The sequence below is a fragment of the Leiobunum rupestre genome, chromosome 7 (genome assembly GCF_980474605.1).
Source record: "Leiobunum rupestre chromosome 7, qqLeiRupe1.1.hap1, whole genome shotgun sequence".
Classification (NCBI taxonomy): Eukaryota; Metazoa; Arthropoda; class Arachnida; order Opiliones; family Sclerosomatidae; genus Leiobunum; species Leiobunum rupestre.
This window is the reverse complement of record NC_143390.1, coordinates 26,792,341-26,850,368: the sequence shown is the minus strand read 5'-3', so window position 1 is coordinate 26,850,368 and position 58,028 is coordinate 26,792,341. Positions and strand designations below refer to the sequence as shown.

Here is a 58,028-nt window from a genome sequence, read left to right as displayed (position 1 = left end):
TTTAAAAGCCTAGGCCACTCTTTTACATAAATCCTAGACTTATGAAGCAGTTGGAATTTTTTTTAGCGGCGAGAGAGCGGTGTAAAAATGTTCAAAAACATCCCCTTCATGAATAACATCGACGCCAGAGAAGCGGGTATTAAAGCTCTCCCCCGCTTCGCAACACTAATATCAGGAAGGAAATAAAAATTCACACTTTCATCTAACAAAAAGGGAAAAAAAATGAATTTATTTCTTCATCTCCACTTTTATCCACAAAAAATTACTACAGTTTTTAAATTGATATCCATTTTTTTGCCAGTTCATATTTTCTTTTTCCTTTTTTCAAATTTATACGGTTAATTCAATTACACGGTTTTTTCGAAATTTAAACCCATCTTATTTTCGGCATATTTTTATTTTTATTGACGTTTTCTTTAAATTAGCATTTTCCGGGCGATTTTGTTCCTCCATACGTCCGCGAGTATCGACGAACTTCAGTCTTTTTTGCAATGGAAACAAGAACATGTCTTGGCCGATTTGAAAAGCAGATCCCTAGGTCCGTCCAAACACATGACTCGAACTTTTACCTATGTCGAAAAACCAAGAAAATAAGACAATTTTTAAGAGCGATCGAGATTAAAAATTGGCCTTATTTTATAAATTGAATTAGCAAAACGGGTCTGCTGTATTTCTTTGCTCTTTTTCCGATGAGATCATTTTCAATTTGGAAAATTGGAAAATTTATCTATTTTTCTGAAATTTTTGCGGTTAGTTTTTAACTACTTTTAAGTAATTTGAACCGTATACGCTAAGCTGTATTTCGTAACTCGCTAATAATACCAAACTTTAATCAAATAAACTGTTTACGATAGAAAATGTAGTTTTTTTATTAAAGGGTTTTCTGTGTATAGTATCATTTTTCATACATCGTCATCGAACACTACCTAATGAGTGAAAAAGGCTTAACTGTAACGATAGTTTCTGTTTTGAAATTTATCGCGAAACTTTGATAATAGGTGCTTTGTTCTTTTTAGGTTCAGTAAAAAAAGATGATGTGTTATTAAACGCTTTCTCCTCTTTGAAATTGCTATTTTGAAGCCCGAAGATAAATGAATATTTTCGTTATATAATGTTTATGAGGATGGTTAGTCTTTCTAAAGGACAAGTAATCAGGAAGTTTCTTGTGGCCGTACAATGAAAATAAATGTGACTTTGTAACGGGAATATAGAGGGTTGAACGGAGCCGCCGAAAATGGGCCGGGCCGCGGGAAAACAGTAATTTTGAGAGAGCTATCATTACTGGGGATATTGGTACTGGCGATGGACTTAAACCCGGGCCCGGACAGCGAGGGCCCCCTGTAATTTGTAGCGGCTTCCTCTATCTCTCATCGGGCCTCGGGTTGAATGTTTTGGTTGATGCTACAGGCGTCTTGTAATTAGTTTAGTTGGTATAAAATGAGCTGACCTTTTCATACGTAACTCAATTAAGGCTTTAATTAAAATGCTCTTCGGCTGATTAAAATGGCGATACCACCATCATTGGCTAATGTAAGGGGAGCTAGTATATGACGTCATTGTATTAGTCCTCCGTCATTTGATAATAAGCATTTCGGTGCTTACTGACGTCATAACGTATCATACGTCTGACGCAGTCTTCATTTGTATTTTATTTCCGTCGAGGCTAAAACCTACTATCAAATTTAAAGGGGGGGTGGCCGAGATCACTTATGGCATCAATGAGACCTCGTCGTCCAATCGACGGACTTGGGAAACTTTTACGGCCATTGATTGGGGGAATTTTTGACTGACGCACTATGGCGTCAACTAATCAGTAATCGCTATTCTCTATTGATTTGTGATAAATCGAACCTAGATAAAATATCTAATGGAAAGTAATTAATTCGTTTCGTAATAAGGGAGTATAGGATTTTTATTTATAATTTCGGGTAATATCGCGAAACCTTCCCAGTGCACCAAAGGACATTAGTGGTTAATTACGCGTACTTAGGGAACGTCATTGGCCGACTGTGTTTGGGGTTATTTTAATTTCGCAGTTGGAGGAGGCATTGAAAGCGGAGAAACCTCGAAAATAAACTGAACCGGATAAAATCATTCTTACGTCTTCGGTCTCCATGATATTGCAGCATTGGCCGATGCTGGTGACGGCTTGGGCTCGGTTGCTCCTTAGGGTGTCCTCGGACGACGGTACCGAGAAGGAGACGCAGAAGCCCCGGCAAGCGTTCGTCGTCATGTCAAATTCGACGCAGCCCGGGATGCTGATCCGTCGCGTGTGACCTACGCCCGTCGGACGAAAGCGAATCGAAAGAAAATGTCACAAAATTGAAATATTAGTATTTCATCCCTCGCGTGGTAAATTTCTAAATTGTGTCCGGACTTACCGACTTTGTGGCATCCGGGTTTTTCCCAGGAGGCCAATCCTCCGAGTCCCCTTTGTTGGGCCAAGACGCAAATGATAGAAGAGATTAGTAGAAAGAGGGCCGCCGTCACATTGAGGCTCTTGGAGTATGTCATCGTTAGGCGCAGTCCGTGGCACTTCTGCAGATAGTCGGCAAATAACGAGCGAGTTTTGAGAATTTCCAGAATCAAATGATTGTCGTTTAACGCCACAGAAATTTTGAATGGAGAGAGCGAGAGAGAGAGAGAGAGAGAGAGATACGGTGTGCGTGCGTCTTTCCACGGCTACGCTATAGTAGTATATGATATCGTAGCTGGAGGATCCCTCTAATTCGATCTATGAATGAGTTGGGGCGGGCTATTGTGGCGAAATTAACGCGTCCGTTCGACCATTTACCGAACGGCAATCAATGGCTTAAAATCTATTCTGTTCGCGACGTGTAGCATGTTTCCGTCTGACTGAATAATTTTCCCTATTGTTTTGATCGGGAATATCGTCAAAACGACTCTGTCGAGAGGAAAGAGAGAATTTCGCGATCAAACGCTTCAATCGGGGCTACGGTGGACGTTTTTGGGCGCTCCAACAACTTGGTCAAGAAACTACGCTCGTCCCGTCTGAATCTCGAGCGCCGCGCCGCTATATGAGCGCGTGCGTGCTTTCCCCCTCTTTCCAACCCCCCAAGCTCCCCCCCACTCTTAAACCCCCCTCCACCCTTCGACTTCCGGTCTCCGCCTACAACATTTCTGCTTTCGTCCTCCGACAGGATGAAGGAGGGTCAGGGTGCGGAGGATTACGACGTTGCCATGACGACGGGACTAACGCGCGAGTCTCTCCCCGAGAACCTACTCCGCGCGGAGAGTTTGAGCGTGATTCCGATATATTTCACCTACCAACACCTGTTGGTCATTTCGGACACCATCCCAAGCCAGCCCCCTTCTTTACGGGGCTCGCTTTCATAATCATCGGATGTCATGCCGTACAGCGGAGCACTCCGTTATAGATAGGAATTTAGTCAAGGGGAATAGGTTTATTGCGAGAGCGCTGTTTTCCTTATGAGACTCTTCCATAATTTAGTTTTCATTTATTTCCCTGGTTACGGATCTCGGAGAAGGCGGCGTGTCAGATTTCGGGGTGGTCGTTCTTACATTATTTATTCCATTACGCAACCGTTCCCCGCTTAATTATTAAATAAATTACTCGAAAGGCGCCTCTCTTAATTATTAGAATGTCTGTTACACTAAATTCTTGCCTTTTTGACTATGACAGTAGAAGCTTTTGCATCGAGCATAAATATCATAGATTACCTATTGGACTATGCTAAAGGACGCTTTTGCATCTGGCATAACTATCATAGATTATCTATTGGAATATGCCAATGGAAGCATTTGAATCTTGCATAAGAATCATAGATTACCTATTGGACTATGCCAATGGAACCTTTTGCATCTGGCATAACTATCATAGATTACCTATTATACTATGCAAATTGGACCTTTTGTATCTGGCATAACTATCATAGATTACCTATAATACTATGCCAATGGAACTTTTTGCATCTGGCATAACTATCATAGATTACCTATTATACTATGCAAATTGGACCTTTTGTATCTGGCATAACTATCATAGATTACCTATAATACTATGCCAATGGAACCTTTTGTATCTGGCATATCTATCATAGATTACCTATTATACTATGCACATGGAACCTTTGGTATCTGGCATAACTATCATAGATTACCCTTTGGCCTGAGCCATTGGAACCTTTTGTATCTGGCATAAATATCATAGATTATCTATTGGACTATGTCAATTAAGCCTTTTTTATCTGGCATAAATATCATAGATTATCTATTGGACTATGCCAATGGAACTTTTTTGCATCTGGCATTACTATCATAGATTACCTATTGGACTATGCCGATGGAACCTTTAGCATCTGGAATAAATATCATAGATTACCTATTGGACTATGTCAATTGAGCCTTTTGCATCTGGCATAACTATCATAGATTACCGTTTGGCCTGAGCCATTGGAACCTTTAGCATCTGGCATAAATATCATACATTACCTATTGGACTATGCCAATTGAACCTTTTGTATCTGGCATAAATATCATATATTACCTATTGGACTAGGCCAATTGAACCTTTTGTATCTGGCATAAATATCATAGATTACCTATTTTACTGTGCCAATTTAACCTTTTGTATCTGGCATAAATATCATAGATTACCTATTATACTCTGCCAATGGAACCGAGGGGTCGGACATTTACCAAAATCCCGTACACTTTGTCTAAAATCGCAAAATCTTTTAACTCTCTCTATGGTAAATTAACATTGAAATCCCAAAATCACTTCAAAAAGTAATGATAAAATCGCCAAAATCTCTACGAAATCCCGAAATCCCGTACAAAATAATGGCAAGTGTCCGACCCCTCGAATGGAACCTTTTGTATCTGGCATATCTATCATAAATTAGCTATTATACTATGCAAATTGGACCTTTTGTATCTGGCATAAATATCATAGATTATCTATTGGACTATGCCAATGGAAGCTTTTGAATATTGAATAAGAATCATAGATTACCTATAGGACTATGCCAATTGAACCTTTTGCATCTGGCATAACTATCATAGATTACCCTTTGGCCTGAGCCATTGGAACCTTTAGCATCTGGCATAAATATCATACATTACCAATTGGACTATGCCAATTGAACCTTTTGTATCTTGCATAAATATCATAGATTGCCTATTGGACTATGCCAATGGAACCTTTTGCATCTGGCATAACTATCATAGATTACCCTTTGGCCTGAGCCATTGGAACCTTTAGCATCTGGCATAAATATCATACATTACCTATTGGACTATGCCAATTGAACCTTTTGTATCTGGCATAAATATCATATATTACCTATTGGACTAGGCCAATTGAACCTTTTGTATCTGGCATAAATATCATAGATTACCTACTTTACTATGCCAATTTAACCTTTTGTATCTGGCATAAATATCATAGATTACCTATTATACTATGCCAATGGAACCTTTTGTATCTGGCATATCTATCATAGATTAGCTATTATACTATGCAAATTGGACCTTTTGTATCTGGCATAAATATCATAGATTATCTATTGGACTATGCCAATGGAAGCTTTTGAATCTTGCATAAGAATCATAGATTACCTATAGGACTATGCCAATTGAACCTTTTGCATCTGGCATAACTATCATAAATTACCCTTTGGCCTGAGCCATTGGAACCTTTTGTATCTGGCATAAATATCATAGATTACCTATTTTACTATGCCAATGGAACCTTTTGTATCTGGCATAAATATCATATATTACCTATTGGACTAGGCCAATTGAACCTTTTGTATCTGGCATAAATATCATAGATTACCTACTTTACTATGACAATTTAACCTTTTGTATCTGGCATAAATATCATAGATTACCTATTATACTATGCCAATTGAACCTTTTGTATCTGGCATATCTATCATAGATTAGCTATTATACTATGCAAATTGGACCTTTTGTATCTGGCATAAATATCATAGATTATCTATTGGACTATGCCAATGGAAGCTTTTGAATCTTGCATAAGAATCATAGATTACCTATAGGACTATGCCAATTGAACCTTTTGTATCTGGCATAAATATCATATATTACCTATTGGACTAGGCCAATTGAACCTTTTGTATCTGGCATAAATATCATAGATTACCTATTTTACTATGCCAATGGAACCTTTTGTATCTGGCATAAATATCATATATTACCTATTGGACTAGGCCAATTGAACCTTTTGTATCTGGCATAAATATCATAGATTACCTACTTTACTATGCCAATTTAACCTTTTGTATCTGGCATAAATATCATAGATTACCTATTATACTATGCCAATGGAACCTTTTGTATCTGGCATATCTATCATAGATTAGCTATTATACTATGCAAATTGGACCTTTTGTATCTGGCATAAATATCATAGATTATCTATTGGACTATGCCAATGGAAGCTTTTGAATCTTGCATAAGAATCATAGATTACCTATAGGACTATGCCAATGGAACCTTTTGCATTTGGCATAACTATCATAGATTACCCTTTGGCCTGAGCAATTGGAACCTTTAGCATCTGGCATAAATATCATAGATTACCCTTTGGCCTGAGCAATTGGAACCTTTAGCATCTGGCATAAATATCATACATTACCTATTGAACTATGCCAATGGAACCTTTTGTATCTAGCATAAGAATAATATTGGACTATGCTAATAGTAGCTTTGGTATCTATCAAAAATCTGATAGAATATCTCGTGATTTTGTGATTAGAAGAAGAACCCTGATGGACCAATTTATTTTAGAATTTAAAGGCCTAGGTTTTTTCTGCCTGTCCCCCTTTAAATTAACTTAGTGGAGCATAAATACCCTGGCGGTAGGCCAACCGCTGAACATATTGGCCTAATTTAAAGGGGGGCAGGCAGAAGAAAACCTAGGCCTTTAAGAATAGGAAAATGAAGGATGTTGACTTGTTTAGAATATGCGGTGAATTAATACCGCGAAACGAATTTGCGAAGAAGCATTTAAGAGCTTTCTTCTCATTGTTTATGTTTGTCGCGTCTCTTTAGGAGCAATTAACATGGCGCAGGCGAAGGGGTTTCGTTGTAATGAGAAACGACGAATTGCTTTTTCTTTTTTGTCTCGTTTGCGTCTGTTTATCTGTCCTCACCAGAAACGTATTACACGAGTGCACTCGGTTTTTCTGACTATTCATACTTGGTGGAGTTTTCCCCCGCGTTTCCGCCAAGCCAACCACATCCCTCAGTCGCGTGTCGTGTAATGTTAAGTCCCTTCATTTCCATTGGGATTATGTGTTCCAGCCTCTACTCTCCCCATTGCCAAGGGTTCGCGTAAATGGTCTCCTCCGTAAGTAACGCAACCTTCACCTTACTCTACGCCCTTAGACGCGACTGCCAGGGGCTACAGTTTGGTTACGTAACCTCGCGGTAAAAAGCTGTCGGTATTACCTGGGATCCGTGCCCTCTTCGCGATTGTTTCCACGAAAGAAAAAAAGGTTAACAGGAAATTTGCGGATATATAAAATGACCCCGTAAAATAGGAATATGAGTCCGCCGTAAAAATTACTTTCCCTCTCGTTTTTCGCTATTTTTCTGGGTTAGAATTGGCCTAGGCGTGTCCCAAATTCGTAATATACGCGAAGCTCTCACGTTTAATGTACTACTATCTATGTGTGTTGGGTTTAACCCATTCTGTTTTGTTTAGTTTCAACCTATTCCGAAGTCCCAAGTCCCACTAGATTGGCTCGGTGTAAGTAGTAAATCACGAAATTAATTTCTCTCAATTTACATATTCGGAAAATTTGGGAAACGTTATCGATGACCCCTGGTATTTCTCTTCTCCCCGAACACGGTGTGCCGCGTATGGGACACTTCTACAGGCGTTTTGGCCTATTCTGCCAAAATTCCTACAAAATTACTACTTTTAGCTCGTTTATTAAAATTAAACGATATTTCTACTTTGAAACCGTCGAAGTATCGCGCTTGAGGGGGGGGGGAAATGACCTTGTTAAAATGGGTCAATAGTAATCATTCAAGCTGGCGACGGGTTTGATAATGGGGGATATGAATTGACCATCAACGCCCATAGATGTTCATCGCATGCCCAATTAAATCGAGCCGTACCATTCCTCGGGAGACCAGTGGCGCTACAAAGCTCGGTTTGGCAGCTTGATTGTCCGGCCAGTTGCTCGTCCGTGGGCGGAAACTCGCGGTGATTAAGCTAGCGAGCGACCAACACCGATTAATAGATAATCGATGATCATATTCTTCTCATCGTATCGTATTATCGTGTTGCCACTTTAACCGCCGCCTTCCAATTACCCCCCTCTACACTCCACACTCGCTTTATTCAAATTCGAGACGACAGAAATATACACGTGCGCCTAATTTGCATTGTCTTATTTTTTTAAGACGGAGTGTAGCTCCGTTTAAGGCGAGAGAAGGGTAGAGTCGACGGTGGTGGCGAGTTTTTAAATAAACTACGTCGAAGTTATATTTAGAAAGCTTTGGATGGGTTATTATCAGAAATCAATTATTTTTTAATCTTATTTTTATCGGTTTATTATAATCTCGAGTTTGCGAAATGACAGAGGTAAAGCGAGTTTGAAATGGGAATTTTGGCAATATTGATTTCTCCTTCCGCGGCGCTCTTCCGCGTAATCGACTTTAATTCATCGTCCGTGATAAACTGGAATGCCTTGATATTTAATGAGGCACTCTTGTCTTTCCGATCTTTTCCAGCGAAAACTGTCCCCCGACTTTTAAAAGTGTCCGTGTGACCTTTTTAAAACGCCACTAGGAGAAATAGCGACGCATCTCGTAATGGACAGACGTCATATTTCTCAAACGCTATTTCGGAATGAAATATTTTTGGAGCGCGCGGGGCTCGTTGCTAGATTTAATACCTCGGCGCGGGCTTATAAACGGATGTAAGTTTATGCCAGGACTGACATCTTTACGATGTTAAGTTGTCATGTAATTGAGGACGAACTCTTTATTAGTGCTCCTCAGATCTAGAGCGCAATTTCTTCGAAACCGAAGCCAAGCCTATATTCGAAAAAATATTTATATTAAAAATGCGACTAAACCAAGGTGGTATTCGATGTCTTTACTATGAAATGGAATTTTTGGTAAACAAAGCTATATACAGAAAAATAAAACACAAATTCATAAAAATATTGATGTGGAGGATCGCTAGCCAAAATGATAATATCATTATTTTTGCTTACTTTACATGTCAATTTTCATAGGATCTGTCTATCACTAAAAGAACAGTCAATTCTCATGATCTTTTGAAGTTCTATCCTTATGATATCCAAAAGTGATCAAAATTAAGGATATAATTACTTTAACAAGCATCATTTTAAGCAGCCCGATTACATTAAGTATGATAACACCATTGGTCTTGTTAATAAAATTAAATAGTTTTCAATGTGTATGAAATGGTCTAACAGTGTTGCCGCAGTTTTTTCTTAAATTCAAATTCCTTGACTTTTCCAGTTTTTCCTTGGCCATTTCTGGAGATTTAACATGACTTATTGTATGGAAAAAATTTGTCAATTTTCAACCTATATTTTAGTAAAGATTTCCCATTTGCAACCATTTTCCAGGTTTTCCCTAGGAACTATATCCGTGAATTTTCCCTGCCTTATTTTATTCCAAAATTTTCCAATTTTTGGGAACTATTTGAAATCAAAATTAAAATTCCCTGACTTTTCCAGGCATTCGAGATTTTCCAGGTACTATAGCAAAACTGTCTAGTTTGAAAAAGTAAAAAATGTGTGTATAACATTTTTTTCTCTAATGCAAAAAAAAGACATTTTTTTAGACTTGAAATTTTTCCAACCACCGTTTCTAAGACACATGAGCATGCCCTGAAAATTTCATCAAAATCGACATTTCATGGTGACATGATATATCATTGAAATGTCCCTATTCTAAAAAGGGTTTTTAAATTAAAAAGGCTATCAGTAACCATTTTCAAATTTTACCCGGTCAGAGAAGATAAATGGGGTGGCGAACGTGTTTTCTCTGCTATGTTATCTGTATAACTTAACAGTATGATAAGCGGATACTGATTTTCCTTAACCGTTAGAAATACGAACCTCTAGGTACTAAGCCTCCGTATGAGGGCACGGCGGACCCATCTCCCGGCCTTTTGGACTCCCATCGGGATCTCCGGTGCCAGCTGTGCCGGGTTATGCGGGCTGCTATGTGCTCGTCGTTCCCCTTTAGGAGTCCTCTCCAAAAGGTTTGGCTCCTTACCTCCGTAGGTAGGGTGTCGACTGGAGTTGCTATAGCATCCATTCTCAATCCCACTGCTGTGTGCGAAGTGGGGATTGGTCCACCCATTGCTGCACCTTCTGCTGGGTTGAGTGGCTCGCGTCAAAGGTGAGACCATCAGTAGTAGGGTTCTGCTACCCATGCTGGATTTGTCACCTGCCCGGGCTAGGGGGACGCTGGCGTAGGGCACTATGATGATAGGCCTCCGGTGGTATGGTCTCTGTTACTAGGTACACCGGGCTATAAATTCTTACACACCTCTAGGTACTAGTCGCTATACGAATCTGATATTATTAGAACACTAGAAATTTAATCCAGTGACGAAGAATAACGTCTGGTTATAAGCCGCGAAATTAAAGTTAATGTTAATTATAAATTCAATTTTAAAATAAGCTTTTGAGGTCAAATAAGCATTTTTACGTCACAGAGAAAGACGTCAGCCAAAGACTATTGAATTCTCAAGCGTATAATAAAAGTTGGCCGTTTCATAAGAATATACGATGCCGGGCAAACTTTAATGAATATAATAGAGGTTAAGCCAGCCAGCACCCGAAAACGTGGACCGGGAACTTGTAAGAGAGTACCTTTGTGCGTTCAGCCGGAACCTCCTACAAGTTTCCCCGTTCTATTTTTCTGACCTTTATCTGGAGCTGGCTTAAAGGGACACACCGGCGTTTAAATTTAACTAGCTTCACACGCTTGTTTCCAGAATATGATTGGTCGTTTGTGCTACCACGTGTTAAATCCAAGCCGAATTTTTTTCAAACGCCGTTGTGGCCATTTAACTTGTCTATTAATACCACACGTTTTAAATGATAGTTTCCAAAAAAATAATTTAGAAATTAATATGTTCCAAATATGAATTGAAACCGCTACCAATCCGAGTTCAGAATACTCTGTATTTTTATTACATTTATAAGAGTGTTTTTCGGTAGCTAATGAACGTACCCGTGTCTTTAAAAATGCTAATATACAGTGAATTAAATAATTAAAACGCCAATAGCAAACTTTCGAACTTTGAATATTGCTAAACTTTCGAAGATAGTAATGGAAAATCTAAATTTAACTTCGGCGAATTCGCAGTATAATAAAATTATCGAAGTCAAATATCTTCAATATGGAAATGCCAGGTTTTATCTGATTTTTTCGCAATCTTTGACGGACCAACAAAAATAAGGTGATTCGATCCTTCAATGATGAGAATCTTTTAGGCAGATTGAGAAGAATTTAAATTTATAGAAGATTGTCGAAGATACGATAAAGCGCTATTTCGCATTTGTTGGTCATCTTTACTTATCCTTATTTTTATGGAGGAGGATAAATAATTTTTAAAGTAGCGTAGGATTGAATGCCGGGAGACTGCACGCAGGGCCGAGATTAGCATCTCCTCCACCCTGTTACGACTTCCTTGAAAAGACGGAGTTCCCGGACGAGTTGCATTATGGGAAAAATAAACTGCTTGAGAGGCCGAAATCGTCCTTGAGAAATCTAAGAAAAGACGTGCCCACTCTCCAGCCAAAATAAGTATTTTCTCTCATTTGTCTAAAAAGGGGATAGAAATAACAATCCAAATTCCATTTTTCTATATTTGGGTAAAAAGGGGCTCCTTTCGGTGGCCCTTTGTTTCAATCGAAAAGAGGTTTGTTTTACAGTTGTTTCCATCTAAAGGATCATTTCGGTCGTATCGTTTCAAGTCTAGAAGATTTCGATAACAGTCAGCGAAGTGTATAGAATTTACCCTCCGACAACCATCCCTTCACCGTCAACCGTGGCTCTTTTCGGAGTCCTTCGAGGGTAATGTACTCAGTCGGAATATTTCTAAAGTGTTTACTTTGCCACCGTTTTTTCCGCATTTGACCTACTGGTAACGAGGCGAAGAGAAAGATGATGCGGGAGAGGAAATCGAACCGGAGAGATTGCGAAAATCCTAGCTTTTCCGAATATTGTCAGAAGGGATTCCCGAACCCGAATCGAGGTGGTAGCGACCTCTATGATGCGCGGATGAAATCCAGCGTGGATTTATTTCTTTGGTCATATATATATATATACGCTTTTTTCCACGTCGCCTACGCGTTTCCGTATTTTAGCTCTCGCCCATTCAGAAAGCCAAGTACAAACAGACTTGTCTCATAATCATCACATTCTCCAATCTTCCCATACGTCCTCCCCTCCTTCCGTGCCCAAACGCCTTCACTCTCTCCAACATGACACTTTAACGTGATACTACGCGAATACCTTTCGGCCACTCCAAGCCACCCAGAACTACGCTGCACCGCTCCGCGTTACCAAAATCTTCCATTCAACCGGAGGGAAAGTGTAGCTCGAAATTGATCGTAACCTCGAGTATCCTATCGTCTTCGCGAAGTTGTTTGGCGTTTTCTTACACTGTTTGAGCCGTTTCTTTGAAGCTCTCCACTCTGCCATCTTAGAAAGGCGGTTGATGCCGATCTGTTTCGGAAAATGAAGCGAGGAATCCCTAGCAAATGATATCTGTAAGATTGGATGAAAAGCGTCTTATTTTCCTCTCATAAACTTCTAACGGTCAGCGCTACTTTCGAGAAGTTTCTTTCTGGTAGGCTCAAAGTTGTCGGGTTTCTAGTAAGGGTCAAGATGAAAGATTTACAAAAGTTGTCGATTGAGGGCGCTGTGGAGGCGGCTCGTCTTAACGCGTACGCCATCAAAACAACAGATTTTTATGATTAAGCCGAATATTATCTTAGGAAGGAGGATGGAGCCAATCCTAATCTTCTCCGTTCCTCATCCATTTATTTTACCCAGGCGACATTTTCTAGCATATCTCTCTTCGATAAGAAAGGACAAGCTGGTCAAAGAACCGCAGTCGATGCTTCCCCGCCTCATTTATCTGACCATCGGAAATGAACCGTACTCTCTAGATCATAAGATGACCTTAAGATTGGACGCCGTTTTTATACAATCTCCGTTATGTTTAGGGACAGTTCCTCAATTTCCCGCCTTTGGATTAACCGCCAAAGCCTGAGGGACATTAGTCCGGCAATTTTTACCACCTTCCGCTTTTCGATTCTGGCTCGAAAAAGAACGTCAAAAGGGCTAGTTTTTTCTCGAGTTAAGTTCATTCAGTTAAATCGGCGAAGCGCGAAGAATACGCTAACGTATAAACCCCCGCGGATGAGAGCTACGCAACTTTTCGCTTGTCGTATTTTTTAGTTTTTGGAAGTAGCGAAATACAAACGGGCATCGGACCCCGAAGTTCCTAGTTTCTTCCTCGAGATCCGAAGCCCGCGTAAGCCTGACGTCTCTAAAAATTATTTCCACACGCGTAATCTCTGGATGCGGGCTTAGTTTAGGAAACCTTTCTTCGTTTCATCTTCTCTCTTTGGCTATATATAGAATCTCATTCAGAAGAAGAGAGCTTGGTTGCGTTTTTTCTTTTACTCGTAGAAAGATTTTCTTGACGAGCATACGGGCACTCGGTACATACAGCTACGACGGACTTTTACGGGGGTGTTCAAATGATTGAATGTTTATGATATCACGGGAAAATTGCATCCGCTGCGTAGAAGATTAAGAAAAGATATCAGTTTGCTTTAATAGGGTTTTCGAACCGTCTTTCTCAACACAAAGTCCTTTGATTTATTACGACTAGTGGACTAACTTCCCTCGTTTTTCGAAACCTAATTGAATTATGGTAACGATATTGAATGGATGATTGCTGAGATTCTTCGGTTATGTTTCGTATCTAAAATTTTACATTTGTCTTCCTGTCATGGGGAAATTTTAAATTTAGAATTTTCAACCAAAATCTTGGATTTTCTTTGAATTCTATGGGAATAAAATTCTTGGATTGTGGATTTTTACCGAAATTTTCTACAGGGTTTGGTCAAATCTTTTGATGTATGGTCAGCATAGAAGTCCGAGAGTTGATAACGCTTTTAAACGCTTTGAATTTTTTAAACCAAATATGTGACCGGGCAATATAAGTAAGCTACAAAAACGAAATTTTGAAGAGTTCCGTCAATTTCATCGGTATAGTAAATAATAAAATTTAATAGACAACCCCACTGCGTAAGAATCATTTGGGTAAAGGTACGTGACGTAATCGGCGTGTCTTTGCCTATTTTATAAATAATAAGTAAAAAATAGTATTAATCTTTGTATTATTTTATTTTATTTTCTTCGAGGTACTTCTTTGGTCGGTCAAGTTGGGCATGCTTAAGTCGGCAACTGGGGGTTGTTGAGCATTTGTTTTTATTTTTTAACTAAAATATTATTTGACATGTAATCCTCTAACGAGGCAATGTACTTTGATGAATCGGAAACTGCCTTATAGTGTTGTAAGAGAAAAAATATACAATTTCTTTTTCCGAAAATGTGATTTTATTAAGCAACCATTGGTCCCTCCTATGAACGGAACCAAAAACAACAGCATCTTGCATCATTTGCAAATAATTTGCAATTGCTTGATGAATCAATTCCCCTTCCATCCACATTCCAATTGTTCCACTTTTATGTTAAAAATATATAATACTCCTTCTCCAATGCTCTGAAATTCTTGGTGTTTGTAAGATTTTAATACTGGAATCTTGCTTTAAGGTTTCTTTTTAAATTAGTTGTGAAAAGGCTTAGGCCACCTACTTCCAACTTGATATTGTTCATGACCTAATATCTCAGTGACAAATTGACCTATTCCGACTGAACCAATTTCATTTAAGGTTTTCGAGTGTGCTCTACAACTTGATCATTGAAAATTTTACTACAAATGTCACATTTTTTCTGAAATTTACAAATAACAACGACCTTCCCCGATAGTGTACATCCTGAAAATTTAACATTTCTAGGTTATACAGGTTTTGAGAAAAATGCCTGGGGCGATCAAATTAAAACATTAATTATTTCTGCTATCATCATTTATATTTAATGAAACAATGTAAAAAGAAAACTCCAAAATAATTTGGTAAGTGATTTAATTCTTGGTATTGCAACAATATCCTAACCAGGATCGTTCCTAATCAAAACTATATTAACACCAAAAGTGACATAATTACCGAAAGTGTGTCAATCGGACCTATTTCGTAATGAATGTTACGAGCGAAATACAAGTTGGGAGGGGAGAGGGGAAAGTATGCCTTGGGGAGGGAAGGAAGTTGAAACCAACAAATAACGCCTCGTAGTGAGGAACGGAGGAACTTAGTAGCACTGGTCAAAGTTAGTGTATTTTTTGTTTTTTCGTCGTTCTGTGGAGATGCTATCGCCATCTACCTACGATATAATACCATAGACTACAAAATCAGTATTAAAGTAAATTACTAATTTACTAATTTAGGAAATACTGTCTAGCGAAACTAAACACAATACAACAAATTCCAAAACATGCAAATAAATAATTAACCTAATTAATTATAGAATCGTTTTTCCAATTACTAATTTACTAATTTTTGCAAATTACATAATTCCTATAATTACTAGGCTATAAATCCTTTTTCGCAATTATTAAATTTAAAATTTTTAAAAGTAAAAAGTTAGGTTTGTTTTGCAAATTACCTAATTTATTAAATCATTAATTTATCATATTACGCAAATTATTAAATTATTAATTTATCATATTACGCAAATTATTAAATTATTAATTTATCATATTACGCAAATTATTAAATTAATAATTTATCATATTACGCAAATTATTAAATTATTAATTTATCATATTACGCAAATTATTAAATTATTAATTTATCATATTACGCAAATTATTAAATTAATAATTTATCATATTACGCAAATTATTAAATTATTAATTTATCATATTACGCAAATTATTCAATTATTAATTTATCATATTACGCAAATTATTCAATTATTAATTTATCACATTACGCAAATTATTCAATTATTAATTAATCATATTACGCAAATTATTCATTTGTCTTCGTAATATGGTAAATTACTAATAATATAAAATTACTAAATTTAGTGCAGTAAATAAGTACCTTTTTTATTAAAATTTTAAGTTTCTAACTATAGTAAATTACAAAATTACTTATTTTTCAATTACGGAAATTGAATAAATTTTATATTTAAAATAATAAATTACTCTTATGACAAATTGTTAATTTCGTTATTGCAGTAAATTGTTCATTGATTAATTGTGGGACATCAATAATTTATAATTTAATATTTTTTATGAGTTAATAAATATCTCAAATAATTCAAACACTAAATTACTTATTGTAGTAATTTGTAATTTATTTATTTATTTATTTGAATATTGATTTTTATGGGATACTTAGTTACTATATTAATATTTCTTTATTAATATCTGAATTAAAAATGTTACTGATAATTACACTTTTGTGGACTCGTTCTAAACAAATAGTTCTTTTTATAAACTAACGTGGCCTTCTTGTTGAAATGTTGCTCTTAAGTCACAGTCTCTTACTTTCACAAGCCTACTAGCGCGCGCTACAGTCGCCAGAGGAATATAGGTTTTTTTAGCACGCGTGCAAATCGCTCGTGCGCAAAATATACTGTCTTGTGACGTAAGAGCAACATTTTAACAAGTTGGGCAAGACCACTTTCTATTTTTATAAAATCAACTATTGATCGGGCCCCTACGAGATTGCTTATTCAAAAAAGCCGTTATTGCTTTTGTTGATTTCTACCTCCTCTTGCTTGTTGTTGTCCTCCCCCTTTTTTTGAATTAAACTGTTGTAGTTGCACACTTCCTCTTAATTGATGTACCACCTGTAGATTCCCACGAATAGCTCGGGGAAACTGTTGTTAATTCCCACTACCTCTTGCTTGATTCCACTGTTGTTTTTGCCCACCGCCTCTTGCTTGATTCATCTGTTGTTGATTCCCACCACCTCTTGCTTGATTCCTCTGTTGTTGTTCCCCACCACCTCTTGCTTGATTCCTCTGTTGTTGTTGAACACCTCCTCTTGCTTGATTCATCTGTTGTTGTTGCCCACCTCGTGTGGATTTGTATTGTTGTTGTTCACCACATTTTGCTTGATTAAACTGTTGTAATTGTTGCCCACCTCTAGCTTGATTAAAATGTTGCTGTTGCCCACCTCCTCTTGCTTGATTAAAATGCTGCTGTTGCAGGCCCGTCTTAAGACCTTTTGGGGCCCTGGGCTAAATTATTTCTTAAGACCTTTTTGATCCCCAGTGGTCAGCCTTTTTATGTCCGTTGTCTAAATTCAACTACACAATAATCAAACCAAAACTTTTAATTTCAAAAGTATAACATAGGCCTACTGAAAATAAGATTTTTACTGACAGTAACTCTGTTAGGTTTTAGAAATTGTTGGTACCGTAGGATACGCGATGTGGCGATGAGTCAAATTACTTTAGACGTAACTAAAATATACGTAATATTAAATTAGCATAAATAATATTTAACAAACTAAACCGTTATCCCTAGAGTAGAGACTGTTTGGCAGGCCTTTCCGGGGCCCTAAAACTGACTGGGGGCCCTGGGCTATAGCCCATTTAGCTAATGCCTTAAGACGGCCCTGTGCTGTTGCCCACCTCCTCTTGCTTGATTAAAATGTTGCTGTTGCCGATCTCCACTTCCTCGATTAAAATGTTGCTGTTGCCCACGTCCACTTGCTTGATTAAAATGTTGCTGTTGTCCACCTGCTCTTCTTCGATTAAAATGTTGCTGTTGCGCACCTCCACTTCCAATAAATTGTTGTATGATAACTGCTTGACTGAAATGTGACTGTTGTTGAAAGTTACTAGTTTGAAACCCAGTAGAGATTTGCGAGGTTAATTCCGTTGAAAAATTCAGAGTATTATAACTAACGCTTCCAGATCTATTGGGATATCTTCCCCTTCGAGGATTAGCCATGACTTACTAATAAGCTTCAGATTCTGCAAGGAGAACGCAGCTAGCCTTTAAACACGCTAACGTAGTGTTGCGTACAAATTCCATTGGACGAACCTTTACGCTGAATGTTTTACGTAAGGGGGGAAGACAATTTCCGAATTTTCCCCTTCCGACGGCAGCAGGCACTAAGGCGTCTAACCAATGAAAACTCTAAGCAAGAAAATGCATGACTTTTGACGGGTTGCTCCTACATGAAACGGATTTTGGAAACTCGCTGAAATTGCCAGTTTCAATATGACTGCCGCCATCTATCGATCTCAAACATTTAGCACGGAAATTGGGCGGATAATCCAGAATGACGCAACCTCGCCCCGTAGGGCCTACTCATAGGAGTGGACTGGAAGCAGTTTCGTGTCGCTCTCAATCGCTTAATTGTATTTACACCCCTTTCGTTAAAGACAGCGGAACAAATTCTAATTCAAGCGACCTCCAAGTCCATCCCTCGGTCTAGGGTGGTAGTGGTTCAGCCTCCATGGTGGGATGCTCGTTGCTTTGAGAAACCTATAGGCTGGTTCACACGGGCAGTGTTTTCCTGATTTTCTATATTTTCTCGTTTTACCACCTTTCCCTTTTGCGTCTACCACGTGACGGCATAACGCTCGCTGACTGGTCAAGCCCAACGCTCCTCAAAAAAAGGTTATCCGTTTTCTCGTTCCCCGGCAGCGCTCGCTGTGATAAAATCCGGCAAATTTTGTCCGTGTGTACAGTCGTGCTCCTGCGCGCCAGAACCACGGGAAAAGGTGATAAAACTAGAAAATATAGAAAACCAGGAAAACACTGCCCGTGTGAACCAGGCTTAAGGCCGTACAAGCGGCACGTTTCTGTGCTCAGTGCTCTGGCCTTTCACTAAACCAAGTCCACTACATTCCGAGCGCGCTCGGAAATACACTTTTAAATCACGTGCTATGGCAACTGTTTTTAAACCTAACGCCGTTGATTTCTTCTAATACGATTCATTCTAACCCATTGAATTGGGAATAGTACCTCTAGAATTACAGTTTCAATCTGCCTAGCTTCCGCGAAACATAAAAAAAATAAGAACTCTATCATTTGTCGGTGGCGCCATCCGCTAATAGTGGCGGTAACTATATCCTATGAAAATTACTTTTTCCAAGTTGACGGCCGAGTGCGCCCAGGAGTGTGCCGACTCGAAATTTCAGAATTTGTTTCTTGAAACTTGAAAAGTATCATTTTTTTATGTATAACAAAATAATGTGGTTTTCCAGAGGCAACGGGGGGGGGGGGACTCCAATTTGGGTGTTTTGCCCCGGGCGCCAAATATCCTGGCTATGCCACTGCCTACTCGATCTACCTCTTCAACCCGATTTTCCTACTCCAGAGCTGCCTCTAAGCACATACACTCGTCCGACTCGAACCAAACTACTCATCAACAGGCAAAGAAACGAGTCTTTCGTTAAAATAACAATAACGGTATTTTAATTGACTCAACAATTTATTCCTAATCGAACAAAGAATTGATTGATGCCTCCGAGCATTCTCACTTAGTCAAAATTATAAATAAAATGTTTTCTTCCTTCATATATGGTCGTGAAATCGTGTAAAAATAATATTTATTGTCAAAGGCTTAGTTTACAATAGTGTTGTTAATTTTCCGGGAAAATAAAATGCGGAAAATTTTCCAGAAAAGTTTCCGGAAAATTTTCCGCAAGTCGGAAAAATAAAAATTTGAAACATAAATTACTTTTTAAGGGTTTTTAATGTTTTTAACTTTTTATCGATATAAAATGTCTAATATCAGTAAACATACTACAAAACATTAATAGCGTTACATTGTTAATCAGTTTAAACTAGTCTAGAGGTTTAGTTTTACTTTCAGATTCGAAAAAAATGAGGCGAAAATACCGCTTTATTTCAATTTGCAAACAATATATTAGACTAATCATGGAATGAAAACTTTTTTTTAGTTTTTTCAGAAAAATACGGGAAATTTTCCGGCTTACAACACTAGTTTACAACGTTCGTGGCATTATCGTAAGCCGCCATCTTTAGAAAAATCTTTTTACATTTGACGCATTTTAGAGAGTTCTCAAGAGAAGAATTCCTTCTCCGAATTTTGACGCGCCCCTGGATATATCACTTGAAAAAAAACCTGACCAGCAAATGGCTTTTGCGACAGCAGCGCCGCGAAGTTAGCGGACAATTTCCGAAACTCCCGTAACACGTAACCTTCTACAAAGCAGAATCCGTAACAAACACTTAGCAATTGCACGCGGAACTATAGAGTGATATATCCAGGTAGGAACTAATATTACGTATCCAAGATGCCATCCGATCGGCATTCCTCCAAAGATGTTCCGTCTCACTTTGAGAATTTCGACTTAAGAGATCTAATGTCCGCCTTAGGAACTGATGTAGGCCCAATGCTCCGATTTCTATGGGTTCTGACACTCTTTGATGGTGTAGTGTGCGTATGTTCTTTTTGTCCAGCCATATACGCCAATCTCTCCCCGTTTGTTATTCTCACCCCAAGGAATACGAATTTTCCATTTTTGGGTCCTCTAATGAGGAAGATATTTACTCCGACTATGCTAAAGATGGCGCTACACAACATTAGCGGGGTTTCTTGCCATAATGGTCGACATATTATCAGAAGTAAATTAACCGAAGTTATCGAAATAGCGCTCAGAGTCGTAGGGCGTTTTCCTTATGAAAATGATGAGAAAATCGAGTCAAATAAAAGCTAATTTCCATCCCCGTCTTTTGACGCGATAAATTGCACTTGAGAATTGTGGGTATAGCTAATTCTATGTATAAAAAAATTGTTTCATAAAAACCAAAAGTTTTTTTCGGCTTAGGAGCGCGCAAAATTTCAAATTCGAGGTCAAAATGTAAATTCATATAAAGTCATTACGCATGCCGAAGGGCGACTAGTTGAATTTTAATTCGTGTCTTGTTCAACTTGTTAAAATGTTCCACGTGCTTTTTAATATTTTAGCGTAAAAGGCTCGCGCATTTTTTTTATTTCAGGGAGCACGTGCGAAATCGCTCGAGCCAATTTACGCTAAAATATCAAAGAAGTAACATTTCCGAGAGCCAGGACCTGCAAGTCACTGTTTATATAGTTAATATAATGGAAATTTTTCACCTTTACGGCAGCAAGAAGCGTTCCCGTTTAACCATATGAAAAATAATAATAATAATAATCAGCTAGGCTAATACCCAAGGCACCACCTTAGGCCTAAGTCATCATGCGACTTTTGAAGCCCTTAACTCAGGTGGCCGGGTTACAATGCGTACATATTAAGGCTTGGCAAAAACACGCTGTTCTGTTTACAGGTGAAAAGATTCCATTATTTCAACAAGCACTATATAAACAATACCTTGCGGGTCCTGGCTCTCGGAAATATTACTTCTTGGCGATTTCCTTGGAGGATGATTAATTGAAGCGCCTATTTGAAGTCTACGAGAGTAAAAAACGACCTTTCTATAAAGCAACATTGACTCTCTTGTTTTGATGTTGCTGCTGCGTCACGGGTGACGTTTTACTACGAAAAGCCCTGGACATACGATCATTTCGACGAGGCACCCTGTTTTTAAGCATAGACTGAACTGAACTTCTACGCAGTTCGTGACGAATGAGCTACATAAAAAGTATGTGTATTTTATTGGGAATTGCATAATATTAAAATTCCAATGGCGTTTTAATTGGGGAAGCAATTGGATTGTAATGGAGTTTATAGGGAGTCAATGGGTATTCATTACCGTTTGAAAACCAATCAACTCCAATAGAACAGCGATTGATTCAATATATTGGGAATCAAGGGGTATTCACTACCGTTTGAAACGAATCAACTCCAATAGAATACCTAGGGAAAGGTCGCTACACTATCAAGCGTACAAATGTTTTACTGTGTTTCAGGTAAGGAAACTCATTTCCAAGTTAATTTGATGACTCAATGAATACGTTGAACGCATTTCGGTATCAAATTTAAAAATAACTATATACATTTAAGCTATAACAGTCATACTTATGGTTCTTATGTTTCTAATACTTTGTCTAATAAAGTGTATATTTAACTTTTTGGTCCGTCAGACTGTTTCAGATTATGTATTAAAAGGTTGTTAATCCTTGATATAATTAATCGACGTACTTCGATAATTTCTTAATGTGTACCATTTGCCAATAGATTACAAAGATAATAGAGATTTTTTGATTTATTAGGTTATAAATTTACTGTGTACAAATTCGTACTAAAGTAAATATTTAAATATGATAAGATGTTTTGTATAACTTAAGAGCGCTTTTGTTTTAAATTTTCGTGCCGTAAATAAAATTTATTTATGATGCACTAGCGACATCTCATTTTCCATGGAGAAATTATTTAAGTTGTATATAAGGCATAGATGGCGTTGATATTTTCTCACTTTGTTGATATTTCGGTTAATAAACCCTACTGGAGAAGCAAACATTGGGAAAGAGTTCCATTTTAATCAGCTAGCGCAAACGTATTTGGTGCCATCTCTACTTGAATTAGAGATACTATATTCTTATTTCGCTTTAGTTATCTTCACTACATCTTGAAGGCGTTAAAGGCGTTTTAATCCCTCCTTCGAAGTGGACATGTTAATTAGTCCATGGTGTGGACTGTGGAGCTGTGCCTTCATAGACAATAAACAACATAGACATTATGTCTATGATAAACAAGGTGCCTTGGGCAACCCCAACCTCTAATAAAACTGAACCCTCGACTGTTCTCCAGTATTATAAGCTTTATTTCTCCAAGTCTTAGTATTGTTTTGGGAATTTTAAAGTGGTAAGAAGAATATAGAGTTGGATCAATGTAATTGGCAATATTGAATATTAAATCTGTTACTAACCTGATTGAACTTTCATCAGAGCAAGTGCAGTGTCAAAGGAAACTTTCAAAGTGGCTCAACCATTGTTATTGGCCTAGCTTAAGGTGTTATAAATATGAATGTTAGAAAAATAATCAAAGACAATCTTGTCCCCATTGTATTTATACCTTTACTTATTGGCATTCATTGGGGATGGCTCAAACTTCAGGATGTCAAAGAGTTTGTACCCGAAGAAATGAAACGGGATTTACCCATACTAGAAATGGCTAAACGTATTAAACATGGGAAACCAGTGATTAACAGCGAAAGTGAGAGTGAACCTTAAGCAATTTATGTAGATTTGGAATTATAATGTTTTAGACTATTAGTAAACACATTAATTGTTAACAATGTCTGGTTATTTCAAAGACAATGCCTTGTTAAGAGCAGATCTAAGAAGACTCAATGAAATTTGCTCGTCTTCAATTGGCCCTTTTAGTTATTTAAAACTTATAGAGCATGATGATGAACTAGATATCACAACCACATCAACGAAAATTTTAAATGAGTTTGACACTAATGACCCTTTGTTACAATTAGTTTTAAATGTTGCCTGCAACTATGTTAAGTGTAATGGGGATGGCGGGTTAAAATTAATTCTATACATAACAAATTGGCTAGAAATGAGTCATAAGAAAAAGGCTGATTCGTTATTGCGTAATACACAAATATTTCCATCCATATATGACTGGATTGCAGTCTTTACTCAAAAACTTTTAAATTCAGATGATTGCATTTTTAAATTTAAATTTACAGCTCAAAATATCAATGAACTAATTTCTTTTACCAAAAATGTTATTCGGTCTAAGCCAGGATGTTTTTTGGACAGTTCTAGTCTTGATCAATTATCAGTGCTCACTGTAAAAGCAGTTTTAAATGCTATTCCCACTCAAGTTGAAAATGATACCTCATTTGGATTAGTGAAAATAGTGGCTATACCAGGAGCTAGTCCTACACACTCTTTATTTTTAAGTGGTGCCATGGTCCCCTTTAATGAATCTTTCATTAGCGAAAGTCGCCTTGATAAATTCCTTAAATCGAAAAACGGAGATAGCCTTAAAGTAGCTCTCTGTAATGATTCCTTAGACAATCAATTACTTGAAAAATTTAACTTAATTCATAAGAAATCATTGGATGATGATTTAGATGGTGTTTTAGTTACCACACTCGGGAGCGCTGTGGTTAAAAACAATGTAGATGTAATATTTTGTCAGAAGGGTATTCAACCGTCCTTAAGATTGTTCTTGGAAAGAAACAAAGTTCTAGTCATTGAAAGACTTGGTATTGAAGCAATTGAGACACTTTTCAACATCTCTTGTAAGAAAATTTATTGCGCACCAGATTCACATTTCTAAAATGTTTTAAATACAAAAATTCTTAAAAGGTTCTAAACTTGAAAACTCAACATCTTCACTAATTAATTTACCGCTTTATTTGGGATCACTTGAATCGATTGAGGTTTTGGAATTTCATAAGAAAAAATATTTTTCCATCAAAGGAAATAATGGCAAATCAGTTCATACAATTATTCTGAGAAATCTGACACACGAAATGACTAAAGAAACTGAAGTTAGTTTTTCTGATGGCTGTTTAGGTCAAACTGAAATTTACTGTACAAATACTTTAGATTGTTGCTCGGAAATCAGTGGACATTTTAAAAAAGCTACTACTTCAACATAACGATTTAGTCCCAGGAGCTGGCTGCGCCGAAACAGTACTTATAAACTGCCTTTTACATAAGGTTAATTTTAAATATAATTTACTTAAATGACATAAGATTGAAGTAAAAATTCTTTTTCAGGTTAAAAATGACATGAAGAATATAGTTAATTCTTTAGATTGTTCAGAATATCAATTAATCGATTGTGTTGGGGTATTTTGTAAAGGGTTAATAGCCACTGTAACACCGTTAAGAATGAACGAATCAGATTTATTTACAGACAATGAATATGGACATTTATTTTGTAGATATTCTGAAAAATGCCAGTGTGGAATGATTAGAAAATGCGAAAATTCCATTTATCACTTAACAACATCAGTTTTGCATTACAACCTGAATAATTCCCTAAAAAAACCAACTTTAGATAGTTACCACCTTAAAACTGTTGTATTTGATTGGTATAAACAATTTAATTCCGTTTTAAATGCGGCCTTGGAGACTAGCTCCCTCGTTTTAAGAACCAGCATTTGTATATATCAACAACAATAAATTCATTTGTTCCATATTTTCACAAATTAATACTGTCAAGAATTTCACATAGGGCTGACAGATCATTTTGTAAGGCTAGTTTTCGACATTCATTTTTTAACCATTGGAAAGTTTCTAGTTTATTAGGTTCTTGAACTTGAGACATCCCAGTAGCGGATGTTTCAGTTGTAGATTTTGCTGAATCTAGTCTTTTAGCTTCTGTATTTTCTAGTTCAGCCAGCATACTTGACATTCTCAATGTTAATTCCTCACATAATCCAACAGAATGTAGAGCGCTGTGTTTTAGATGGGGATATTTAATATCCTTGAATTAGTAGATATGAATAGAAAGTTTATACCTAATAATTCCCCTTAATAGTGCTAATGGATGAACTGATTGAAAGCCTTGAAAATAGCCAGTATCGAAGCTCTCTTGCATAATGTTCTCTTTACCTTCCGTTACTCCATCTCTCATTCCATCCTAATATTGAAAATTGCATTAATTTATAAATAGTGTGATATTTGATTATATACATACATTTAAAAAATTGCTCTCCAATTTTTCCCAACTTTTATTAGCTAATAATATCTCATTCGCATCCTCGTCAAAAATATCGTCCATTTTCGAAATTCGCTACTTTAGTTACAAAACGAAATAAATCGACTAATTGAGTTTTTAAAAATAGCGATAATTTTCAATCGCCATTTATATAAAAATGTCCAAGATAAAGCTAATATAATATCAATATTATTGTTTGTTTAAAAAAAAATAGCATTTAATTTATATTTAATTTTTTCAATGATTTTGAGAAAACCGGATTTAGAATTTTCAGCGGAGTACCATGGACTAATTAACAACAGGGACGGTCCAGCCCGGGGAAAAAGTAAAAAGAACAAGCATCGACGCACTCTAGCGGTACTCGCGGGCATAACAGGAAATGCTTGTATAGGCTGGTGATTCAAAATAGGCGGGGGGAGTAAAATAGGGCAAGAAGCTTCCTTGGAATGCTTGGAATTTAAAATTTTAACCACGAGATTACCATGCGGTGCTAATATTTTAGTCTTTTAAATGAATCGTCGTAAAAATTTAGAATGTCGAGCTTTTTCAATCGTACAAATAGTAAAATATTCTGCTTACCGTCTGAAAGCAATTCCCAAATTTGTTACGGTAATTATTATTATTCATAAATATAAATGATTGTACAAAGGCTTAATAGTTGTTTACCTTTTTTTTGATGATGAATAATTTGAAAATTCAAATCACAACCGCTAAAACCGTTAAAAATCTGTTTCCTGTTTATGACGTTTGAATCACCAGGTTAAAAAATATTTGCCTGGCAACGCTGCTGAACGAGTTAACACTTTTATTTGGGGTCTTTATAGGGAAATGTTATAGATCTGGGCCGTCCCTGTTGTTAATTAGTCCATGGGAGTACCTTGGTGTATTTTTCTCGACGAACCTTGCCTTGGCAGTACGAAACAACCTTGACCCCAGGATGACCCTATTGACATGTGGAATTTGAGCCCTGCTTAAGCAGTAGGAGACTCTGACGTGATTGTTTAAACCTTGCTTAAAATAATTTTAATTATTTTTTATACGAGAATAAATTTTATATTTAAATAAAACAAATTTAATGATTTTGGTTAATACTGCAGAAATTCACTGTTGACTATGGTGGAAACGGAAAAACATGTAAGACTCAACACTAAGGCTTAATAAATGTCAATAATATCCATCCATGTGCTATGATGGGCTATTTATTTAACGCATTTATATGTTATTGTAGGATTCCGGAACTGAGAAACTAATTAATGGTCATGAGGAAGATAAAACAACCTCTATAATCCGCGAACTATGGCCAGAAGTTAAACAGGTTTATTTAGATCGCTCCAATCCCATAGATTTCCCATCAAAATTAGTTGTCATTCTATGTAACATTTTAAAAAAATCTTCACTTAATGAAACAATTAATATTTGGAAAAATTATGTTAAATATTTTGAAAAATTAGGATGTAAAGTTTCATTTTCACTTCCATTTCCTTGCAATCAAATTACTTGCATAGAAGATGTTGATGATAATAATGATACTGAAAAGTTATACATCAACTGCGCTATTAACAAGTCCATATTTGGCACAAATAGGGAAAGCTATTCATTATTATTGAGTAATAAAACCCAATTAGTTGCTAGAGATAAATTAGGGCTTCATCGTGCTATACAAACTTTAGCTCAGATATACTCCAACAAAGATGTGCCAGGAACAAAATTACAGACGCTTACAGTAATAGGCTTTGCTAAATATTTTTTTTCTAAAATAAATATATTTTTAATGCTTGCACTTTTTTTTTAATAGGTCCATGACAGCCCTTCCTTTTGTTATAGGGCATTAAAAATTGATCTATCTTTGATCTCGTTAAAAATTATGAAAAAAGTATAAAATTTTATTTTTCCCAATCTAGACTGATACTAATTGGGAATATTTAATATTTTTGAAAGGAAACACTTCATCATCTGATTGAAGGCATTGCTTTGCTTAAATTTAATCAGTTGCATTTGGTGTGTTCAGTTGAACCAATGACTGGAGCTGAGAGTTGGCCAATGTCTTTATCCTCTATGTGGGTTTCAATACATAACTAAATTGTTATTTGGCTCTTACGCAATATTTATTTTATAGGGAAATTGTTGAGTTAGACATTTTCTGTTCTCAATGGGGTATTAGTTTAGTACCCGAATTGGAAGCATCACACAGCAGTAAAGAATCTGACTTAGAAGTCTTACGTCAAGTCTATAGTAATTTTTTACAGTGCTTTTCACAAACAAAGTAATAGACTTCTGTTAAATTTTCTATTATTAATGAGACATTGATGATACCAATATTTATTTTTGTAGATATTTATCATTAGGATCTCAGCTTACAAAACTTTTAACTAAAAATCAAGCTATTCCATTAGATATTGAATTGTGGACCAAGTATATCCCCATAACCTTAAACCAAACTACATTAATGCTCAATACGAGAGAAAATTTAAATTTATTAGAGAAAGATCAAATGCGAACAATTCTAGTCTCAAATGATATCCCCACTGCACAAACCAACCAAATACAAAGAAATATAATTAGTATTAATTGCTCTTCACACGAAAGGTATTAAAAATTATTTTGGATTGCTTCTTTTAAATATTTTTATACTTAATATAATCTGACCCCTTTTTTTGCAGTATTGGAGGTTGCATGAAAAATTTCTTTCCTCAAGCTAAAAAACTAATAGAAAAAGCGTGGCAAGACTCATGCACTTTAGGAGTCATCGTTAACTTGGCAACTGATAATTTTTTCTTGCCACTATCGCTCTGCTTACCGGGAATAATAGCTATTGCTGGATTAGCTTGGAATGCAAATGCATTAAATAAAAGTCCTAATGAAGAAAATGAGATTGAAAGAATAATTGGGTCAGTTCTAAACCGAATTGTACTTCAAGATAACGAGGAAATGATTGGCAAAACCATTCTTGACCTCGCTCGGGTAGAAGCTGACTTAGCTGTAAATGATATAAAGCGCAAAGATACTACTAATGAAGTGTCACTCATATATCTCCTACTGACAAACCCAGATGCGTGTGAATTTGACAGGACTAGTGCACTGTCGCTTCAAGTCAGTATGCACTTTTAAAAAAAATGCTATTCTATTATTTATCTTCAATAATGTTTTAGAAAGGAATTAGATCAATATGTCAAGTTCAAGTTTGCCTTCATAGATCTCAAATATCATGCTCCCAAAGCGGCGAGATCCTTTCTGAACTTTTACTAGTGGGAGATTTGATGCTACTTGCTTGCAGGTATAATTTTAAAATTAGTCCCCACATTGTCACAAAAATGTAATCTAAAAAAATTCTAAACACCACTGTTTTAGGCTTGGAAAGTCATTGGTATCTGCAGGTGCAAATCCTGATTCTACTCTAGGCTGCTATGTTATCAATGCAGGGATTGCTAATTTACCTTCTACAGCTAGAACTGACATAGCTAATAGGTACTGGCATTAATTCATCAATTTAATTATTACATATGTTCATTAAATTGTCTGATTTAGGTTACTAGGTTTGATTGAGCATTATAGAGCAGTATGGTTGAGTCGTTATTGTCCCAATAATCTTCCAGCATCTATGTTATTACTTCAGGAACTTCTGAACAAATTAGTGCCTGAGGATTTTGCCAAAGAAACATAGTGGTAATATTGAAGGTTCATATAACCAAAAGCCAATCTTAGCTTAAATAAATTATTTTACATTTATTCTTTTTATTCCTTTTGTACAATTTGGTTAACATGTTGTGGAATATTTTCATGGAATTTTAATGTTCGCGTGATCAAGCAGATTTCTTTAAATTTTAATAAGTTGTCACAGCATTCCTGAAAAAAATAAATTTAGTAATTATTGAGGGGGACGGAACCAAGTGAATTCACCATTTTATCCTTGAAAGAATCTATGGTTTTTAATGATTTTGTTTTGAAAGCTGATTGCTCGCTTTCACTCGTGAAGAGATAGTGATGCACTTGGTGCAAAGCTATTGAGTATAGTAATGGACTATGAAGTAGTTTTCCTGTAAAATTTAAATTTAGTTTAATTTATAATGTTAAACTTTGAAAGAGACACTTACCACTAAGTAACGCTTGGAAATACATTTCTAAAATGCCTTTGTCCATTTCTAATGGCATTAGTAACAGTTCAATTGGAAGCATACACTTCAAAAGATATATAAATGTTATGTATTTGCATTAACACTGATTGAACATATACAAACCTCAGTTAAGTTTAATCTGAAGAATCTTAAAGCCATGGGATGTTCTTTCAAGAATGATATCTTAAATTCTTTAGGGTACCTAGATTGTAAGAAAACCACAAGACAGTTTGCAAATAGCTTATCTCCGTAGGACGCCACTTCAAATTGGGTAATGACGTCCTCAAATCTATAAACATATAAATATTAGCCAGTATTTTATTTCAGTTTTTCCAATTGCCTTACAATTCAGCAATAGGGAACTTTAATTCTCTCTCGTTGAGGTTTGGGGTAGGCCAATTATTCAGGAAAAATGTTAAAATATGTGATAGAACATTTTTAATCTCAGGCACTAAAAATAGTTCTCCGTCTAAAAGGTAAAAGAAAATTTTACATATTTATAATATTTTGGATAGGCAAGGCAGTATACCTAATAAAAATACGGTTACAATATTGCAAAATAGTTTGCCAGGTGTAAATATTTTGGTCATGATAATTTTCTTATTCTTAACCAAATATTGAATCCACAGTAGGCATCTCTCAATTCCTGAGCTGTCTATTTGGTCAGTTTCAAGTGTTAGAGGTAAAAATATCCATTCTCTAAATGGGTTTATGCGTCTGGATGGGTTGTATTTGGACAATTTTGAGGGTTCAACAGACATATGAACCAGGCTATTAGAATTTTCATTTCCAAATCGCCAATTAAACGCTTTGGCATAATCTGACTTAATTTTGGGCAAACTTTCAAGGTTCATTCCATTATGGAGTTGTGTTTGGCTTTCCATCATTGATAAATTTGAAAAAATTTGCCTCGTTTCTTCCAAACCAGCTTCATTGTAAAACTTTTGGTTGAAAATGGCTTCTAGAATTAAATCGATAGATAACTTGTTTAAATGCTTGAATATTAGACTTGGTAGTAACAATGATATATTGTGGTATAATTCCGGCACCTTTTTGCCAAATGATAGCTGAAAATAACCCAAAAAAGGGGGGTGAGTTAGGCTTTTGCTACAATTACTTATATCCTTCAACTTACATTACTATGTCTTATGATTAAAGACATATTTATGAGAAACTGAATTTCGAATTTGTTAAACCAATTGGAACTTATGGTTTTATTGCTCTGTAATTTATGTAAAATGTCGGTACTGTAGCTATGCAAGCCTTCAAAGTATAGTTTGTATACATTCTCATTCAGATTGTCAAATGTTTTGGTTAGAAGTAGCAAAGACCTAGATAGTGAAATTTGGAATGGCAGTATTGTGCCAGTATTCAATACATGTGTCACTCCTATTTTGTCATTCACAATAGCTCCAATTTGAGGGAGATTTGTAGAATTTAGTTCAGAGTTGTCATTTTCCTCCAATAGAGAGGAATACGACTTCATTTTCCACGAAAGACTTTCAGTTATCGGATTTGTTACACATTTTTCAACAATCAGTTTCAACTGTAGGATGTCTTGTTGGTTGTTGGTGATTTTGCTATTTTCGAAAAACGTTTGCAAGAAGCACAATGCAGCAGCCAAAGCAGTCCAGCTTTCAGACATGTCCCTTTGGCTTGATTCGCTCATTTCAATTGTCCACTTCTTGCATATTCCGATGATCAGCGAAACAACTGAAGTTAAATGTCCTTCTTCACCAATACCCATTTCGTTTTTAAACACATTTTCAGTGAAGGCTGTTAGTGTAGAGATAAAAACGGAGGCGTATATTAAATCACCCCTGTGTGAAATATCATTGCTGGTCAGGTTCTGGCAAAATTTTAGTCTATTCATCCACAATGGAAATAATTCTCTAGAACAGGAATTGTAATGAAATAATGTAACCATAAGGCAATTTCCTAATCTTACAGGAAAATTTCAACTGTCAACCCATAGTGCAAAAGTACATTCCACATTCTCAGAGCTTCAACGCCAAGTTTAAGAGTTTCACTGGGAGAAATTCTGTCATCAGTAAGGTCTAAAGACAGGTAACAACGTAATTGATTGTCTATTTGATGCTGACTTAGAATTCTTTGGGCTAGTATGTTATCAGCTGTGGCCAAAATGCGGAAAACCTTCAATGCTGTTGCTGAAGGAATTCCATAAGGAGAAATGCTGGAGTTCGCATTATTTCGTTCTATAATTAAGAAAACAAATGTTGAAAATAATATATTTTCTTTTCTATATAAAAACAAAATATTTGACAAAAAGAACCTATCGAAGTCCAGTGAAGCGGCAAGAATGAGCTTAAAATTGTTTGAATTAACCTCGGGCAGTTGTAAACATAATTTGACAATTGAGGAGAATGCCTCAGCACCCTGATTATAATTTCCAAAACATTTTTGACCACCACCTCATCGGGTGCAAGTACTTCTAGTACATATCTCAGGCGGGGCAGTAAATCCATACGCAATAAACCCTGTTAAAAATTAACTAATTAGGCCAGTCTAATGAAAAACTACAATTCTAATGAAACTAACCAAGATGACATCTTTCTGAACAATTTCGTGGTCTTTGGTATTTTCAATTTCTTCCTCTTCATTATCCAGTTCGGCTATTATAGGTGATTCAGAGGGGCAAAGAAATGGTGACCAATGTCCATTTGTCCAAGTAAAGACTTGATCCAGAGCTTCTTCATCACCCGGAGCAACCACAAGTGAATGCAATACAGAAATTGACGCATTCCATACTGAAGCTTGTTCATCATCAAGTGCGCATCTTAATAGCAATACTAGACCACTCTCAATAAGCAAAGGCAGTAAAGGAACAGTTAGGTGATTGTCAAAAACTCTTTTAGAATTTTTGGACAAAATATGAGACATTGTTGTGAGTGCTAGACACCTTTGGGCTGGTAAATTGCTACGAGTTAACCGAAAGAGCTCCTCAAATGAGTATCCAGGTTTCTGGAATAAAATTAAAGCTCAATTCTGAAAACTACGGTTTTATATTGCTTAACTATACTTCAGGTTCATCTCCATGATGATGTAATCCCATGTGCACCGGTACGTCTGTCTTACCAGTGACAAGATTACCTTCTAAGTCAAATCTCGCTGTATTTCCAGTCTGAAATTAATAAAAAATTACTATAATAGAGAATTAAAAGCTGTTTAAGATGAGATTAAGAGTTTTCTAAACACCTCGGGATCGAATGGTTTTGGTTCAGGCAAAGTTTTCATCCATTCCATCTTTTTCCACTCTATCTTGTTCATGCCCAACCATTTATTTGCTCTTATTTGTTCTGGATTTATAGGAAGAATCTTTTCATCATTATCCGTAGCCGGTTCAGAATTTTCAACTTCCATGGATTGATCTGTTGAAAATGTAACACTTTTGGTAGATTTGTTATCTGTCTTTGCATCTCTTAGTATAGATGGTTTTTTGTTTTGAGATCTTAGGAATTCAATAATTTTGGGATCTAAATGATTCAGAAGTTCTTTTTGATGATCTTCTATTTCTAGATTTGTCATTGATCCTATTTTTTTTAAATTTTCTTCGTGTATGTTCTGGGATTCTTCCAAGGAATTTAATCCAGAACCATGAATTATGTTGCTATGTTTTGGGGAATTTTGTTGGGTCTCTAAAACAAGATTGCTTTTTTCTTCCATTAAACAAGTTTCAAATAATGATTTGGTTGTCATGGTTCTACGTTTATTCATTTCTGTTGCAAAAATGCTTTTCTTTTTAGCACCATTGCTTGCGCCTGCTGGTTCTAAGGATCTTTTGAAAGCCCGGGGAAAGGCTGTTAGAGGTTTCGCTTGTACGCTAGTGACTGATAATGAACGATCGGGAACACGCTCCATTATATTAGCAAGAACTGATATAGTAACATCTTCCAATTTCTCATCAGCTACAGTGGATGATGATGCATTTGCTGATGATGCACTAACTGATGGTTTTGTTTCTCTGAAACCAATATCACTTGACAGACATGGTTTAACAACACTTGCTGAGGGTTTAAGCTTTGAGGAAAGAAATTCCTCTTGCATTTTTAATATATCTTCATCAGTGTCTTCGGGTGTAGGTCTTTTCGTATCCATTTTTTATTTATAAACAAGAAATTAACTGCAACACACGAGCTTTCTTTCACTTAGCTCGATATCGTGATAAATATCGTCTGCAAATATTACACCGTTCAATATTTTTCATTGGCCGAATCTTTTTCTTCTGTTTAATGCGTGGTTTATGCCGCGAGTAGTGGCTCACTCCTGTAATCCCAGGCGTCCCGGAGGCAGAGTTTGTGGGAGGACGACTACCAATCCCCCAACGGGTGGTCGGGATACTTCCGCCACGGGTGTCACCACCCCTGTCCCCACGTATCCCCCCGTTGGCGTGGCCGTTACACATATCTCAGTATCTCACCCTGATTAATCAGTTATTGTGTGTGTGCTGGTGTCTAAGGCCTCGGGTCGCCACCAATGTTTGTGTATCTCAAAAAAAAAATGCGTGGTTTATTCATAGATATAAGAAATGTATATAAAGGTCTAGATAAATTTCGGGGCGTCTAAGCCTAACATAAAATACGGAATTGACACCTAGCAGACACCGACCAAGAGCGCGAACTCTCTTAGCATTTTAGTACTAAGTGCTTGACCTTTCCGCAGGCCGTAGTCTTTAGACACCATCTGTTGGTGTCTTTTAGTATAATTTTTAAGCAGGAGACAATGGCTCTCGCGATGATAGCACGAACGATTTTACCAATAGATAGCGCCTTATTAATATATAATGCAGAAATTACCCGTTTCTGCTAGCTGTCACCTCCGTATTCACTCCCTTTGAAATACTTTATCTAGACCTTTATATACGTTTCCTATATCTATGGGTTTATTGCGTATTTCCTTAGCAGCGTTGCCAGACGTACAATGGTCTAAACAAAATATTTGGTCAACTCGATAATCTCAATGGCGTATTATGTAACACTTTTTACCTCTCCGAGGGGACAAAGTCCCCTAGGAGGGGTTATACAACCACCGTGTCTGTCTGTGGGTCTGTGGGTCTGTAGGTCGGTCAGGCCTGCGAACGCGTTCGCATTTTCGGTACAAAGTGTAATCACTGCGTACGCAGTTTCTCAAAGGGTTGGCAAAACCACCGTGTGACGGTGAGCGTTAACGGATGCATTTGCGGTTTGGTTTGGATGGTGTTTTTTCCCTCACCGTCGTGACGGTTTGGTGTATTACGTTTTTGTAATGTTTATGCATAGGTTGTGAGTGTTGAATTTGTTGTGTTTGTGTTCTGATGCATGTTGAGTCTGTTGTGTTTATATGGGCGTTTTCTCTCCAACTTCTTCTTAATGACTTTGGGACGGACCGAGTGCTGAGTGTAATGCTACCTCTCAACGTCCAATGGCAGGGTTTCCACCAGTTGTACACGGTATTCGTCTTAGTATCAATTTGCGATCGCATCGGGCGGGATTTGAACCCGAGACCTCCTGATTGACAGGCGGACGTTCTACCACAGAACCGCCGACACTTGTTACGCCTTATTGAAAATTAGACCTTCAGCTTTATCGGAAGCGTATTTAATAGAGTACGAAATTTTGGTTTAATTGAAATAGAATTGAAATTGAAATTATTGCATCGAAGAAATTCTAATTTAGCGTTTCTCTATTGATTAAAAACAAATGCGCCACCCAGGTTTCGAACCCAGACCATTCGGCTTGGCAGTCGAGCGCTCTACCACAGAACCACCGATAGCTGCTTAGATTCACTGAAATTAAGACAGGCATCGTAAGCATAATAGGTAATAAAGTCTTTTTTTATTAATGAATTTATGAAGGCCTAATCTGGTTTTTTTTAAAGGTTAAATCTAGTTTTAGCGCAGTCAGCCGAGATTAGAGGGTTAAAGGGTAGACCCTGTGGGTGGTCCACTTTGTTAATTTTTTTTGTTATTTATTTACGGGTATTCTTAACGACCTATATATAGTTGTGTTAATTCAAAGGAGATAATTTAACATTAATTGCTTTAAGAGCTGGCGGTTAGCCAAGTGGCTCTCTGTGCTTTGTTGATGGTAAGGTTTTTGCTTCTTGTAAATATATTTGGTGTGGATATTTGGATATCTACGATTTCTAACGCAGTCAATGATTTCTTGGGTGTGCGAGTCATTATATGATATTGGAAATTGGACGGCATTGGTCTTTTTCATGCGGTATGTGTCACAACGTCAACTGGAAGTTAAAATAAAATGAGCGTTAAAGATGCGGCAAGTATTTCGTAAGCGAGAAAAATACAAATACCATCTGTAGATGTTTCTTTCATTAAAATTTGCTTAGTATTATATTCAACTGATAAACATGTACTGTAAAAAGGGTTAAATTCAATTGTGCATTGTTTTAGTGAATCTAACTCGCTGTTGTAACTACTTAATTTATAATATTCTGAATAAATTAAACTCGATTGTTTCGTCTCAATTATTTGAATTAAAATAAAATTTTATACCGGGCAGGGTTTGAACCGAGAATACGTTTTTCGTAAATAACTCTGAATTGCGGAGATATCTTTGGGGGTCGTGTCGAGAAATTAATACCACTAGGGACCATACTTCCGAGGAGAGGTATATTTTGGCTTGCCAACTTGTTTTTTTCGCTTTATTTGCACTACGTTTAGTTTGAGCTTGTCTAGTAAAACTTCGCAATATTTTCTATAATTCGCCCGGATAATTTATGATTTCCTAGGATAATCGGTTAATATTGTAATTTTTAATATTTGTTTAATGGTTAGTCAAGAGTTTTTAAAATCATGTAAGTGTTATTTATTTATATTCGCATAAATATAGGTTTGACCAAGTTCAATGGCAATATTCTTATACAATTCAAATTTACCGCCAATTTTTGAGAGTACGATAAACGTATTTTTCTGAAATCGTTAAAAAGGCAACGCTGTCAATTCGTAGTCTGCTTGTTTCCAATTATGCCGTCAGTGAAGTTATTTTGTCTTTTATGAATATTTTGGATTTTGCGTTAAGGTACGATATAACTTTAAAGCGCTTTTAGTATTCTGTCAATGTCTTCTTATTCGAATGGACCTTTAGTAACTCAATGACATACAAATTGGATTATTTCAGAAATTAGCCAAGGCAAACGCGCCACTTCATGCAAAATGCTGCCAGCTTTATGGGGAATTTTGAGGGTTTACGCGCCTTTTGTGACTTTCCCATTTGCATTGGTTGTGGGATTCGTTGGTTATAATCTCGAAGGACTTTTGTCGGATAAGTCTGGCTCCCAAAACAAGAAAAGCATAGAACAAGAAAGAGAAGACAGACAGCTTAATGAATTAAGTGATGCCCCTGAAAATGTAGAAAGCCTCAAAAAGCAAACTTTTATTCCTAAAAATATTTTTGGGAGAAACACTCCCAATGTAAGATAATATTCATTTTGTTAATGTAGTCATAAGTAGGATGTTTCTGTTAGTGAAATGAGCAATATAAAGTAACTGATTCCTATTTCCATGAAAAAAATTTATTAAATTTCAATTTTAAAGATTACTATTACGCAAAAGTATCAAAATCATCTTGTACATCATTATAAGTACGAATTTGTCTTTTAATTGCGGATGTATCAACCCAGGTAACGAAATCTTCCAAATTACGAGACACTAGAAAAGCCGGATCGGTTACAATTTCAGTACCAACTCTAACATGTCCTTGCTGGATAAATGTCACAGCGGCCTTCAGATTTTCAGCCATGTGGTTTTTAACCATTAAAACTGGCAGTCTTCTCCTACAGAATGATGAAGCTGTAATTTTGTCACATAATTCCAAGTTCTTCTTCGTTGGAATTAAACTTAAACTGTATAGTTTATCCAATAGTTGGCCCGTGCTACTCGTTCTAAAGGGATCTTTGGGGTCCAAATCTTTAATTTTCCTAGCAATCTCTCTTACTTCTCTGGATAATTTGTTGTATTTAGTGTAGTCTTCCCTCTTGTTTATCATGAATCTCCTCATTATTTTCACTTCATGTAGGTTGTTGTCTACTTCCCATGATAGAAAGTCTACTTTTTTCAGCAACTTCTGCTCGTGAAACTTTAGTTTCCTCATTTTAACTCGTTAATAATAGCTTAGAAATTATTTAATTTCATTTAAAATTTAATATCACTAAGCCTAACTCTGGTGTGCGAATAGAAAACGTCACAAACTGAGCCAAAATGTAATTGGCTTACGGGGTAAAAATTCATGTTAGTTTGAAAAATATTTCCCAGATGGCGCCAATGTATCCATGAGCGTCTCATGGCAACGAAAGTTTGTTGACATTTAGAAGATAATCAAAAGAAGCGTGGTTATTCAGATATTTAAGGTATTTTGCCTCAAAAGAGATAATTTTCAGGTCAGAAGAATGCAAGAAGACGATTTAGACATAGAAGATAATGGTCATAATAAACGGGTATGCAAATGTACAATCTTTTATTGAATATGAAGACTTTTGCGGTAAATTTGAAAAATGGCTACGGTTCCTAGGTGACACCGCTCCGCGGTCGACGTTCAACCCCCCATCAGAGTCCCAGGACGTTCGCCGGTCCTGGGAGTCCGTCTTCGGGTGTTTATTCGGGCAACGAAGTAATACTTTTTCGGCTTAGAATTTAAGCAATAAGTACAGTATTATATTAAATTAATACTTTATTTAGAACGATACTCCGCCTCAAGCTCCACCAAGAACCAAAAAAACTGGCGGTTGGGCCAGTGATCTGTTAAATATGGGATTTCAGTATGTTTTATAGGTTTAGAAACAAAGTACATTGCAAAACTAATGTTAAATATCTAGCAAAATATGAACACAAAACTGTCAACACCTTAACACGCAAATAATTTATAAAAACACTAAATATCACTTAACAATTAATATAAAACACTATAACAAAGCACTCCTCAAGTGTCTATCGAAAATAATGATTTTTTTAATTTTCCTAATTTCACATATTCGTAACAAACCCATAATTTTTATTTGCACCTGAAACCATTTTTCAGCCGGAAAACCAAAACCCAGACACTCTCCCCCCCAAAGTGAGTCGAAAAATGTTCCCATTCTTCCAAGCTTTTTTACTCATTCCTTCTCGTTTGTAATGATTGTTGTTTCGTGTGCTTGTATTTCACCAAATGTTAAATCACTTTCTTATAATCTACGGAAAGATAAAATATTTAAATTCCCATTTTAAAATGATCAACTTTTTTAGAGAATCGCGGAGAGAACCCGAGTTTGATCGTTCTGAAGATTCTGACAACGGTAAGTCGCTGCCCCTAAACGTTTTGCTTCTTCCTGGATACCGCTGCATTTGTGAGAAAATAACTTTCAGGGTGGATTTTTTTTTTAATAATTAGACGTTCCTGTCATTCCCGATCTGGAGGATTTGAAAGACGAAGAGATCGTTGGGCAGGTGGCGCAGGCTCCCGCGTGAGTATTTTCTTCGACATACTGGACCGAAAATACTTTGCAAAAACCCCATTCTTAAAATTGTATCGACCGTCAGCGCTCCGGCAGAGACACGCGAGAATCATTTAGATATTAGACCTAATCAAAGATAATATAGAATCATTGAGTTGAGAATATAGTACTCTTAGAGCCATAATTTATTTGATGGCGGGGGGGCACTTTCTTGAAATCATGTAGGAAGCAAAACAGTTATCATTAGTCGGTGTCGTCATCTATCGAAAGTTAGCGGTGAGAATAATTTAAACCAGTGGCGCTATCTGCCATTAGCGTAAAACGAGTATAAGCCGACGATATTGCGAAGACCCCGCTGTCATAGGCACCAAATAAATATCTTTCTTATTTTGAAAAAAAAAAAAGACGATATTTAAAAAATATATTGTTTCTTTGAACGATAGGTGACGCCACCCACTAAATAATGATGACTGTTTCGGTTCGTACATGATTTAAAGAAAGTGTTCCTCGAGACCTTAGCCACAGCTCTAGCTCAATGTATAGAACTCCGTGTCTATTCTAGATTCGAATTCAGAGAGTTTTCCGATTGACTATTTTGTAATGAAGCGATTTCCCCCTTCCGGCACGTGACCTCCGAAAAATCGGCCTCCATCGTGTTGTTGTAGAGTGCTATCTATATTTGGTTACCATGGTAACAATGAAGCTTTATTTTTCTGAGTTCCTACAGGAAGTGAGTAAACGCTATTGACAACGAATTCGAATTTAGGGTACGACGTCTATATTATCTTTGGCCTAATGTCGTTCCTGTATTATGCGCACGTGTTTATTATTTCTGTGGAAATCTTTCGAATATCGGACACCGTGGCGCTACAAACGGCGCTGCTCTAAAGGAACAAAGAAAATAGATAAGAGGAATAAAACCTTCATCTCGGGACATATTATAGTTATTAACTTCCAGTAAGATTAGGAATTAAACGATTTATATTTAAATACTATTAATTGGAAGTATATAACCCACAGTAAATTGCTTTCAAACGTTGTGATAGTTAACGCCTCCTGCACGCTACACTTTCTATTCCTCACCTGTGTTTTCTTTGAAAGAAGTAGCGCTTAATCCAGATTATGGTCCAGTAGTTTATTTGTCCACGTTTTATTTTTAACCGTGTTCTTTATTTTTATAATTTGTGACCTTAGAGCTCCAGTTAATCGCGTGGCAACACTACAAGAACTGGATAGTGACCTTTTGAAACATTCTGCGTTTTCTACACTGGTAATTAAAGTTTTTTTTTCAAAGGTAGAAATTTTATAATATATAATGATATTTTAGGACGGTTTGGACTTGCGAATTTTAACCAGACATTTGACTTTGGAAAGTGAAACGAAAGAGGTAAAATCAAAAGCTGCATGAGACCCAAAAGTGTGTCAGCCTTTTGATATATCTACTGAATGCTAGTCTCGCCATTGACTACAAAGTAAACAAGATGACTGAACGCTTTCTCTTTGGTCTATGGGCTAATTTGTCTTGGCGCGAATTTATCTCTTCATTCACGCATACAAATACCTTCTAAAACGCCACACTTGGAAAATTTTAAATTTTGATGAAGTATTCTTTAACCCCTCAGTGAAAAATATAGTGTTCTGACACACTTCTGGGTCTTATGTCACTTTTGGTGAAATAGAGGGAGACGGGAGGGGGAGGTTAAACGGCCACAAAATCATTGAAAAAATTAGGCCGGAATTTCAGGTAGCCCCTCCTCTTTCGCCCTTCGTGATAGCAGAGACGACCAATGAAATTCTGGCATTTATCTTATTTCTGAATTTCAAACGATACTGTGGCCCTTTAAATGATTCAGTGACGTCATGAACAAAAAAAAATGCTCCAAACAACCGCTTTTATTTCGAATAGGAGGATGTACAATGGACTTGGGACGTTTTATTTACGGAAGTATCTTCGGCGTTGAATGAAGAATGGGAGGGCAAAATGGACCGAGAAATCGAGCTGCCAGAGTTATAATTTCAAATCCGGAGAACGTTTTCAATTACAATTACTCTCGTGTATTTAATAAGCGTGTATTAATAACCGTACCGCCATCTATCAGCTTTAAAAATAACTATTAAAATGCTACTTTTTCATAACAGAGAACAGCCTGCGCTGACGTCATAGGTCACGGAGGTCGCGTTGAGTTATGACGTCAAAGTACCATCCTCGTCTGCTTTTTCGACTAACTGCGCATGTGTCAGATATTATTGAAACTCGCTTATTCTCAGGCTCTGGAAGATCACCTCGCATTCCGCGGTCTTTCGGTATATCCGGTCGACGAAGCAATCCAACTATATCCTTTCTCGCGGTTTTTCTCAGAGAACGAAATGGAAAAGTATGGCGGCGGTTATTAGAAATTGGCCGTGGGCGTTAATAGAGAGCGCCACTTGTCCGTGAAAATAAGATTTCGAAAGAGTTCGTCTTCGCGGCGTTGCCGTTCCCATCTCTTTCGTTTATGATAATTACGAATAACATTATCACCATTGACAGGAAATATTAATAAGGTCGGCGATGCAGTTTTACTTATTACCGATGGCTACGGGTTATTCTACCGACTATCGCTTTGGGCTTATTTAATTGTGGGAAAAAAATTATTGTTTAAACTTTTACAAACGATATACTACTCGCATTGTAAGATTTTGGGGATATGGGATATACGTTTGGGGGTTGAAAGACAATTAAAATTCCTTGATCAAGTTCAGAAGAAAACACCCCGGTATAATTAAAAGTTGTTCATTTATTAACAATGTATACATTTAGATTAAAAAATGTCTATACTAATTGCAAAATGGATACTATAATTTTTTACCAGAATTTTCACCCTGAAGCTATGCGCGCGTAACTTGATAATTCTAATAGTAAAATTGTATTTTTAACATAAGAATCTACAACCACCGGCCTTCTACGGAACTTTCAGGTAAGGTTCGGATTATTATGGCGTTGTTTTACGAAGACGCGTTATTATTTTCGTACCAAATTTAGCGCTATTAATAAAAGATGGCGCTATATCGCGTATCGTCTTTTTAGTGAGGTTATAAATCGGTGGGGCGCGCTCTCGTGTTGCGTAATATGCAAACACAAGAGAAGAGGGTGCCAAACATTGGGGCCCCGGGGTAAAGATGCGTCTCTCCCCGGCGATGTGAAGGGAAAGAACTTCAATTTTTGTAATATCTTCGTTTACCACCCCTATTTTTAATTAACTACGGGTTCATCACGGGAGAGATCAAATGGCCAGATAAAATTGCGGTATAATTGGCTCGAACCTAGAACCACAGCAAAATCGATTACTTCTATACCCATTTTTTATTTCCTTTTTTCGCCAAATATTTTGCCCGTCGTAAATTATACGTGTCTAAATTACTTTTTTTTTCTAAATGCTACGGAATTTTTAGCTGGTTTCGCCACAACAATTTTTAGTTTTTCTTTATTTCTTTACAGATTTTTTTGGGGGTTTTTCCCGATTGTTTCCATCGTTTACGCCAGATGGCGTTCAGTGTCCATTGACGCGATATTTAATTTTATATTTTTAAACAGAGCTCTGCTAGTTTAAGGCGACTTTAACGTTTTCTCTTACAGGTTTTAAGGTTTTATTTGTAAATGTGGTATTACTTTGAGAAAGCTTTATTGTGAAATTACAGTTTTATTGCTAAAAAACTGCAATAATAGTAAATCTCTTTGTTTACCATAAAATGGTTTTTTTTTCCGACCTTGAGGAGAAATGAGTTCATTTTTCAGGCCTCTATACGAATGTCATTGTTCAAATACACCCAAACGAAATAAATCCGAAAGCGTCTACTACCGCAACGCCTTCGTATTTATAAACAATTATCACATTTTGTCACAAAATGGACGTTTTTGTTCGCGAAGATTTTGTCAGCGGAGGAGTACACGGTAAATTACCGTTCAAGGTCTGACACGAAGGAAACGTCCCCAAAATTTTTGATTCTCACATAATAAAGCGATTTACGCGAAGTATTCGAAGAAATTAACCGAACGCACCCTAAAAATATTTGAAATGACGCGTCATAAAATAACATTACATAAATAAAAAGTAGATACCCTAACAGCGGCTCACGATTGCCCCTTGGGTTTTAGCGTTTCTGTCGTAACTAGAAGATCGTATAATAAGAGTTAATCACGATAATACAACGTTTGTAAGTTGAAGATTATACGTAAAATTTGCATTTCTAACAACAGGTTGCTATGCTCGAGAGTTATCGGTACTCTAGTGGTTTTTCCTTAATTATTTTGGTATTGAACGCGACCGACATAACGTATCTGAGCGAAGATTTTAATGATATTAATTAGGATCTTCGGCGTGACGTGACAATTAAAGCCATGTTGTAAGCAGTTTTGAAATCTCATACCTTAGAAGGTATAGAACAATTCCTGCCTTCGGTAACGCCTATTACTCTAATAATTGTTCGAAAATATGCTCGGTTTTTGGGTATTATTTGTCCAATATGCCCACGGCCATTTTGAACTTAGCATTTCGTTGGATCATTAATGAGCGCTTTGTTATTTCTCCGTCTCTCCGAATTGAATGCCAATTAGATCGATTTAACTTTTGGATGTTGTGAGCGGGCTTTTTATTCGGGTCTAATGATTAAAAGACTCATTAGCGTGCGAAGATAAAGTTATTAGCGAAATTTGCTGTAATAATTAAAAATAGTTTTTAAAATGAAATGTATTTTACGCTTACAAGTTGTTAGTGTTCATTGAGCTTTGTTAGTTAAAAATAAAGGTTTTGTTTATCCATTTTAAAAAATGGAACATTCCATTAAAAAATTCCCGCGCTTTGTTGTTTTTCGTCTACTAGTAATTTGAATTTTCGCTAGTCTGCCATTTTGCCAAAAAATCTAAAAATTTGCTCCGATCTCGATCTCGATCCGTTGATCTGTCGAAATCGGCAGATCGGTTTTGGTTGATCTCGGAGCACACGAGAGCAGGAAATGGAACACGCGACACTTGATCGGAGCAGATCCGAGCACGCTAATGGAACGTAAAATGTTGAGAAGAGCGATCTAGAGCGCTCGAGAGCAGTCAAATGGAAAACGCTATGAGATTCAAAATCCCGTACGCAAATGCCGGACCCCTCGAGCCATTTTAGTCCTAATTTTACTCTAGATAAAAATTAGTAATCAGTAGAATGTTTTAGTTAATGATTGTCCAGCTTTTAGCGCGTTTGAATGATGCTTTTTAGTTAGTGGTCTCGCAACCATTATGGTATTAGCAAGAATTAATTAATAAGCATTTACTATCATCATTGTTTCCTTCGTAGCGAAAGTTCGTGTGCTTTTTAGTCATAAAACGTAAACATAGTTGGCGATTTCTGTAAGAAAGAGGATAACAAAAAAACCGAACTTTATCTACAAACTATGCGAGGAATTTCTGTAGTCCCATATCTATAGTAACTGATTTAATTATTGGTATTGCTACAGCATCCTAACTATATTAATACCAAAAGTGACATAATTACCAAAAGTGCGTCAATCGGACCTATTTCTTAATGAATGTTACGAGCGAAATACAAGTTGGGAGGGGAGAAGGGAAAGTATGCCTTGGGGAGGGAAGGAAGTTAAAACCAACAAATAACGCCTCGTAGTGAGGAACGGTGGAACTAACAAGGAGACTACCTGAGGTGTTTATCTCCAATTTTGTTCAAACTCGGGTGGTAAGTAGACCTTCATGTAACTTGAAAAGAATGGGCTTTCGTTTTGCCATGGCAACCAAAAATGTTTTTGACAACTTAGAAACTGATTACTCGTATTTACCCAATATACGTATATTTTGTCATATTTACCAAAATTGACGTATATTGGTCCCAATGTACCAGATTTAGCCATTATCTAAGTTATGTATCTAATTGATGAACCTTTTTTAATTTTTTGAAAAATATTGTTAGTGGGTCCCTTAAAATCTTCGATTTTTCCGAGGGGTAAGACACTCTGAGAACTCGGTGTACTCTGCCGTACCTTTGACAGTGCTAAATGGAACTCGCGAACTCTTGAAAATATGTACCTTTAACAGTGCTAAATGTACGAACTCGGTGTACAGATTATCTGAGACTGTCTTACCCCTTCGGATTTTTCCCATGTAAATTTTCATAGAGAAAATCAGTTTTTAAGTTGTGAAAAACATTTTTGGTTGCCATGACAAAACGAAAGCCCATTCTTGTCCACCCTTTTAGGGATTTTCAAGTTACATGAAGGTCTACTTACCACCTGAGTTTGAACCAAATCGGAGATAACCACCTCGGGTAGTCTCCTTGTAAGTAGCACTGGTCAAAGTTAGTGTATTTGTTGATTTTTTGTCGTTCTGTGGAGATGCTATCGCCATCTACGTACGATACAATACCATAGACTAAAAAAGATCCAGAAAGGCGACAATAAATAGTCTTTTATGTGGTCGATCTCGAGTCGAGCATTCATTAAACCTTTAGCATAGGAAAGTACTGGGATTGTCACGCTTTTGGTAATTATATCATTTTTGTTCCCATTCGACCGAAATCCCATTCGACCGAAGGCGGTTTTTGAGGTGTCCCATTCGACCGAATTCCGCCGAAACGTGCGGTTTTTATGTGTCCCATTCGACCGAACGCTTTTATGTGTCCCATTCGACATTTTATTTGAAAATAAAATGGAATGAGCATGAATTATATTTTTATCTTCACCTAGTCAAGAAAAGTAACTGAACCAAAACTGAAATAGTAAACTTAACCAACTCTAACCTAACCTAACCTAACCTAAACATGGATCTTCGATAGTACATACCTTATAAATAAAATACCAAATAACCCCGCCAATTGGGCTACATTTTAAAATTCTTTCGGTCGAATGGGATTTTGGTCGAATGGGAATAAACGTTTGTTAACACGTTGTTGGTTAATTTTGGTGGGGTGAGCCATATATACATAATTTCGCCGTACCTTGACCCCCCTGACTACGCCACTGGTTCTTTTGAAGCTAAGAGTTGCTCTACATAAGGTACTTATAATGAGTCTCACGGGGTCTTCAACCTTTAGATATTACCCAGGAGGTTTACTCGTCCCCAAGTAGACAAGTTAAGTCCGCACGTAATGACCAATAAGAGGATAAGGACACAAAACGCTTTCGCCCGGGCCTCTTAGACAAGCATTTGGGATCCCGTAAGAATATGTTTTCTTTATTTAAATTTTCGTTGAGGGTTTCTCCGCCGGATTTATTCGCGGTTCCGGAGAAAGCTTTTACAGCTGGACGAGTAAAACCTTCTCTTCCGGGAAATTTAAGATAGATTAGTCGGTGCCGCGGAGAAAGTCCCCTAAAACAAGACAGTTCCTCGGTATACAACCGTCATAACAGAGCGTGAAAGAGCGCCAAGATTACATCCGCGGAAACCGAGTTTTCTTTCGGCCACGTGTTTCCTATTTCGCGGTTTGCCCAAAGCGTCGTAAAACCTCGCCATTCGGAGAGTACTAGAATGGGATAATATGATACTAGCGCTGGGTGGCGTAACTCGACATCGCGGATGGGGTTTGGTTTACACTCAATTACCACAAAGAGTGGAATTACGGAAGTTGCTTCGGCAGGTGACTCGGATCGCGGTTACGCTCTTTTAAATACGAACACTTAGAATTATACGTTGAAATTGAGTCTTGTGGGATTGGTAACTGCAGATAGACCGGTATCTGGGGATATATCCTGTATTAAAACGATATCTTTCGTGGTTTTTGATAAAGCGTAGTTCGTTAAACCTTCTTGATGTTACACTTTTGGAACTAAAATGTCTTATTTGTCAAAATTTGTCATTTTAAGGACTACGACGGTGTTTGAATTTTGCTTGTTTTCAGCGAGCGGTCGAACATTTGCATTTTGGATTATTTGATCTTGGATTTTTAATAAAATACGGGATTTTCATTGAAGGTTTTTGCAAATCAAGTCTACGGAAACTTGGGAAATACATTTTGGATTTTTAACAAAACTTGTCTAAGGGATTTTGGTCAACGTCCGACCCCTCGGATAAAAAGACTGAAATATTAAATTACAGTTAAATTTAAATTAATTTGAATCTGCAATTTAATTAAAAATTTAAATTATTATTTAATTTAAAAAAAATGCGACTTTCTGTAGTTGTCACGTTTTCGCTGTACGGTTTCGCAAAGGGTTGTAAGTGTAGCGTGAAATGAGAAGGATTTGTTGTAAAATATCTCCTATTTTTAATTCGTTTCGTTCTCTTTGCCGATATCTTAAGCCTTTTTTCCAGGGAAAGTTAAAGGGGACGCGCAGATCCGGGGTATCTCCCTCCTCCCACTTTCGTATAAGACAATATCACGCTCCAAGGGCTCTCCCGCTCTGTTTTATTAACAGAGATAATAGCGACTCTTCCTCGCTTTTTTATGCCCGATAAAACGTCCCTCTTTTTAATGTTTCGCAGCGTCCGAGGGAGTCATTCTTGACGGGATTTGAGGGGGAATATCACCCCGGATTAGTCGCCTATTTATGACCCGCTCGTGAAACCTTAATCATCTTTGACTCCGGTACTGGTTCTTTTTTATCGAAGGGAGGACACTTGTTTTACATGTCACAGGAATTTCGGGAAATATTTTTCTTTTCATAATAAAAAGGATTTTTGATGCGGTGTGATAAGAAGTTTATATTAGACCATAAGTTTATAATATACCGCTTACGAAAGGAATATCCATCTAGGCCATTAAAATGAAACCGGCAGACGCTTCAATAAAACCCATACAGTGATTCGCCAGGAAGTATTAATACATAGAACATGGACCTGCAAGCTAATCTTTATACGGTCCTTGTAAGGGCTATATATATGGTAAGATCGTCGACGCGAAAAACTTATGTTAGGCCTAACGGAGGTTTTTGCGTCAACGTGTAAACCTTGTGTTAGGCCTAACGGAGGTTTTTGCGTCGACGTGTAAAACTAGTGTTAGGCCTAACATAAGTTATTTTAGGCCTATCCGAAAGTTTTTCGGCAACACTCACCTTTTTTGCATTTTGAAAAATCAAAACCTGCATTAAGGAAAAATTGGGTTTGTAAAGTTTATTTAAGTTGACTTAGTTTGGATTGTCTATCTGGTAACCGACCAACCGGAAATACTTCATTCAGCGATCTCCTTTTCACTTCATAACTTCATGCGTGGGGAGCAAAGAGATGGGGTCATTTATTGAAGCGCGGATGTATACAATTCGTCGCAGCTCAAAATTTATAGAATTATATAAATAATTTTATAATATTTACTTTCTTTATACACCATTGTATATTTTAAGAAAATTAATATAATGACGAATTTCCTAGCTATATTTTGATTACAAAAGTTTTGAAAAATAGAATAACATTAGCCGTACACAGGGCCGCTTAAGCCTCAGTAGGCCTTAGGCAAAAATCTCTCATTTACCGACACTCCGAACTTTCGTAGGCCCTATAATATGGAATTGTAGGCCCTAACTTATCCTAAAATTTTCGTAGGCCCTAGGCGCTTTGCCTAGTCTGCCTGATGGATAAGGCGGCCCTAGCCGTAGAGGGAAATGGATACCCATCTCGTAAGAACAGATTATTTACTTCTGATTATACTTAGTATGGGTTCGAACTGGCCGCGTCTGATGAAATTACTTAACGTAATCCAGCTTCAATTTTTGGGAAGGTATCCGATTAGTTTAAGGGATAAAGTTTTATCGCGATATTTGGGGTTGCATTCTCTCTTTAAATACCAGTTTGTTTATCTCTTTTCGTATAAAGGGCCAACGTTGTCTATATTTATACAGCGCGCTTATTTTTATCCGCCATTATCAAATTTAATAGAGGCTCATGAGACGCTGCTTTCTCCGAAGATTGAAAAATCCGATAAAGTCGCTACCGAAAGATTCCGATCTCTTTTTCGGCAGAAATTTCCACCGTATTTTGCTACGCATTTTCCCCTCAGCTCGGCATTTAAATCCGAGTAAACAAAATTTCCCTGTTTCGTTAAAAACGCGCGCTATTTCTACGCCGTCGTTATCATTTACCACCGATAGATAGCGCTACCTTATTATTGTCTAGGTACGGCGACTCAACCAATCAAAAAAGGCGGGCGCTCGTTTCTTTTTCGCGCCAAGCGTGGTTGGTATTTCGTCCCCCTCGTAAGCCTCGGTCTCCCCTTCTCGGTGACTTTTCGCTTCATTACCTGAGCGCCGCGGCGTAATGGAGTGCCACCCCGACAAGGGATAAATAAATTTATGGTGACTTTCCCCGCGCGCGATACTTTTTATAAACACAATAGAAGCTCTCTCTCCGATCCTCCTTTTATATTTCGTCTATTCTTCGTGAGCGACATTATCCACTGTTCATCTCACTCGCGTTTTGCGCCCCCTTTTGCAGTAAAGTTGTAACTATTTCGTCGGCGTCCATTGTACAGAATTTCCCCCCTTGAAACGTGACATAACATTTGTTGTAAGCCCAACAATGCCAACCGTGTTCAAACTGTATTGTTCGAGAAGAAGACATTCCTCGTCTTTTGACGGATTTTTCAACGCGCCATTTTCTAGTTTCAAAATAGCACTCGATGATAGCCTATTTAGACGCAAACGCCCCTCCCCCCTTTGTCGTCAAAGTACTACCCATTTATGTAGAGCGTGTAGTAACGCGATACCGCCAAGGTCTTCTTGTTTCTTATAGTTAGGCTTAACTTATTACAAAATATGTGGTATACGTGCCCTTTAAGAACGTACGAGACCCCCTATATTGTGTAGAGCTCGGCGTTTGGATAAGAAATAATAACTTTATTTATTTTTATCCACAAACGAAAATTATCCGGGATAAAACGATTATTTTACATGTTAAATTCATGGATAAACAGTTAACCGTAATTTTTATGGTTAATCAAAACTTTAGCGGTTAATTTATCTGTTTCGCCGAGCTCTAATATTGTGTATTTTTTATTATATGTATTCAATAAATACTGTTATTAATTTAATTTAAAATTTTTGGTAATTTATTCATTTATTCTAACGCTTTGCTGTATAGATTTTGGTGTAATTCTGTAACATAACATATTTGAAAAACTTCACAAACATCTCTAAAATATTTTATTTTGTACCAAGTAAATGAATTCGTATAAAATTATTTTTAATTCCATAATAATATCCTTCTTCTTTGGCTAAGATCAAAGTGTAGCTGTTAAACTAGAGTTGTTCATTTTCCGGAAAAATTTCCACATATCGGAAAAATAAAAAGTTGAAAGAACATATTACTTTATTAGGGTTTTTATTCTAAACTAGTCTTGAGGTTTAGTTTTTCTATTGGATTCGACACAATTAGGCGAAAATGCCGCTAAATTTAAATTGGCGAACAATACAAAGCTAATCATGGAATAAAAACCTATTTTTTACTTTTTTTCGGAAAAATACGGAAAATGTACCGGAAAAAAACCTCAGTAAGTTTTCCGACTTACAACTCTATTTTAAACATATATCATCACATCCACCATCAAAATTGGATAAATCTATGCGGTACATATTCTCTTGGAGATTCAAGTAAATCTTAGTTTTGGAGTTAAAAGTAAAGGTTAGTGGGAGTGTGCGACTAATATCGTCGCCATTAAAACAAAACCCCATATTTAGATTATACACCCCAATTTACGTATATAACATTAAAAACATTAATAGGTTGCAATTGAATTTCTTTTTTTAAATCGAGAAAACAATTAAACGTATCTTTGATATTCACAACGCATTTCGCGCAAAAGCACGTATCTTGCTTATTTTCAGCTACAATTTCACTTCATGACGCGAAACCACGTATCTCTAAAAATTCCCCTTTAGCAAAATATTTTTAAATTAAAATCCTCATAAATTCAATATTGAAACGAAATTATTAACTATAAAGTTAACTCGCATGTAAAAACCTAACACGCGATTTCACAAGTCCCTGCAAAATTAAAAATCAATTTTTCTCAAAAAGACCACCGAAAAGATACGTGGTTTTGTTTTAACGGCGACGATATGTCCCTCTTTGACTCGCTTGTTTTTCTTTTTACTTAAAGACGGTAAATATTTCAATACTGAGGTAATTTTTTCGGACGTTCACTCGTAATTTAAATATTTATAGTCCGTTGACTTGGCGCTTTTTTGGTAATTTAATAATGGTCAAAATAAACAAGGCTTTTCTTGAAATCGCCAAAGAAAGAAATTGAGGCAAAAGTGCGTATTTTTCTTTCCATTTCGCCGGCGTCAAAAGAGTGGCCTTAGGCTGAAGAGAAGTTGAAGATAGCTAACTACGTTTATTCCGGTAGTAGGGCCTGCAGTATAAATGGCTCCGGGAGGAGCGGAGGAAAGGTCGTGGAAAGGTCAGGATGCCTTCTCCCCCGGTCCGCCCCGGTGGGAGGTTCGTCAGCTACTCCATTTTGGGAAGTGAACTGATCTAGTGGCTTTTGCACCTGTAGAGTAAAGACGCGATTTTTGGGTGCAGTTTCTTTCGCGATCGGCAATCGCGATAAAGGCGAATTCGCATCTCTCTAACCCCCTCCCGCTTCCCACTCCGATCCTACCCGACGGTACGCCTTTCAAGTCTTCGTGATTACCTTTTCGGCGCAATGGCGACCCGCTTCTGTAAGCTACGCGATCGTACTTACTTTAGAGCCGTATATTTAACGTGGCTTCGGGACTATTCCCTTTCGTGTCGACCAGAAAGTGGACGAGAAAGATTGGCGCTTCTTATCGAGCGTAGACTTTACTCTTTGCTCCCGCCTTCGGTTCGCTCTATCAACTGAGGCCGGACTAAAGGTGGTGGCCCTTGTTTCGCTTTATATATAGAAAGAAGGCATTCCGGAGGTAATTTAGTTGTTATTTCGTCTCGCTTCTAGTGGTAAAATTTCGAAGGGAATGTGTGTAATGAAATATAGCCTCTTTTTGTCCGGGGGGGAGGGGGATTAGAGTACAATGCTCCTGTTGTTCGTCTAAATGGACCTATTTTTAAATGACAAACGGTAGCAACATCCTACCTCGTTCCCCTTTTTCAATCGCTCCTGGTTTTTGAAGTACTAATCAGATCTGAAAGTACGAAAAATTATTACAAATCTTTAAAGGGAATGTAAGTTATTTTGAAAATAGGGGATAGTTATTTTGAAAATAGGGGATAGTTATTTTGGAGAGCAGTGATTTAATTACAAGTCCCTATTTCACACTTTGTCAAATTCCTACCATAAGGTGGTACCATATGTAACATAATCACTCATAAGTATGCCATAAAAGCATTTTCGTTAATGAAACCTTGTTCACGGGATATGACGTAAATTACGTCACTTACTATTCCGTGACGAAATACGCGTCATCAACTTTACTGATGGGAAACGAAAGTTAGTGAGAATACCTCGCGCGTTTCTGGCTTTGCCCATGTCAAGTTTAGCTCGTGCCTCGCGATCACATGATTTCATTTCCATGGTAACCTTTTCAATAGCGCAAGGATTATATTTTTTTTTGCATTTTTGGGTCCGCTTAATGTATGTTCCGCGTGAAACAAGGTCTCATTGAATTTTTTTCAATGGAAATGTTATACAGAGGCATACTTATGAGTAATTATGTTACATATGGTGGTACAAATAGAGGCTCCTACAGACCTTTCACCCTACTAGTCAATTAACAGCGCTTCTAGTGTTGAAATCATTAAATTCGTTGATCCATGCATTAGGTGGTAAGAATATAGGCTCCTTCAGACTTAACACCTTAAAATTTAATCAATCATGCTCCTAGTGTCGAAAACATGAAATTCGTTGATCCATCGCGTAAGGTGGTATAGAATAGAGGCTCCTACAGAGTTTTCACCCCAAAAGTCAGTCAACAGCCCTCCTGGTGTCGAAAACATGAACTTCATTGATCCAGGTGGTAGGAATAGAGGCTCCGGCAGTTGGTATTCACCCTAAAAGTCAGTAATATAGTCTTGAAAACATGAAATACGTTCTTCCATCGCGCAAGGTGGTAAGAACAGAGGCTCCTGCAGTTTTTAAACCTAATAGTCAATCCTATAGTGTTGAAAACATCGAATATCCTACTTTATGTAATAATATAAATAAATTTGCTCGACTAAATTTAATATTTGCCATGGACCTGGATCAAATGAAGTAAGAAATAAATATAAACTGTCTTGATCTGTTATAAAACATTGACATTGAACGTCATTACGACATCTTAAAATTTATAAACGGCCCAACACAGCGGGGGTATCGGATGTTACGGGTATAAAAAATGTTACTTTGTGTCTGGATAGAGTGAGAGTGAGTGCCCGAAAATGTGGGTTTGTTTTGTCGCGCAAGATCCTTTTCAATCCTGTCTATTTTTCTTTCTCGAAGCTTATTTAGAGGGTGTTAACGGTACGCGTGTGTTTGAAGTAGAACTATACACTTATCCATACTCTCCCCTTCCGACTACTTGTACTCGCGGGAGCACTTACGAAAAAGTTAGCCGGTTACCGCCCTGCCAAATAACTATCGCTCTCTTCAACGTCCTACGGTTAGTTGTCATTGATCGTAAAGGCGGAGGAATGCTTAAAACAAAGTAAGAAAGTTGCGAGGTGATTTCGTTCGGGACTATATATTTCCTACCGTTAATGTTTTTCACCCATTGGCCCCCCGAACCTATATTGGGAAACAGTAGCTAAACTTCATTTTAACGATATAGGTGTGGTGCCCTTCTGTTTCTCAGGGTATAGATTTTCAATAATAAAAGAATTTTAAGAATCTCGCGAAAGTCCCGTTGATTATAGCGTTAGATAAAATTAACGTACGTAAACTATTAATTAAAATGACAACGTGAAAACGTCAGCGTCGTTGTCGGGGGAAAAAGGGGGTTTGAAATCCCCATCTGCTTCCTGTTCCTAAAAACATTTAAACGGAAGTTTTATATAAAAAAATGCCTATGGGGGAAAGTCGAATAGCTGGGCCGCTGCTGAAGACAAGAGTTGATCGTTGTTCTCTTAAATGCGCGTATTGTTCATCGAATATATCCCCTCCCGATGGCCGGACCAAAATTCGATGTCCCGTCGAAGCGTTTTTTCCCTACCAAATATTTCGCGGGTCCTGGTATGGTACGGCCCGGGCGGATCGTCGTCGAATCGAGAACGGAAGTAAAAAAATGTTGGCTGTGGACTTCCGAAAACGTTTGACCATCGCGACAGTAGATCTTTTTGTGTGACAAGGACCAAGGCGTGTCCGCTCACGCGTTAAAATGACCCCTCATTTCCGGAATATATAGTTAACGTTCAATAATTTATAAGTCCTGGTAGGGGTGTCTCGAATAGAGAACTCTTTTTGTAAGGTTCGAGTATATGGACGCCACATGATTTTGGTTTTTTTAGAGATCGGATACCCCGGCAACTTTCTAACTTAGCTAACCCCTAACTTTCCCCGGGGTGAATTTTGTCGTTTAGGGTTGGCGGTGAACGTCTAAGAAGCGTCTCGCGAGTGGGTACGTATCCTTTGACGGACGGGACTCCTTCCCCAGTGACCCAGTGCCCCATATGAACGAGCCAAAGATAGGATAAAGCGTTTCTTTTTTAGGGTTTCGGCACGCGTGGTCCGCTCGTAAATATATCCCTAATGATCGGGTTCGGGACATCCCGGGCTTCTGGTCGGCCTGACTTTCTACTTCATTAGACCCTGGTCCCTGACGCGGGTATATTTTTAACCGGATTTCTTAAAAAAGGACGACATGTCCAGAGTCATTCCACGGTCGTTGACGATGGACTTCCATTAGGTTTCTTCATTCTAAGCTGACGAGGGTGTCGTTGGACGAGTAGGCGCGGTAAGTGTCCCAGCTTAGACTTGGGGTCTCGAGTGCCAGCTAACGGTGGCGTTCGGTCGGGGCTCGTCTTGATGGGATCATCCGGTGATGGGACACGCTCGAAGAAAAAATGTCGATCGCGATATCCGAAAATAAACCGGAGACATCGAAAATTGACATTGATAAGGAGTCCAGACCTTGCTTTTAAACGGGCCATCTAGAGATTCGCATCTTGTCCTTTCATCCGTTTGTCATTGGTTCGGGCTGCTTTCAAACTATGTCTGTCCCATTTTAAATGTATATAGCTGAAATGAACCTTATTTCCTGATCCAAGAGTGAAGTTAATTTCACGTCATTTAAATTACGTTTAACTTTAGTCTCTAATTAGTATTATAAATGCCAAAATATACAAAACATGATTTGCAGTTTGAATTTAAGCATTCGACCTTCAACTCAAACTTCGCAACGACTTGTTTAAGTTTGAATTTTGGAAACTTCCCTTACAGGCCCTGCTCTCCAGTTCCCGCGCCGGGGTTCATCGCGTTCTTAAAAAAAAAAAGTCCAGCTTTTTTGGCGACTCTGTCATTAGGACTATTTCCTTCTTCGAATACAGATCCATTTTTCCTTCCAGACTGCCCAGACGATCGCGTATTTTCTCAATCCTGCAGAGCGGTTATTAACAACTCTCTAGACACAGCTTGGCTTAATTGGTTGATTATTGTTTATGGGTTTTATGGGCGACAAGTAATTTACTCTCTTCGAGATCTCTGACGCCGCGTCAAAAATATATATACTAATCATTTAGCCATTTAGCTTAGAAATTTTAATGATGTTTTTCGTATATTTTCCCACCTTACATTTTCATAACTAGTATTTAAATTAACGTCTTACAACTCGCCAACAAACTGGTTTAAAATTTCAATATTGGACCTACTCCAGTTGACGTTCCGTGAACTGAAAACTGTATAGGTCTAGCGTAGATGTAATTTCCAAGATAATGTTTTATAATTCCACGAAAATTATTCTGGTTTATATTAGAGGTGTGCAAATACCATTTTTTGGGGATCAAATCGAATATCAAATATTTTTTTTCAAGGCACGTCAAATACCAAATCGAATATTTGTAAAGCAAAATTTTAAGCCAGTAAACTGATCAAATACCAAATAGCATTTCGAATACCAAATAATTCGACGTATTTGGTTTTGAAATAACCAAATAGTTTGCATATTTGTCAAAAAAATAAAAAAGTAATTGAAATCACTGTTCATTTTACTTGCAATAGTAAAATACTAAACCAAATGTATAATTTATATTTTATTTTATGGAATTTCCCAGCGTTCTCCTCTGATGGCCTTGAAACTCAACAAATTAGAAGAAAAAAAACCCGCGGTTATACGACCAGTTTGCAAACTATTTGAAAATACCAAATACTTTTTTCCTATTTTTTCGAATATTCGACTATTTGATCAAGAAAAACGAATATTCGCGAACTTTCCCAAGTGCTATTCGATTCGACGAATCGAATATTCGATTTGGTATTCGATCTAATTATTTGGTCTAACCAAATATTTTGCACACCCCTAGTTTATATAATAAATTTATGTAGGTCATTTATTTATTTTTATTTATTTAGTTTCGCTAATATACGAGTTTTTCTAATTTAATTTAAATATATATATATATTTTGTTGGCAGACCTAACTTGTCCCTAAATGGGACGTCCCATACAAATTGGGGGAGACTCCCAAGTTGGTCGTTTTCCTCGGTGACTCAACCACGACCCCTCTCTCTCTTTATTTAAAAACAACCCTCAATTTATATCAAACAGTAGTCGGAACTCTCTTTACTATATTTAGGGGCTCTTCGAGTTTCGGACAAGTTTCGAGTTCGGTCAACGTTAAAGAGAGTACGCGGACTTTACCTCCTGGTCGGGTTTACGCCGAGGAGACTCTTGGCGCTGGCAGTAGAGAGCCCCGTTCGAAACTTGTCCATCTGCGTGTCTCTCCCGCAATGACACCCTATTACACCTACGCCGCTAAGGCGAAATATAGCTCCCTCGCCTCCTTTGATAGGGTGGCTCCCTACTTTTTATAGAGTCACTAAACATTGAACCAGGGAGGGTTTTAAATAATCCGACAGTGATCCCCTCCGATTCTAGATGGTTTTTTTTTTTCACTATACACCGCCGCAAATTTACGTCACGCCTGGTTTCACCATTTCTTTGCTCTGTGGATTAAGCATTGTGAAATATACACATTGAAATATACTATAGATAGATTTTTTAAAATCCCCTTATCAGATACTCCCCCGCTTGGTTTGGCAAGTTCAACCGCAGAGACGAAGCCTAAGGGGCTCTTTTATACGTTTCACGGACAGATTTTTCTATTTCGAATTTTTCTGTTTATCTCTTAATAACTATCTTGATAGTTCTACTAATAGAAGATATAGAAGAGGAATAGCAACTTGTATAGGCGTGTTTTAGGCTTGTTATAATAATAATGGGTTGGAATGGAGTGGAATGTTTTATTAACGTGTACAGCAACAGTTACAAACTTAACCAACAAGGTTGTACACGGAGGATGTAAAAAAGTTTTTTTTACAGGTTTATATCTTAAATAATAATTATAAACAATATTTGCATTTTAACGATATTCTTAAATTTGTACATGGAAGGGTACATGGAAGGGTACATGGAAGGGTACATGGGAGGGTACATGGAAGGGTACATGGAAGGGTACATGGAAGGGTACATGGAAGGGTACATGGGAGGGTACATGGAAGGGTACATGGAAGGGTACATGGAAGGGTACATGGAAGGGTACATGGAAGGGTACATGGAAGAGTACATGGAAGAGTACATGGAAGAGTACATGGAAGAGTACATGGAAGAGTACATGGAAGAGTACATGGAAGAGT

At 37.2% G+C, this 58,028-nt stretch overlaps 8 protein-coding genes across 10 annotated transcripts; 4 read left to right on the top strand and 4 right to left on the bottom strand.

The window, feature by feature from the left end:
- Positions 1-246: 246 nt before the first annotated feature.
- Positions 247-2,979, bottom strand: Gpa2 (Glycoprotein hormone alpha 2). The gene is made up of 3 exons (XM_090153046.1): positions 2,382-2,979; positions 2,102-2,277; positions 247-569 (listed from the first exon to the last, which is right to left on the bottom strand). Exons 1-3 carry the CDS (start codon positions 2,512-2,514, stop codon positions 477-479), a joined length of 402 nt encoding a protein of 133 aa, XP_090009172.1. The 5' UTR covers positions 2,515-2,979; the 3' UTR covers positions 247-476.
- A 20,293-nt stretch (positions 2,980-23,272) lies between these two features.
- Positions 23,273-25,239, top strand: LOC149935463 (molecular chaperone MKKS-like). Its single transcript, XM_090153621.1, has 4 exons — positions 23,273-24,337; positions 24,405-24,589; positions 24,648-24,761; positions 24,822-25,239. The coding sequence occupies exons 1-4, from the start codon at positions 23,371-23,373 to the stop codon at positions 25,227-25,229; spliced, it is 1,674 nt and encodes a 557-aa protein (XP_090009747.1). The 5' UTR covers positions 23,273-23,370; the 3' UTR covers positions 25,230-25,239.
- Positions 25,174-25,982, bottom strand: LOC149935462 (uncharacterized). The gene is made up of 3 exons (XM_090153622.1): positions 25,747-25,982; positions 25,568-25,689; positions 25,174-25,504 (listed from the first exon to the last, which is right to left on the bottom strand). The coding sequence occupies exons 1-3, from the start codon at positions 25,828-25,830 to the stop codon at positions 25,249-25,251; spliced, it is 462 nt and encodes a 153-aa protein (XP_090009748.1). The 5' UTR covers positions 25,831-25,982; the 3' UTR covers positions 25,174-25,248.
- A 766-nt stretch (positions 25,983-26,748) lies between these two features.
- Positions 26,749-29,497, top strand: LOC149935461 (uncharacterized). Of its 2 annotated transcripts, XM_090181416.1 has the most exons (10): positions 26,753-26,901; positions 26,996-27,490; positions 27,563-27,640; positions 27,706-27,824; positions 27,884-28,030; positions 28,099-28,353; positions 28,428-28,857; positions 28,917-29,041; positions 29,116-29,232; positions 29,293-29,497. In XM_090181416.1, the coding sequence occupies exons 1-10, from the start codon at positions 26,881-26,883 to the stop codon at positions 29,426-29,428; spliced, it is 1,923 nt and encodes a 640-aa protein (XP_090037542.1). In that variant the 5' UTR covers positions 26,753-26,880; the 3' UTR covers positions 29,429-29,497. The 2 variants fall into 2 exon arrangements, with proteins under 2 accessions (XP_090037543.1, XP_090037542.1); XM_090181417.1 differs by lacking the exon at positions 29,293-29,497 and having other exon boundaries at positions 26,749-26,901; positions 28,921-29,041.
- A 2-nt stretch (positions 29,498-29,499) lies between these two features.
- LOC149935460 (RNA polymerase II-associated protein 1) lies at positions 29,500-34,072 on the bottom strand. The gene is made up of 12 exons (XM_090153581.1): positions 33,096-34,072; positions 32,920-33,021; positions 32,439-32,861; positions 32,173-32,377; positions 31,828-32,095; positions 31,015-31,771; positions 30,409-30,946; positions 30,225-30,348; positions 30,003-30,168; positions 29,859-29,943; positions 29,665-29,801; positions 29,500-29,610 (listed from the first exon to the last, which is right to left on the bottom strand). The coding sequence occupies exons 1-12, from the start codon at positions 33,993-33,995 to the stop codon at positions 29,500-29,502; spliced, it is 3,816 nt and encodes a 1,271-aa protein (XP_090009707.1). The 5' UTR covers positions 33,996-34,072.
- A 2,755-nt stretch (positions 34,073-36,827) lies between these two features.
- LOC149935459 (small integral membrane protein 12) lies at positions 36,828-37,393 on the top strand. Its single transcript, XM_090153207.1, has 2 exons — positions 36,828-36,916; positions 37,016-37,393. Exon 2 carries the CDS (start codon positions 37,051-37,053, stop codon positions 37,315-37,317), a length of 267 nt encoding a protein of 88 aa, XP_090009333.1. The 5' UTR covers positions 36,828-36,916; positions 37,016-37,050; the 3' UTR covers positions 37,318-37,393.
- Positions 37,394-37,395: 2 nt separating this feature from the next.
- LOC149935458 (U3 small nucleolar ribonucleoprotein IMP3) lies at positions 37,396-38,095 on the bottom strand. The gene has a single exon (XM_090153206.1). It carries the CDS (start codon positions 37,985-37,987, stop codon positions 37,439-37,441), a length of 549 nt encoding a protein of 182 aa, XP_090009332.1. The 5' UTR covers positions 37,988-38,095; the 3' UTR covers positions 37,396-37,438.
- IFT43 (intraflagellar transport 43) lies at positions 38,015-42,077 on the top strand. Of its 2 annotated transcripts, XM_090153203.1 has the most exons (9): positions 38,015-38,330; positions 38,405-38,503; positions 38,572-38,651; positions 38,912-38,947; positions 39,118-39,167; positions 39,263-39,335; positions 40,521-40,596; positions 40,654-40,713; positions 41,233-42,077. In XM_090153203.1, the coding sequence occupies exons 1-9, from the start codon at positions 38,283-38,285 to the stop codon at positions 41,338-41,340; spliced, it is 630 nt and encodes a 209-aa protein (XP_090009329.1). In that variant the 5' UTR covers positions 38,015-38,282; the 3' UTR covers positions 41,341-42,077. The 2 variants fall into 2 exon arrangements, with proteins under 2 accessions (XP_090009329.1, XP_090009331.1); XM_090153205.1 differs by lacking the exon at positions 38,912-38,947.
- The last annotated feature ends 15,951 nt before the right edge of the window (positions 42,078-58,028 follow it).

What these genes read in the sequence shown, in the direction of transcription:
- LOC149935458 (XM_090153206.1), bottom strand. Translation starts at nt 37,987, where the DNA reads ATGAGGAAACTAAAGTTTCACGAGCAGAAGTTGCTGAAAAAAGTAGAC.
- LOC149935459 (XM_090153207.1), top strand. Translation starts at nt 37,051, where the DNA reads ATGCTGCCAGCTTTATGGGGAATTTTGAGGGTTTACGCGCCTTTTGTG.
- Gpa2 (XM_090153046.1), bottom strand. Translation starts at nt 2,514, where the DNA reads ATGACATACTCCAAGAGCCTCAATGTGACGGCGGCCCTCTTTCTACTA. An exon ending in ACCCGGATGCCACAAAGTCG is followed by an intron (nt 2,278 to 2,381) that starts GTAAGTCCGGAC and finishes CGACGGGCGTAG; the next exon opens with GTCACACGCGACGGATCAGC. An exon ending in ATATCATGGAGACCGAAGAC is followed by an intron (nt 570 to 2,101) that starts GTAAGAATGATT and finishes TTTTCGACATAG; the next exon opens with GTAAAAGTTCGAGTCATGTG.
- IFT43 (XM_090153203.1), top strand. Translation starts at nt 38,283, where the DNA reads ATGCAAGAAGACGATTTAGACATAGAAGATAATGGTCATAATAAACGG. An exon ending in ATAATGGTCATAATAAACGG is followed by an intron (nt 38,331 to 38,404) that starts GTATGCAAATGT and finishes TACGGTTCCTAG; the next exon opens with GTGACACCGCTCCGCGGTCG. An exon ending in TTCTGAAGATTCTGACAACG is followed by an intron (nt 39,168 to 39,262) that starts GTAAGTCGCTGC and finishes TTTAATAATTAG; the next exon opens with ACGTTCCTGTCATTCCCGAT.
- LOC149935460 (XM_090153581.1), bottom strand. Translation starts at nt 33,995, where the DNA reads ATGGATACGAAAAGACCTACACCCGAAGACACTGATGAAGATATATTA. An exon ending in CAAAACCATTCGATCCCGAG is followed by an intron (nt 33,022 to 33,095) that starts GTGTTTAGAAAA and finishes TATTAATTTCAG; the next exon opens with ACTGGAAATACAGCGAGATT. An exon ending in TAATCATAAGACATAGTAAT is followed by an intron (nt 30,947 to 31,014) that starts GTAAGTTGAAGG and finishes GGTTATTTTCAG; the next exon opens with CTATCATTTGGCAAAAAGGT.
- LOC149935461 (XM_090181416.1), top strand. Translation starts at nt 26,881, where the DNA reads ATGGTGGAAACGGAAAAACAT. An exon ending in CTAGTGCACTGTCGCTTCAA is followed by an intron (nt 28,858 to 28,916) that starts GTCAGTATGCAC and finishes ATAATGTTTTAG; the next exon opens with AAAGGAATTAGATCAATATG. An exon ending in AGAACTGACATAGCTAATAG is followed by an intron (nt 29,233 to 29,292) that starts GTACTGGCATTA and finishes TGTCTGATTTAG; the next exon opens with GTTACTAGGTTTGATTGAGC.
- LOC149935462 (XM_090153622.1), bottom strand. Translation starts at nt 25,830, where the DNA reads ATGGACGATATTTTTGACGAGGATGCGAATGAGATATTATTAGCTAAT. An exon ending in TGGAGAGCAATTTTTTAAAT is followed by an intron (nt 25,690 to 25,746) that starts GTATGTATATAA and finishes TTTCAATATTAG; the next exon opens with GATGGAATGAGAGATGGAGT. An exon ending in CTATTAAGGGGAATTATTAG is followed by an intron (nt 25,505 to 25,567) that starts GTATAAACTTTC and finishes TCTAAAACACAG; the next exon opens with CGCTCTACATTCTGTTGGAT.
- LOC149935463 (XM_090153621.1), top strand. Translation starts at nt 23,371, where the DNA reads ATGTCTGGTTATTTCAAAGACAATGCCTTGTTAAGAGCAGATCTAAGA. An exon ending in AAATGACTAAAGAAACTGAA is followed by an intron (nt 24,590 to 24,647) that starts GTTAGTTTTTCT and finishes CAAATACTTTAG; the next exon opens with ATTGTTGCTCGGAAATCAGT. An exon ending in TAAACTGCCTTTTACATAAG is followed by an intron (nt 24,762 to 24,821) that starts GTTAATTTTAAA and finishes ATTCTTTTTCAG; the next exon opens with GTTAAAAATGACATGAAGAA.